At 35.7% G+C, this 72089-nt stretch overlaps 3 protein-coding genes and 2 pseudogenes across 5 annotated transcripts in view; 3 read left to right on the top strand and 2 right to left on the bottom strand.

The window, feature by feature from the left end:
* The window catches only part of LOC132166092 (probable indole-3-pyruvate monooxygenase YUCCA10), a 1540-nt gene extending 741 nt beyond the window's left edge, over positions 1-799 (top strand). The window contains exons 2-3 of the mRNA XM_059576850.1: positions 207-329; positions 420-799. Coding sequence (XP_059432833.1) covers positions 207-329; positions 420-596 — 300 coding nt within the window. The 3' untranslated portion in view covers positions 597-799. The remainder of the gene's footprint in view (positions 1-206; positions 330-419) is intronic.
* Positions 800-975: 176 nt separating this feature from the next.
* On the bottom strand, positions 976-2193 carry LOC132165009 (chitinase 1-like; annotated as a pseudogene).
* A 14850-nt stretch (positions 2194-17043) lies between these two features.
* LOC132166091 (O-fucosyltransferase 38) lies at positions 17044-31834 on the top strand. Of its 3 annotated transcripts, none has more exons than XM_059576847.1 (11): positions 17044-17312; positions 23964-24042; positions 24922-24989; positions 27743-27831; positions 27946-28123; positions 28811-28939; positions 29268-29404; positions 30038-30251; positions 30331-30515; positions 31242-31337; positions 31597-31834. In XM_059576847.1, the coding sequence occupies exons 1-11, from the start codon at positions 17112-17114 to the stop codon at positions 31733-31735; spliced, it is 1515 nt and encodes a 504-aa protein (XP_059432830.1). In that variant the 5' UTR covers positions 17044-17111; the 3' UTR covers positions 31736-31834. The 3 variants fall into 3 exon arrangements, with proteins under 3 accessions (XP_059432830.1, XP_059432832.1, XP_059432831.1); XM_059576848.1 differs by lacking the exon at positions 17044-17312 and adding an exon at positions 22668-22892; XM_059576849.1 differs by lacking the exon at positions 31597-31834 and having other exon boundaries at positions 30331-30556; positions 31242-31321.
* Positions 31835-37574: 5740 nt separating this feature from the next.
* On the bottom strand, positions 37575-47378 carry LOC132166688 (cytochrome P450 71D8-like). Its single transcript, XM_059577551.1, has 2 exons — positions 46485-47378; positions 37575-38466 (listed from the first exon to the last, which is right to left on the bottom strand). Exons 1-2 carry the CDS (start codon positions 47376-47378, stop codon positions 37849-37851), a joined length of 1512 nt encoding a protein of 503 aa, XP_059433534.1. The 3' UTR covers positions 37575-37848.
* A 15302-nt stretch (positions 47379-62680) lies between these two features.
* On the top strand, positions 62681-65961 carry LOC132166697 (NAC domain-containing protein 82-like; annotated as a pseudogene).
* Positions 65962-72089: the final 6128 nt, after the last annotated feature.

Here is a 72089-nt window from a genome sequence, read left to right as displayed (position 1 = left end):
ATTAATTAATATATTGGGGAACTAATTTTAGATTATCATGATACTTAAGAAATAATATCATCTTTATTGATGACATTATTGATGCATCTTTATTGCTATTCATATTTTTAAAATATTCTAATTAATATATATGCATATATATATTACATGCAATATTCTGTAATTTCTGTTGCTATTTTCTGTAATTTCTGTTGCTATTTTGACAGATTGTCCCAGAGATATCGAGTATTAAGAAAGACAAAGTGGTTTTCAACGATGGCACTGAGAGAAAGTTTGATACAATTGTCTTCGCCACTGGTTATCGAAGCTCAGCTAATCACTGGCTGAAGGCATATATATGCACTTTCTTTCACCCTTTAGTTACATCTCCTATATATAGGCTGAAGATTAATTTTTTTTAATTAAATATTTTTTTGTAGGATTACAAATATGCTCTTAATGATGAAGGAATGCCAAAAAATAGTTTCCCATGTCACTGGAAGGGAGAGAATGGCCTGTATTGTGCTGGATTGTCAAAGAGAGGGCTCTATGGGATTGCGATGGATGCACAGGCCATAGCCAATGATGTTGAAAAGGTTTTAAGCGCCAGAAAATAGAAGCATTGGAGAACCTTTGAACTTTTGTGTACTTGTTTAATATAAATAAGTTGGTGTTGGTTGTCGAAATTATGTTAGTGTGGTCTATTATATATATTGTCGGACGTACGTCTAAGTGGTACTATGTATATATTATGTTAAACCTAAATAACGTGTGTAAAAGTTTTATGGTTTAATAAATAGATGGCAGCTCTCCCCCGCCTTTGCACATGAATTTTTCAATGACGTCGAGATATATTTGATGACAATTCTTTTACAACTTCTTGACACGTATCAGCATATGATTAAATGGTTAAAGTACGTGCCAATAAAAGAAAAAAGACAACCATATATCATAATAAGCAAACAAATTAATGTCAGGAGAAAAATCCTCCATTAATTACAAACTAGTAGAGTTGAGCAAGAAAGCTTGTGATTTCCTCTCATAGTAGAAGTTATTGGAAGAAGAAGCATCAGCAGAGAAGATCATCACCCCATTAACTTCAAATCCATTTTCCTTCAAAAGATCCAATGCTTCAAAGAATGGATCCCCTTGAATTCCTCTTCCATTGACTTCATAGCTAGGCAGCAATTTCTCCCTATCAAATTGCCTAGCACGAAGCCTAAAGGTTTTCAAGTATCCCTGAGGAGTAGTCACCTTGTCGGTGTAGAATTGGTAGTTAACATGATCAATGACATCTCCATAGCCATTGAAGAGCTGGACATAGGGTATTGCAGTTGAATAAAAGGGTGCAATTGTAGCTATGGAAATGATGCTTTGGTTCTTCAGCTTGGTAATCATGAGCTCCCCCATGCAATAAGCAAAAGTTGAGTTGTGTTTTGGGAAATTTTCATAGTCAATGTCGATGCCATCAAGATGGTATTTGGTGACTATGGGTTGGAGGGATGAGAAAGCATTAGATATCCAAAGACGAGGCCGGGTCTACAGGATCATACCTGTTATAATATAAATTAAATAAATTAAATAAACTATTTATTATAACTTTAAACTTTTAAGAGTTAAATACATTTTTAGTGCCTTTATTTTTTTCTCATTTAGGTTTCATTTTGTATCATAGATAATACTTAAGTTATAACTAAATACGGAGATGGTATCTCTGTCCATCTTCCGTTCATAAAATTAACAGATTTTCACCTCAAAATGCAATTAGGGAGTGGCTGAACCACCCCCAGGGTCAATGGACAGAATTACTATTTCAATATTTAGCTATAACCTAGGTATCATTTATGATACAAAATGAAACCTAGGTAAAAAAAAATAAGAGGCGTTAAAACCCAAATACCAAAAAGGTATTCAACCTAACTTTTAAAATAAATGGAGATTTAACGGTACGTACCAACGAAGAACTTTTCGGCCGAGGCTTCAGCGGGAGAGGCTAGCTAAGGCTTTTATGTTGGGGGGGCGTGCCTTGACAGCTGCGACAGAGGCTGGGGTTAATGTCTCAACCCAATATGGTGAGAATTTGCCGTTCTTGGGCTTCCATGATGGGTCTGCATCGATTGCAAAGCTAAGTATGAAATGGAAGTCAATCCCATCTTCAATCGGAACAGGAGCAAATGTGACTGGAATGCCGCTGGCTCCAATGTACTCCATCATCACCTTCCCATCTATAAGCCCACGGAAAATATATAGCTTAGAATATGCATAGAGAGAAAAAAAAAATGATAATTAATATATGATTAGCATTAATTACCACAAATTCGTGGTAAGATGAATGTGATTAGAGCAATAGGGAGGAGATGGAGATGAAGCTTGATCATCCTTCTTGGCATGTTTGTGTGATCGAATTTGTGGACCAAGAAATCAATTATACTTTATATGGTTTTTCTACTTGATACGTAAGCCGGCCAAAACATTGTGGTATTTCTGATTTGACAAATGGAGCAAAAATGGTCGTTCATTTGTAGACAACTTGATGAAGGCTAAAAGAAGTCGTATATTTTTGTAATGTTGTTGTTTGCAAGGAATATGTCAGCACCGACTTATGCAATTGCTTTGTGAGAACATCCAGGTTTATGCTAATGATCCAATATTTGCTAGCATACAGCATCATTTTTTTATAGTAGCCGTCCAGAATTTGATGACCAAAATTGAACGGCAGCGATTTTGCTAGCTAGGAAGAAAGCCGAATTCGATCGCTTAACGCTAGGATGTGGCCACGACAAATGGCCAGTCTTCAAGGAATTCGATGCTTTTGATAAACGTTATTAGATTATGGTGTACCCAATATCAACCAATTAAGCTTGGCCCAAATATAGCCCTTTAGCCCCCAATATTGTATATTGTAATGGGCTTATTTTGTGATGGGCTTCTTTATTTATTTTTTTTTTTGAATGTCATTGAATATGTAAACTGTGAAGAAGAATGGATAGATGAATGGTTTTGGAAATGGGTTGTGTAATTGATTAACAAGAAAGGAAATGGGCTTTCATATTCATGTTCAATTTTCGTACAATCCTCTCATTAGTATTGTAAAGGTGAAAAGACGGTTATGGTTAATGGTTATTAACTAAAACCGCTAACCGCAATTACTTAGGCATTTAGTAATTATTTAATAACCGGTAATTAATTAGCGGTTAAAAAAACAGTTAATAACTGCTAACTGCTTTAAAAAAAAAAAATTAAAAAAACACGTCATTTCATATATATATATATATATATAGCGGTTAGCGGTTAGCAATTTTTTCTAACCGCTTTCAAAAGTGGTTAGGCAATTAGACAGTTAGGGGTTAACGGTTAGGGGTTAGTGAGTGATTATTAACCACCCGCTATTTCAGCCATAGTGATCTATATATATATATATATACTCAACACCTAACTACTTGGGTCTTACTAAGGGGCTAACTCTCAACTAATCTACTAATAGAAAATGGGTTCAATTTAAGAGTCCAACACAATGCACAATTAGACATGTCTCGTCCATTGATTGCGAATGGAATGTTGATGTGTTACAGTCTTATATAATAGAATGTCCAGTCCCATTGACTACGAACAATATATTATGAACTGATAAGGTTTATGGTTTAAGATCTTCTTGTATGACCATAAGCCATATTCAATACAATTCATTGACCATTTACATGCATATGGTGTATAATTAATAAAAATAAGCTTGTAAATGGATTATATGTTATATGCTAAATTAAATAAATCAATAAATAACAACATTATTCAATATCAACTAAAATGTCTTACAATAAACTTGGATTTTAAGACATTATATATCCCCAATAGGGTTTTCATAAGGCAGTATGACTTGTGTGCCCTAATCGTCCAAGCTTTCAAAACCAGAGGGTGACCCCGGATAGTCAAGGCCAAGCTCAATGACTTTTCTAGAACTCCTGAAGGTTTTTGAAATAAAATAGGAATTTATTATCAACAATGCTTGCAAAGGAGAGGTATTCAAGAATGTCCAGAAGTTTTGGAAGGATTTCCTAATTTTGGATTTTGGATTGTGCATAGGGATATAATGCATCCTACCAGGATGGTCGCAGTGGGCCGTAGGCAGGAGATGAGGGTTATCCACCAATTTGAGGGATTTTGTTTGGGAAATGAGGTTGTATATGTATGCCAGTTGGGGTTCCATGGTGGAAGGCAAGTAGATGAAGGAGGGGATGAAATTGTGGAGTGAGAAGAGAGAAAAAATTTCTCAAGGGAGCTCTACTCTGAGACGAGAGCAGTAGGATTAGAGTAATTTATTTGAATTTGAATATTCGATCCTTAGGTGTTATCACTTTAGGTGTTATCTACTTGTATTTTTAGTTAAATATTATTTTGTTGTTAATAGGAAATCAGATAAAGAATTAGTCAAATTGTGGTATTATCTTGCCCCAAGTAAAGTAGTGTAGTGTTCTTCTACCTTAAGTAGAGAATTGTGATATCTCGTTTGGGTGTACAAGCTATTGCGGTTATTGGTTATTATCCTTAACCATTAACTGAAACTGCCTTAGGCAATTTTTGATTTTTTATAATCGCAACCGCTCTGCTTTAGGCATCTAGGTTTTAAAATAACTGCGGTTAGTGGTTATTGAAACTCATAACCACACTGCATAACCAATTTTTTAGAAATGAGCATTTTAGGCATATTTTAGTGTATTAGGCCTTCTTCGAGCTTCCTTTTAGGGACTATTTTAGATGATTTTAGACATTTTTAAAATAATTAGAAGGCTCCAAAATATCACGAAGCTCAAGAATATTATTATTATTATTATTGATTTTTTATTTTAATGAATAAAGATCAATTTAATTAAAATCAAAACGAAAACCCCATATCAAACGCACCAAAGCGACATCATTAAACCGCTAGCCACCCCGTCTTAGACAGTTATCGAATTTTTTCAACCGCCTACAAAAGCAGTAAGCGATTTTTAGGCAATTAATAACCACCCACTTGTACACCTCTAGTCTCTCATACCCAAAAATAGCTACTCAAATCCCATATCACGTCGCAGCACTTATCAAAACGTTTTCCACCACAAAAATGTGGACATAAATTTCTTATGAACTGAGTGTAGAAATTTTTTTTAAAAAAAAAAAAAAATTAGTCTCTAAAAATATCATGTGTTCCTTACATTTTTTTTAACAACAAAAAATATATGAGAAGCATATTTTTTTTTTCTAATTTCTTTTTATTGATTTTATTAAAAAAAAGACATGGGAAAATCACATGCTATTAAAAAACATATGTTTCTCTTTTTTTTTTTCTTTTTTTTTTTCTCCTTTCTATTCAAAGGGAGAGAGGGGGAAAAGGGGATAAAAAAAACATATGTTTTTCAAATGTAAAGGGACATATATCACTTTTAGAGACTATGTTGGGAGAATTTTCCACCAACACAATTCGAAAGAAATTTCTACAATTTTTTTTTAATAACATGTACTTCTCACCTCCTTTTTATTTTCCTCTAATCCTAGAAATTTTTTGTCTTTTTTATTTTTTAATAACATATCTCACATATTTTTTTAATAACATCAATAAAAAAATCTTGTATTTTTCATTCCTGAAGTATAATCTAATTTGTAAGAAATGTACATCGTATTTATTTACTAGGACTATAGTCTATCATGCGCTCTCTTAAATTGCTCACGATTACTCGAACAGTCACACAATCAATGCACGCGATTATTTGTCATCCAAACTTTATTAAATCATTGGGACTTTTTTAACCACAATCAAATGGATTTAACATGGTCGTGATAGCGTTGGATCTAAATCCCCTTATATTTTCTAAAATATGAAATTCTCATATTTTAAATAAATGTAGAAGTTTGTATTACGAACATGAGTGAATTTTATATATTAAAAATGGATAACTTCACTTTAAATCACTGAATTATCAAGTAATTTGAGAAGCCCCTCAAACTTCAAAACCTCTCAATTTGGACCCCTAAACTTTCAATTGCAATTAATTCGAACACCTTCATCAGATTTTAAATGTTAAAACTGAGACAATGACATTTATACCCCTGAATCTTTTATAAAATCCAAAATTTACCCTTAATTCCAAATTAAAAAATAAAATAAAAATAAAGTTTAAAAAAAATCAGGGATATTTTGGTCTTTTTAGGGGTAGATCTGGAAAGTTAACGGCTAAATTTGACCGAGGAGTTCAAATTGATTACAATTAAAAGTTCAAGGGTCTAAATTAAGAGATTTTGATGTTTCGAAAGCTTCTCAAATCGCGTGGTAATTCAGGAGTCTAAAGTGAAGTTACCAAAAAAATATAAATATATAAAATTTATAAATTAATTTTTTTAAAAAAAAATAGGGCGGCAGCCACCCTCTTTGGGGGAGAGGGTGGCCAATGAGCCACCCCTAGAAGTGGCCAGGGGTGGCTCGCCGCCAACCCGCGACCCACAAGGGTGGCGCGCGGCCAACCCCGACCACCCTGGGGTGGCTCGCGGCCACCCCCGACCACCCTAGGTTGGCTTGTGTGCCACCCCTCAGGTGGGGTGGCCGTCGGGCCACTCCCAAATCTTGCTAGGGGTGGCCCATGAGCCATCCCCGTGGGTTGGGGGGTGGCCGCGCACCACCCTCGACCACCTCTAGGGTGGCTGGGTGGCAGCCAACCCCAACAGAGATCTTTGTCACCCACACCTCACAGGGTGACACATGAACACCAGGGGTGGTGGGGGTGTGATGGCATCACCCCCATGGGTCGGAGGGTGGCGGCAAGCTAGCCCTAGCCATTTTTGGGGGTGGCTCGTTGGTAACCCCCTCCCCCAACTAGCAGTCACCCCTCATTTTTAAAAAAATAAAAAATAAAAAATAATTTATATATTGATATATTTAATATATTTGTTTACTTTTAATTAAGAATGACACATATCATCATTTTATTGGTGACGACATGATACACTAATGGAATTCGTCAAGTATTTGATGGAATTTGATTACAGGGACTAAATTGTTATTTTGGCCTATCTCAATAATCTCTTAATTATTATTATTATTGTTTTTATATTACACAGATGGATTTTTAATTTAAACAACTACATTTAGGGGTGGGCAGATTAATCGGTTACCGATTACAGGTCATTTACCGACTTCGACCGAACCGATATACCAGGAGGGGGAGCTTGTCAAATCGGGTGATAATTTAAGGGTCTAAACTGAAGCTATCCCTATATTTTTTGTTTGAATTTTTTATTTGGGGGCATTTCTATCTTTTAATGAAATTTAACGTCTAAAAGAGAATATTTCATCCAATTTAACAAGTGTGACTGGTGGAAGAGGGGTTTTGGAAAGAAAATGGTAGTCTAATAGGGTCGGGTAGTAAGGCTGATAGTTCATGGGGGGAAATTGACAATGCGTAGTAGTTGATGGGGGAAAAGGTAATTTCTCCTGAGTGTTTAGTGTAACGTAGCTAATAATGTTTTCAACTATTGTGCAGGGCCTTATTCCAAGCCTAGAACAAGTATGTCCGGACTCTGAGCATCGTACATGTGTTAGGCAGAAGGTCATCGGGGGGTGCTATTGAAGGATATTCTTTGGAAAGCTGCCACATCCTACACATAGATAGAGTTCTACAGAGTAATGGATAAGATAAAGAGGATTAGTAAGGATGCATATGCCTACTTGGAGAAGATTGACTCCAACACATGGTGTAGGGGCCGGTTCAATACAAATGTCAAGTCTGGCCCCTTACACAACAATACATGTGAAAGTTTCAATTCTTGGATCAAAAAGTTCCGTGACTAGACAATCTTGAGCATATTGGAAAGAATTAGATGTAAGTTAATGAGAAGGAATGTGAGGAAGAAGGAGTTGATCAATTCAGTGGAGGAGGCCTTAGGGTTAAAGATTAGGAGGAAGCTAGAAAAAGAATAGGATGAAGCCAGTCACTATTGGTGTACATATGTTGGTGAATGTATGTTTGAAGTTGAGTGCCTCGGGAAAAGGTTTGTTGTAGATGTGGATGGTAGAACTTATGCCTGCAGGAAATGGGATATAACTGGTATCCCATGTTCTCATGTTATTTTAGCCATTTTACACCAAGGTGGAGACCTTTTTGAATATCTTAGTGAGTACTACAGTAGGGAGAAGTACTTGAAGGCATATGACTACGTTGTCTACCCTATGCCAGGTGAAGACTGATGGCCTAGAAGCAACCAACCTAAAATTGAGCCACCCAAATCGAGGTCAACTCGTAGCACACCTAAAAAACTCAGACAAAGGGGTGTTGACGAACCAAGAAACCCTAATGCAATGAGGAGGGGGGCAATAAGAATCAATGTAGGCACTGCATGAAGACTCGATCGCAGGAGTGCGACAAGGCGCACATGTGCTGCGATCGAGCGCACTCGGGTGCTGGAGAAAATTCAAACACGCGGCAAGACTCTTTTTCCTTCCCAAACTAGGTTTTCCAAGTCCTAGTTGTAATAGGACCTAGACCTTCGAATTTTCAGGATTATTAGGGCTTCTAGAACTCTCCTAAGCCCTATAAATAGACCTCTAAGCCTCACAACTCAAGACACCATTCAATAGACAAATTTTTATATGCTAACTTTGAGAGGAGAATTTGGAGGTTACTTCTAGGAGCGGTTTTCGGTTCTTTCTTTTTTCCTTTATTTTAATTATATATAACTAAATACTTTAGTAGGGGTAGATTGAAGCCCTAATTGTGTTTCTTTAATATTTCAATATTGACGCCTTTGTAATAATTATATTGTCATGCTTAACTTAAATAATTCATATTTTATCGAATTCCTCATATGAATGTGTCTGATCAACATATGCATGTGGTATGGATTAGTTGTTTAACTCAATTTAGATGATCGAGTCCTGGGCTTAATAGAGTGACAAAAGAATCTCCTCATGGGTTCTTGGGTTAATCAACATGGGGAACCGAGAGTAGACACCCATGCCATAGGCCTTATGTGTTTGTCGATTTCTATAAATTTATGTTTTTTCAAAGAACAATTTAGTAGACACCCATACTAAATCCTTTAAGAAAGAAAAGAATTAGAGTAGACACTCATGCCTAATTCGTTGCTTAGGGAGATCATAACTTAAAGAGTTGACACCCATGCCCTTAGGTTGGCAAACATTAGGTATTCATAATATGATTGGAATATTAGCATATTGTTATATTATTGAGCATGATAGTGGTGGATGTCGAAGCCCTACCTTTTCATTTATCTTTATTTCTTTTTCATAATATCAATTTTGTGACAAAGTTGATATTTTAATTTTAAAAAAATAAATTCTAAACAAAATCAACAATCCCCATGGGAAGGATCTCGTACTTGCACGGTTGCACCCTATATTATTGTTTTGATCTTGTGCACTTGCGAGTAAAACGTACCAAATATTATCTATTAATTTATGTAGTATTTGGCACAAGTTTTTGGCATCGTTGCCAGGGATTGTTTAATTTTGTTTAGAATTTTTTTTCCCTTAGTTAATTTTATTTTATTTTAATTTCATTGTTACTGTTTTTAGAATTTTAGTTCTGTTCTGCAGCGGTGCAATCAAGCGCATTGCTGCACGGTGATCAAGCGCAAAGCCAGACAGCCACGCCGAAGACGCTGTGTTTTCTTTTCTATTTTGTAGTTCTACCTCGAGTGCAATCGAGCGCACCAACCAATGTGATCAAGCATACTATTAGACAGCACCTACGTTCCAGCACTTCAGTTAGTTTGTGAGTCTTTCCTTTTCTTTTTCTTTTTATTTTTGTTTTGTTATTTAATTTTCTTTTTGTTGTTTTACTCATGTGGGGAAACATTTCAACACCTCATGGACCATGTTTATATTGCCATAACCCGTATCACCATGTTAGAGATTGTCCTTTGACAAGACAATTTTCTAACTATTCTTATGGGCATATGAACACATCGTTCTCTAGATCGGGGGACGACGGCTATTTAGATTCCTTTAACCCAGCATGGAGCCAACAATCTAATTTCTCCTGGCAAGCTCAAGCTCCTTAAAATCATGCTCCACAATTTCTTGAACTGCATCATCAATCAAATCCACAGTTCTATGATCATTCATATTCCTCTCAATCAGGCTGAACCACCTCCTCCTGAGGTTTTTGAAGAGTTTTTATATAAGATCAGAGTTTTGAACAATAGTACACGTCAAGTAATTGAGATAATGAAGGCCCACCCCAAACACAAAGCTAATATCCTTAATGAAGAAGAAGAAGAGTGCCAAAGTCAGTCGGTGACCACTCCTGATCATGGACATTATATGGAGGAAGAGAGTATTTGCTATCATGAAGATGAGCCATCTCCACAATTCTATGGTCAATCATACTCCTTTCTTAGCCACAGTGAGGCCAATATGCAATTGCTAGAATACATTGCCAAGTTAGAAGCATACCAAGAGGAGCCCTCTCCCATCAATTGCCTTCAACAATATCATGAAGATGAGCCATCTCTCATCAATTGGTCTCAACACTATAATGAGGAGGAGCCATCTCCCATCAATTGGCCTCAACAATACCAAGTAGAAGAATGTCAAAGTCAGTTGGTGGCCAATCCTAACGGACACTACATGGAGGATGAGTGCACTTATTATCATGAGCAAGCTATCACCACACATGGGAGTGGAGAAGTGGTTGAAAATCAAGTGGAATAAAGGAAGGGGGAGCAAATTAAAGTTCCACAGGAGCCACATCGAGAAGAAGAAGAGAGCACTGAAACTTCTTCAACATTAGCTCTTATTCCTAAAACACCAGGAAGCCAGGAGAGCAGTCTGTTAGAGCTACCAAATGAGCAAACTGAAGACATCAAGATGGTAAAACTCCCTAAGAATTCTCCTTATATTATCACAGTTTACAATTCCCTTCCAAATGAGAAACTGTTTGAGAAGACTCAAAGTAGTCCACCCCTATTTACAGACATTTGGAATCACCCTGCAATAGGAAAAATTCATTCTCTTTGGTGCAAGAGAAAAAAAGACTGGTGCTTCAAGTTTAAGAGGAGGACAACAGTCTAGTTGAAGACATTAAACTTAGTGCTCATGGGAGGCACCCCATAGCATATCCTTTTTATTTCTTTGTTTCTTTTTCATTTTATTTTTATTTTTATTTCTTTTTGTTTTCTGTTGTTTTAGTGTTTTGGTTTTTAGGGACAAATGTACTTGCATTCAAGTTTGGGGGTATGCTACAAGCCATATCTATTCCAGCCAATTTTTCCATCTCTTGGGCAATATCTTTCCATGTTATACACATATTAGGTACAATGTGTAATTTAAGTTTGGGGGTATGGGAGACATTTACACACACTTTGTCCTTATTTTTTTGAAAAATGTTGCATGTTCATCTTTTATCTTAAAATTTTGATTGATTTGAAAAAAAATGTGATTTGACTTTCATTGGTGAGCTTAAAATTTTTAACACATGATCTGATGATAAAGTTTTTCAGTTTGGTTACTTACTTTAGGCATTTGAGAATTCACCTGTTTGATCTAATCTGACACAAGCACATTAACACATAATTTGTGGGGAATGACATGTGAATTTGATGTGTATGTTTCTCTGTCTTGGGTGAAACTGGCTGACTTGTTGGTTGGATACTTTGGCATAAATTAATAATAATAATAATAATAATAAAATCATTGATAAGCTTTTCACTAAGTAACTGGACCTCTTGCCTCATTAAGCAATGAGTGTTCACGTCGAAAGGTGAAGAATTTTGATTTGATTAATGTCATGTTTAGTTTGGTTTCGTAGCCTTTTTTACTCGAGTTAGTAAGTCCTTAGGGATGCCTTTACACCTAATGCCCTAAAACCTTCTGGTTTGGGAGTCATTGACTTAACACTCATTACATGAGTCAATTAGAAGGTTTAAAGGAACTAAACATTGCACAGCCTGACCAAAAAGAAAAGAAAAAAAAAAAAAAAAGTTATGACATAGTTGTTCATTCTGATGGGATTTCAGTAAAGTTTGAGATATTGAGACATTGCACATTTGAAATAATTGGAAGCTTCGTATTTATGTGCTAGTTCACTGTACACTGTTTTGAACTTGTGATGCCTTAGCCTATCTTTTGTAAGTGATTAGACTTTCAAATTCATTTAATTGAGAAGATGAAGTTTATCTTTTTAAGCTTGCTAATGAATGAAAATCTTGATTTTGAGTGATACTTAAATTTTTTGATAACATGAACTATGCATGATGTTTGTGGGTAACATTCCTGGAAAACTCTCACGAAACTTCACTCGTCCTCTAGGGAATGCTTAGGGGTTTAAAAGGCATGTTGCATATGTTAAATGCAATCGTACATTCCACGAAAGATGGATTTATCTTTTTGTTTTATGTTTTTCCTTTTGTTTTTAGTTTGGTATTGCTAAGGGACTAGCAATATCTAAGTTTGGGTGTGTGATAAGTGCTAAAAATCCATATTTTTAGCCCCTTAATTTATATTTGTTAATCCCTTCGTTTTGTTAGTTTGTGCAATTTTACTTCATTTTTGTGTTTTATGTCTTTTTATAGGTTTTTTTAGGAAAATGAAGCAATTCTGGAAATTGGAGCATAAAAGGCAAAAAAATGGGACAAGGCTAGATATGCGATCTATCGCAGGTAACTTACGATCGAGCGCAACCTTGCGCTCAAGCGCACAGGAAGAAGACTCGATCGCAGGAGTGCGATCGAGTGCACACAAGCAGCAATTGAGCGCACTCAGGCGCTGGAGAAAATTCAGACACCCAGCAAGACTCCTTTTCCTTCACAAACTAGGTTTCCAAGTCCTAGTTGTAATAGGACCTAGGCATCCGAATTTCCTAGGATTACTAGGGCTTCTAGGACTCTCATAAGCCCTATAAATAGACCTCTAAGCCTCACAACTCAAGACACCATTCAATAGACAAATTTTTATATGCTTGCTTGGTGAGGAGAATTTGGAGGCTACTTCTAGGAGTGATTTTCGGTTCTTTCTTTTCCCTTTATTTTAATTATGTGTAACTAAATACTTTAGTAGGGCTAGATTGAAGCCTTAATTATGTTTCTTTAATATTTCAATATTGGGGCATTTGTAATAATCATATTGTGATGTTTAACTTGATTAATTCCTGTTTTATTGAATTCCTCATATGAATGTGTCTGATCAACATATGTATGTGGTATGGATTAGTTGTTTAAGTCAATTTGGATGATCGAGTTCTGGGCTTAATAGAGTGACAAAAGAATCTTCTCACGGGTTCTTGGGTTAATCAACATGGGGAACCAGGATTAGACACCCATGCCCTAGGCCTTATATGTTTGTCGATTTCCGTAAATTTATGCTTTCTCAAATAACAAGTTAGTGGACACACATGCTAAATCCTTTGAGAAAAAAAATAATTAGAGTAGACACCCATGCCTAATTCGTTGCTTAGAGAGATCAATAGCTTAAGTTGTAAACACCCAAGCCCTTAGGTTAACAAATATTAGGTATTCATAATATGATTAGAACATTGGCATATTGTTATATTATTGAGTATGATTAGTGGTGGATATCGAAGCCCTACCTTTTCATTTATCTTTATTTCTTTTTCATAATATCAATTTCGTGATAAAGTTGATATTTTAATTTTAAAAAATAAATTCTAAGCAAAATCAACAATCCCCGTGGGATTGATCTCGTACTTGCACCCTATACTGTTGTTTTGATCTTGTGCACTTGCGAGTAAAACGTACCGAATATTATTTATTAATTTAAGTAGTATTTGGCACAACAGCTGCTAAGCAAAGACATGATGAAAGGAGGGAACATGTGAGACAATAATACCAGGAGAATGCACCAACTTACTAGAATTTGGACATGGTAAGTGACTTGTTAATTTACTATATTTAATATTAGTATTTAGTGTTTACATTTTCTTTTTCTTTTTTTTTTTGTAGTTGGATGGATCTTCAACTGCCACTTCAACCACTGCCAGAAAAAGGGGAAGACTGAACACACCATCAACAAGTGCAAAAAGAGCAAGGGTACAAGGTTCAAAAAGAGTAAGAGAATCACAATCTCTTGCATCCCAGCATGCATCCCAACCTACATCACAGCTTGCCAGAATAGCAACTGCTACAGCACCTTCTACAACAAATGTACATTCTACAACCTAGCCAGTCAGAATAGCAAAAAAGGGCATCATCAACACCATCTGCATACAGACCAAATGTGAGTAATTTTTCGTACCTATATTGCAAGCATCTACCATATTTAGTAATAAAAAGAAGACAACCATATGGTTGGCCACAAGGTCAGGGGCAGGTGATAGGTTTGGGGAAAATGTTAGAAGTGCAATAGAACCTACCAACAAGCCGAAGATTATTCTTGAGGTCCATCTACTAGGCCACCCTCAATTCCAGGTGGTGGACCAGTATGTTCTTGGGGTCCTCCCCGAGTTTGTGGTATAACATTTCGAAGTGCCCCACCTGATTTTGACATACAAAAGGGTCAGGGGATAGCTGCTGACAAGCCTCCACCAGGTTTTGAGGAGCATGTTCGAAGAATGGATAATGGGAAAAAAAAAAGTCCAGCACAACAGTGAAGGACAAAGGGAAGAACAAAATGTGGGAACTATGACATTTTGTGTCAACTTTTTTATGTTTGACTACTTAATAGTTGTAAATGTTATATTTTGTGAACATTGTAATGGATGAAGAGAAAATTGTGGTCATGTATATTTTTGGGAACATTTAGAAACAATGTAACTTGTGGATTCATTATTATGCTATATTTTAGATTCACTATTAAGTTGTGTGATTTGGATTAGATTACATATGTAATTTGTTTAGTGTTTGGGATTATGAATTATGTATTTGCTAAAATTGTTAATAGGGATGATTGAGTAGTTGCTGAATGGAATTATTGACTAGTTAGATTACTTTAGACGTGCTTATACATTTAGAAACAATGTAGTGTTATTGTGGTGTTATTTTGGTTAAATTGAATACGTACCAACAAAATTCATACAAAGCATTCTAAATGTTTTACAATAGTTGGGTACCAAAAAAATTACAAAATGGTCAATTGACACAAGTCTGATAGTAGTTGGATTACCAAATAAAGACAACAAAAAACATTGAACTTCAAATGTCTTCTTCAGCTGCTCAACATCAGTCTTGATGCAAGTCCATTAGAAGAAGGGAAAAACATCAATATAGCAACAAGACACCAACAACATGCAAGTGCAACTCGGAACTTTAGCTGCATCGAACGATACTTATTATTCTGCCTTTCAAGTTTAAGTGCAAAATTAGTAGTATCAACTTCTATTTTCAACTAGTACTTAGCAAGTTCAATCTTGCATTTCAAGATTGTTGTTTCAATCATTGCCCTTTCAGACTTCAAATGCTGCTGCCACTCCATCAACATCGACATCACTCGATCACTGCACACACAAATTTCTGGTTCAACCCATTTAAAAAATTTGCAACAACGATTTTTTTCATTCTACATAATCACACAAATTAGGGTTTAACTCATTACTAAATGATTTAGGCATAACGAGAAAAATTAAATTTCTGTAAAAAATTAAATTCTCAAACACATCTTACCACATAATTTACACAGGCATAAAACATTTTGCCATATTTTTAGTTGTCCAAGCTGTTTTTGATCACTATTTTGCTCCCACATTTGCAAATCGGATAACTCGATCTTGAATCGCTTACCTCACCCTGAGAGTACTCCATCTTTCACCGTCGTAACTTCGCCGTTTGTGGGTAGTGGGTACTGGGTCTCACCGAGCCGTTGTGTGGGACTCCTTCACCATTGTGATCTCGTCGCTGGTAGGTCGTGATCTTCAGCTTGGTGAGACTTTTGTTCTTCGGCTTCTAATGGGTGGAAGCTAGTTCCTCAGCTTTAACTTTTGTTCTTCAGCTTGGGTTGAGTTCCTTAGCTGCTTCGAGTGGGTCTTCAGCTTCATGTGGGTTGGTTTCTTCAGTGTTGTACATTTAAGTTTAACTTTGTAAGGGTGAGGGTGAGGGTATAAAGAGTATGGACGGGGTAAAAAATCACATGCAGATCACGTGGAGACGATTCCGTTTGAGGTTAACGATTAAATTTGACGGAGGGGTTCAAATTGACTGCAATTGAAAGTTCAAGGATCCAAATTGAGAGGTTTTGAAGTTTGGGGGACTTGTCAAATCGGGTGGTAATTCAGGGTCTAAACTGAAGTTACACATATTAAAAACTAAAGGGTTAAATACTTTATTAGTACATGGGTTTGCACATTTTTATTTTTTTCTACATGCGGTTCAAATCCTATAATAAATGGTATCTGACTTACGGGAAAAGACCAACTTAGTACTTCCGTTAGGTTCCGTTACACTCCGTCACACGTGTCACCACATAAAAATTCCACGTGTCCTAAAAATAATTAAAATAATAATAATTAAAAATAATAATAATAATTAAAAAACTAAACCCTAAAAAAAAACCCACCCCATTAACTTAATTTTTTCTTTTTTTTTTCTTAAGAGGCTGGCCTGGGGGTGGCCCAGGTCGCTCGGTCACCCCCAAGGCCTTTGAGGGCGGTTTCGATCACCCACTTTTTGGCCATTGAGGGTGGCCGAAACCACCCTCCGAGGCGGGTGGTTTCGCACACCTCATTAATTTTCAAATTTTTAGGACATGTGGCATTTCTATATATCGATATCTGTCATTTCTTTAGTTTGGGCTAACGGATCCTAACGGTGGTACTAAGTTAGTATTTTTCCATAGGTCAAATATCATTTGTGATAGGATTTAAACCCCATGTGGGAAAAAAAAAAAAATACAAATCTAGGTACTAATAAAGTATTTAACCCAAAACTAAAATTAATTACCTTAATAATATATAAAATTTTGCATTTATTTAGACTATTAGATAAACTGAATGACTCTAATTTTAAAATATGAGAATCCATATTTTAGAAAATACTAGAAATCTCAATCCGATAGCGTCCGCATGGCCTTACTTCCAATCAGATGGTCAATAAAGACACGTAGACACATAACCTATTGGTGGGTGCCGCCTATGAAGAAAGAAATAAGCAGACGATGCAAGCGATCTGTGTTCTACAGTGGACGTGTAGTATTCTCTGAAATGGTGAACAAAGGCTCTTCCCACAACAGGACTTCTTCTACTGCCAGATTTCTCCCAAGAAAACGATCCCCTTATGCCATCACACTATACATTATCTCTCTCTTTGCTTTCTCCATATTCATATTTCAGTTCTATACGAGGAGTATGTTGGAGGAAGATGAACAAAAATCACATTTTTCTGAAGAAATTCAGTCTAAGCAGGTACGGTGGTTTTTTAAACCTCTCTGTTTTGGTGGTTTTATAGACTTGGGTTTTACTTTCTGGTGGCGTAATTTGTTATGGGTAGCTGGGATTTGGCAGAATTTGAAGATTTTGCAGTTCGATGTTTGCATTTTCATTCTGGGGTTTGTGCTTTTGTTATATTTATATGGGATTGCTATTTTGAGGTTTTTTCATAAAATTGGTCTTTATGTAATTTATGTTTACTGGTTACAGAGAAGTCTATGGGGACTTGGATTTGCTTCTGTGATGGATCCAAATAGAAAATTGGGGAGCTTTTATTTTATGGAGACTTTATTTCTGAATTGCTGGTGGATTTTTAAAAGCACTCTTGAAACAGAATATAAAAGAAATGAACTAAGTGTTACATTTATGAGAGGAACATTGAAGCATTGTTGTTAGCTGTTTGATATGGTAAATTCAAGACATAATGAAACATTTCTGATAAGCATATTGTGTGTGATCCTCACTAGTATTATTCATTTTAGTTGGGAGCAGGAAGAAGAAGAATTTGTACAAAGGACTAGTCTTTGTAATAGACCAAAAGTAATGGGGATGTCTAGATCTTTTACATCTACTTTATGTCTTGGCATAGCATGTCTTTGCACCATCGTTAAGCGGGTGCTCTGGATCATTAGGATTTCTCTGACAATGTCAATGCGTTAACTACCCAAAATAGAACCAAAAAAAAAAACAACAACAGCTACAAAATTTAGCTGGAATACCCCAAGATGACCTATTGAGCTCTTCAATCATCATTATTGAGAGTTATTACCCGTTAGGGTAGGTAGAAACCAAACTTAAATGGTGAATATTAGGACTACATTGGCACAGCCACATCCAGAGTCACACATACTCACACAGAGAGTAGAATACAAATAAAAGAAAGCAACTGATGTTGCTGGAAGTATAGTCAGTGAGATAGATGGTGTGGGTGCTGCTGATTTCGTTTCAGGGTCTGTTGGTGTTGATAGTCAGTCAGAACCAGTTGGGTTTGAAGCAGACCCGAAGTCTGCTGAGTGGGCTATAGTTTTGAAAGGGGGATACTTAGCTCTTTACCGGTTTATGCTCCTTCTCCTGTCTTGTTCCTTTTCTGGGTTTGTAAGAAAGGTCAGTGTGAATGTTGATAAGGGGGTTAGGAACACCCTGCCTGCTTTGGATGGGTTGAATTTGGGTTTTGCATAAGGGATTAGCTAGCTTGATAGTGAATCGCTGCCAAGCCCAGATATGGATATTTCCAACAGGGAAGAGGCCATGGTATGCAGGCCTTTGAAGTCCTGTCCCCCTACTGTGTTTGGGAAGTTTGATAGCTCTGAGTTGGAGTCTTCAGATTGGGTTTTGCAAAGTGTGAAGGAAATTTATCGTGGAGTGGGGCTGTCATGTGAGGGTTATGAGGAGCCGTTTATAGCATTATTGACAACCATTGAGGCAAGTCACTTCCAAAAGGAATCAGCCTTCAACTCTAAATTGGTAAATAAAGGTAATTGGGAGTTAAAAAGATTGGCTTGCTCTATAAATTATGACTCTAAAGGTGGAAGTTCTAGCCGTGGAGGAGGTACGGGTAGGGGTTTCTCAGTTCTTAATGACGCCTAAGCTATTATCTTGGAACGTGAAAGCCTGTAAAACGAGCTTCTCTCGATCTCCTAGTAAACGCCGAAGGGTTAGGAATTTACTAAGAGAATGGAAGGCTGATTTGTTTGTTTTGAGGAAACAAAGATGGAGGATATGTCTTGTTGTGTTGTCCCGAGTTTGTGGGGTTGCCACCAAGTGGATTGGTGTTGTCTAAACTCTAGAGGAGCTTCCGGTGGGATTTTGCATATGTGGGATAGGAGGGTGGTAGAAAAAATTGACTTGTGTGGGGGAGTTTATTGTTGCTTGTTCTTTTAGAAATGTGGAAGATAATTTTTGCTTGGCCTTTTGTGGGCATTTATTGCCCTAATTCTGATAGGAATAGGAGGCTTCTCTGGGATGAATTGGCTGATTTGCTTAGCTGGTAGAATTTGCCTTGTGCCTAGGTGTCACGGGGTGGTTGTGGGACTCAACGCCTCTGTCTGTGAGAGAGACTAGAGAAGCCCTTAGCCTGCTATGATGGAGTTCTCTGAGTTCAGCTTCTTACTTGGTCGAATTCTCAAGATCTGCCTTCTTGGTATTGGATTGATAGATTTCTCGTCTTTCTGGATTGGGAAACCCAGTTTCCTAGATTGTCCTAGATGAGGCTTCATATGCTTTGCTCGAATCACTTTTGATCCTTATTGACTGCGAAGACTTTTAGGGGGTAAGAGGTACTTCAAATTTGAGAATATGTGGCTTAAATATGAGGGTTTTGTGGATAAGGTGGACGAGTGGTGGAATTCTTATCACTTTCAGGGATCTTCGAGTTTCATTTTGGTCTGCAAGCTTAAGGTTTTGAAATCTGATTTAAGAAGCTGGAATGAGGAGGTGTTCGGCACTATAGCTCTGGCAGAAAAAGATTCTTATGGAAGAGTTGTGAGGTCTTGATCTCGTTGAAGAAGAGAGGGCCTTATGTGAATAGGAGGGAGCGAGGAAGGCAAAAGTGATTTGGAGAGGTCCACCCTCATGGAGGAGGTGAGTTGGAGGCAAAATCTAAGGCCTTGTGGCTAAGGGAGAGGGACAAATGCAAGAAGCTTTTTCACTGGATGAGCAATTCTAGCCGAAGAAATAACTCCATTATCTTTGTTAGTTGATGGTATAGTTTCTGCCGACCAGGGTGAGATCAGTGACACTTGTAATTTTGTAATAATTTTTATTATGCGCAGTTCATTTGGTGGCCTAACTTGACGGCCTTTCTTTCAAATCTATTGGTGAGGTTGAAGCCAGTTGGTTGGAGAAAGAGTTTGAGGAAGAGGAGGTTTTGGGGGTGGTGAAAGCTAGGAACAGTGATAAGGCCCTGGGCCCTTAATGGTTACTTGTTGGCTTTCTTCCAAACTTGTTGGGATGTTTTAAAAGAAGACATTATGAATGTTTTCATGAATTCCATGCTAAAGGCAAGTTTGAAAGAAGCCTAAATGCTACGCTCATTGCTCTCATTCCAAAGATTCCAGAAGTTGTTGATCTCAAGGATTTTCGCGGATTAGTCTAATGAGTGGCATTTACAAAGTCATTGCCAAAGTTCCACCTAACAAATTGAAAATGGTTTTGGAGAAGATTATATCCAAGTCTCAAAGCACTTTCATCCGGGGAAGGCAGATTCTGGATCCTGTTTTCATTGCTAATGAATGCCTTGATAGCAGTATAAGATCTGGGGAGCCGAGCGTGCTATGCAAATTGGCTATAGAAAAAGCTTCCAATCACGTTAATTGGGAATTTTTTTTTATGGTACTTGCTGATGAAAAAGGAACAGCTTTGGGGGGAAATGGTGGTGCACATGGATAGCTCATTGTATCTCTTCTTGTGTTTCTTTGTTTTGGTGATGGACACTCCTATTTATTTTTTTAGTAGTTCTCATGGCTTGAGATAGGAGAACCCTTTGTCTATGTAATTGCTCGTCATTGTTAGAGGCATTGGATAAGATGATCTTTGTTGCAGTGAGTGGGTTAGTTCGGCGTTTCCGTGGGGACTGGGAATGATGGTGGAATTGATATCTCTCATCCTTGGTTGGGGATGATACCTTAATTGTTTGTGGGGCTGCCCCAAATCACCTCCACCTTTTCTGTATTTTGTTCTTATCTTTTGAAGCTATCTCGGGCTTGAGGATTAATTTGGCTAAATTAGAATTGGTTCCTGTTGGTAATATCAATAGTGGAGAAGTTTTGGCTAGGATTTTGGGTTGCAGGTCTCCTCTTTGCCTATGAAATGCCTAGGTCTTCCATTGGGTGCTTCTTTTAAAGCCAAATCTATCTAGGATGGCATTATTAAGAAGATTGATCGTCTTTTAGCTCGTTGGAAGCAGTTGTACTTGTCAAAAGGGGGTAGGATTTAGGGGTGTACAAGCGGTTGCGGTTATTGGCTAAATCCACTAACCACAACTGCCTAAGGCGGTTATTGGATTTTAATAATCATAATCGCTCCGCTTAGGCGGTTAGCGGTTATTCAAACCAATAACCGGTGGTTTTATAACCGTTTTTTTTTATATGGGCTTTTGGGCTTTTTGAGGTGTTTTGGGCCTTCATTGTGCGTATGTTTTTTGGCTTATTTTAAATAGTTTTGGGTCTAAGTGTTTCAAAAAACAATGAATATGATTAAACCCTATCCCTAACTCGTATTTAAAACGACACTGTTTTGGTGTTCAACACCAAAACGGCGTCATTTTAATGTTATATTTTTAATATAAAATATAAAATATATATTTATATTATTATATATAAGGGTAGGCGGTTAGCGGTTATTAATCGCTTTTCCCTACCCCTAAAACCGCTAACTGCCCCTCCCTAGGCAGTTAGCGGTTTTTATAACCGCCAATCAAAGCGGTTATGCGGTTAGTGGTTAGCGATTATAGGGCGGTTATAACCATCCCGTTTGTACACCCCTAGTAGGATTACCCTAATCAAAAGCACTTTATCTAACATGCCTACCTACTTCATGTCTTTATTTCCCATCCCAACTAGCGTCACCATCCAAATTGGGATGTTACATTGGGATTTCTTATGGGGAGGTATAGGCGATGAGGTTAAACTTCATTTGGGAAGTTGGTATAAGGTGTGTTCTTCGATTTCTAAGGGGGTTTGGGGGTTCGAAAATTGCTCATGTTTAACCGAGCTCTTATGGGTAAGTGGCTATGGCGTTATGCTTATGAGAGAGAGGCTTTGTGGATATTGGTAGTGAACCTTAAATATGGGAGTCGGTGGGTAGGTTTCTGGAAATTCATCAGGAGAGGCTGGGAGGAGTTTTCTAGATTTAATAGATTTGAGGTTGGGACAACTCAATATTAGTTTTGGCATGATACGTGGTTTGGGGAGTTTCCGGAGTCGTTTAGCATTAGTTGCTTAAGGGTTGCTTCCATGGTAGATCATCTTCAATTCCTTAATGGCTCTCCTTAGTGGAACTTTAATTTTGTAAGAGCGGCGCATGATTGGGAGTTTGAATTCTTTACTTCGTTCTTCAATTGGTTGTATTCCATTAGTTTGAAATAGAACGGTGTAGACAAGCTTTGTTGAAACCCTTCCAAGAAAGGGTTGTTTGATGTAAGATCATTTTATAATGTCTTAATCCCCATGACAACACTCATTTCCCTTGGAGATGTATTTGGCTGAGTAAGGCCCCTTTGAGAGTGGCTTTTTTTGCTCGGTTGGCTGGGTTAGGTAAGATCCTCACTTTGAATAATTTGAGAAAGCGGCATATCATTGTGGTAGATTGGTGTTGCTTGTGTTAAAAGAGTGGGGAAACAGTTGGTTCACCACTTGGCCCCCTTTTACTTCGTTGTGAAACAGCTAGTGCTTTATGGAACTCTATCTTCAGCTTGTTTGGTTCGGTTTAGCATGTGCCATGCCTCGTCGAGTGAGAGATTTCTTAGCTTGTTAGAGAGGGCAATTTGGTAGTCCTCAAAGCGAAGTTGTTTGGAGGATGATGTGAAGCTTCGAAAATAGTGAGAGGACGTTGGTGGAGGTAAAGGCCTTCTTTAATACCCTTTTCCTTTGGGTGGCTGCTTTTGATTGCTCTTATATTTCTAGTTTTCATGAATTTTTGTTCTCTTTTCTTTTTATGTTTAAGTGTTTCTCTTGTATATGTCATGTGTTCTTGGGTGCACCCTTTGGTTTTAGTGAATTTTGATTACTTATCAAAAAAATATAGGAACAAAGAGTTATTCTCATAAAGTGGATTAGGCCAAATTATTAAACTTATCAAGCCAATATCTAATTTTTCATTTCTTGAACAAAATAGATAATAATGTGATGCATTCTCCATAAACTTTAATAGGCATTCTAAATTTTACAAATCGGAGATAGGCTTTGTTGTATTCCACTAGGTGGGTCATGAGGGCGATAATAGGCTTTGTTGGACGCCCTAAAAAAGAAAACCTTTTGTGGTCAAATTCTTTTACAAGGTTTCTCCTAACGTTGACTCCTCTTTCTCTTGGAAGAGCATTTGGAGGATCAAGGATCTTTTGAGGTTAGGAAAATTCTCACTTTGGATAATCTCCGCAAGCGTCACATCATAGTGATAGATTGATGTTATATATGTAAAAATAGTGGGGAAACCACGGATCATCTTCTTTTTATTGTGATGTTGCGAGAGAGCTGTGAATTATAGTATTTCAGATGTTTGGGCTAGAGTGGGTTATGCCTAGACGGCTGGTGGATCTTTTGGTGTGTTGGAATAGAAGGGTCGGCCGGAATGATATCAATATTGTGGAAAACAATTCATACTTTTTTAATGTGGTGCATTTGGGGAGAAAGAAACGCTTGAAGCTTTGATGATCGAGGGAGAATGAGCTCGGATCTATGGACTTGTTTTCTCAAATCCTTATTTGAGTGGATCTCTACTACTGCCTTTCTCTTATGTTGATTTATGTTCTATTTTTTCTCGCTCTTGATTGCTAGGTGTTTGTTTTGTATACTTCTTGTGTATTTGAGTTACACCCCTTGCGTTTTTAATAAATTTCCTTACTTTCAAAAAAAATATTTACAAATCTATTTTGAAAGTAATTAAGGCTGTCCTTTAATTACAACACTGCAGATGCCCGAAGAACCACTTTGGGATGCTCCTTTTAGCTTTGGTTTACATCCATGTGTCAAGCCTACTTCTAAATATACAGGTTAGATTTAATTACGTGATATATATATATATATATATATATATATATATTTGATGAATAAAACTATAGTAAAAGAGCACTTATATTTCTTTTCTGTGGAAAATATGTGTTTTCTCCTCTTAAGCTTGCTCTCTTTACCATAGTTCTTAAACTTTTATTTAGTACTGTCAAGTTTATGGTAGGCTATGTTTGTCAATGTTTTTATTTTCTGTTTTTAGTCACTCAAAACAATACATTAACAAACAACTTAAAACACAAAATACCCCTTAAAATACAAAGCACTTTTTGTGAGTACGTATTCTTCCCTTGTTGTAAGAATATTTTGACAAAATATGTGCTTAACTTTTGCAAAGTAAGTAATTTTTATTTGAAAAAAAAAAATGATTAGGGTGGTGGTGTGGCCACCCCTGTCCTTGTCGGGGTTGCTGCGTGGCCACCTTTGTCCTGGTTAGAGGTTGCTGCCACCCTGATTTGTCAACCAGATAGCACGGCCACCCCCTCTCTTCCATTGAGGGTGGCCACACGGCTACTTCTTCTTCTTCTTTTTTTTTTTTCAATTTTTATTTATTTTATTATTTTTACAAGGCTTTACATCTATTTGGGTTTGTCAAAATAAGCAGGTGTACTTCATAGATAACATTTTCTCAAATATGGACCTCACTAGAATACACTTCTAAAAACAATACTTACATTTATGTCACATCAAAACACTTTTTCAAGCTAAAAATAAAAAACACTCCCCAAAATAAGAAGTTAGCATAGATAACCTAGTTTTTTGCCTTATACCATACCATATCCTTGTTTTGATACTTCAAGTTCTTCAATCACTCTGCATAACTCTGTCTCTCTCTCTCTGTTAATTTTGTTTATTTGTGTCAGCTGCCCAACTATCAGAGCACTATATTACTGTGCGAAGTAATGGAGGATTAAATCAGATGCGAACTGGTGTAAGTTACTGACCATCAAGTATCCTGCACTGTTGGCTATTGACTATGTTATTTGTTTTATGTCTTTTCGCTGTTGTCTGACCATACAATTTTTGTTGACATCCTCATGCTTAACATATCGACCTTATAAATCTAGAATTTGGTTCATGATGCGTTTATTGCAGAGTTCAAGCATAATAAACTTCTGTCCTACTGTAAAATGCTTGAGTAATCGGTGGTCAAGTAAGCATAAGCAAATTCCGTACTCCTCTAAGGAAAAGTGTTCTTACATTTGTTAATTGAAGGACAATATAAAGGAATGAAACACATTATCGGAAGTGAAATGAACCCTTGTGAATTGCACATTTGTTGTATTAATTTTTTTATTAGTAATCGAAATATCCTTAAAAGCGTAAGACGCCCCCAGTACACAAGAAGTATACCAAAAAAAAAAAAAAAATTCTAGCTAAGAGTAAAAAGAATAAGAAAATTATAATAACTAATCACCGAAAGAGAAACAAAAGCAGTTGTCCAAAGATACAGAGTATTGAAGAATAAAGACTTAATCTCTTACAAAAGTTCTCACATGGTCCTCAAAACTTTTGTTGTTCATCTTCCTCCATAGACACCTTAAAAAGGCACACATACATCATTTTTCATACAACAGGACTTTGAGTGCTCCGGTAGCCCACCAACAAGCTTACAAGTCAACTACTTGTCTAGACATAATCTAAGATAGCCCATCGACTGAAGAATGCATTCCAAATGGCACCGGCCACCTCACAATGGAGAAGAAGATTGTTCATGAACTACCTATTCCTTTTACACATGCAACACTTATTGACCACAATCACATGCTGTTTCTTGAGATTATCCATGGTAAGTATTTTCTTTAGGGCTGCTAATCAAGCAAAAAAGGCCGCCCTTAAAGGAAACTTAGTTCGCTAAACACTCTTCCATGAGAAATGAAAACCATTGTTACATTCCATGATATTGTAGAAGGATTTAACAGCAAACAAGCGTCTTTTAGAGGGAATCCATCACAACTTGTCTTTACCTTCCCGTCTCACTCTAACAAAATAATACCCTGTAGAACAAGGCAAAGGCATCCACCTCCTAATCATGAGCCGTTCTAGCAAAGCTTATGTTCCACTAAATAGAACCATCAAAAAGCTCCAAGAGAGCTACAATAGAAGCATCCTTTATGCAAGCAATACCATATAAACATAGAAATGCTTCCTTAAGGGCCCTATCCTCACACTATAGGTCATGCCATAATCTAACCTTGATGCCATCTCCTATCTCGAATATGGTATGACTATAAAACTTTTCCCAATCCATCCTAATATCCTTCTGTAACCCGGCCCCATACGCCCAAAGAAGCTCACTAAAACACCACTCGCCCCATGATTTTCCAAATTTAGAGTCCACCACCACTCTCAACTAAGCCTCTCTCTCAAGCCTAATGCCAAAGCTATTTTCTTAAGAGAACATGATTGAACATCAATTAGTTTTGAACCATTAACCCTCATTCAAAGATTTGCGAACAAACGTTAGCTCAACTTACCAAGTGATATTTGAACTCTTTGTCTAGCCCGCCCCATAAGAAATCATGTTGAAGCTTCTCAATACAGTAAGCGACACTTGCAAGGAGAGGAAAGAGGGACAAAAGTATGATGATAAACTTGAAAGTGTGCTCTTGTTAAGGATAACCCTATCACCTTTAGACAAATACATCATTTTTTAGCTAGCCGAATGACGCTCTATCTTTTCAATGACATCGTCCCAAATATGCTTGGCCTTATAGGAGGATCTCAATGGTAGGCCAAGATACTTCAAAGATAGATAAGAAACCCCACAACCCAAAATACCAGCCAACCCATCCACATTATCAACATTTCCCTCATTGCAATAAGCCAAGTTTACCTCCAAGCCTGAAACATCTTCAAAACATAAGAATAAATATCGCAGATGACGTTGATGATATGGGTCAGCCCCACAGAAGATCAAAGTATCATCTAGGATTTTTCTATGCTAAACAAATTTGAGAGAATTGCATAACAAATTTGTGCATTAGATCGTGCATGTTGTGCTGAAACACCTTCAGGGGTTAGCTTCGTCTGTTGAATTCCTGTGTACTTGTGTCTTTTCTCCACGTTATCTCTTTTATAATAATTTTAGAAACAAGATGATATGATAATTTAAAAGAGGGGAGAGAGAGAGAGAGAGAGAGAGAGAGAGAGCCCGTGTTACATTTCATTATCTTGTTCTGCCCCTATTTCTATTTGAAAATTTTTATTGTGTTGGTTGGGACTTAATTGAAAATAGTTTCTCCAAAATTTTCACGTATACATGTGTTTGCTTAGATTTTGCTGAACAATCATCCTGAATGGGTCCATAGTTGTGGCCATAATCATAAATGATATAACATACCTGCATATGTGCCCATCTGAATTCTAAAATCTTTACCATCATTGCTGTCTCCAACTTTCTTAATGGCATCATTTACTTCGATGGATTTGTGACCTCAAAAGCTAAGTGAGCCATTTTATTGGTAATAAAACAATATTGCAACCCTAAGAGACATGGAGCCTGGGTTCATCCAATTTCACATTTGAGGTCTGGAATATTTGAAATTAACTTATGATTGATCTATATGGATTCTTTTAATGCATTACTGGTGTCAGTTATGCGAGTGGTTTGTCTTAGGTCAACCCAACTTTTGCTTCATATTTTTTCAATCAAAATTCAGTAACCATTCTTTTGTCCTGAAGATATCTGACATGGTGGCTGTTGCTCACATCATGAATGCAACTCTAGTCATTCCTCAACTAGATAAGCGATCATTCTGGCAAGACTCTAGGTAATCCCGAGTATTATTTTCCCAATTCCAGCATTTTCCGAGTACTGTACTTCCTGATTTTTCTATTTTCCTTTCTTACACGTTCTTTTGTTTCATCACGTATCCCTATGCCAGTACGTTTTCAGATGTATTTGATGAACTTCATTTCATTGAAACCTTGAAAGGAGACATCAGGATTTTGAAGGAGCTCCCAAAGAATTTAGAAACTGTTCCTCGGGCCCGGAAGCACTTCACTTCCTGGTCCGGTGTGGGTTACTATGAAGAGCTGACACACTTATGGAAGGATTATCTGGTATGTGAAACATATTGTACTTGGATTTAAGTTTTGTAGCCAAACTCTGGTCCGGGACTGAGGAACTTACTTTACTGTAAGGTTCCTGCAGCTGAGCTTGGTATGACTGATTATTATTGCTGAGTTGTATTGCATATCTCGAAAAATCTGAAGCATAACAGCCGTGAAAGTACCATCTCTTGAGTTTATATTTCTATGGGCATTTTGACATATGCACTATGCAGAAATGGAAAAACATCATTCTTTACAATGGAGTCATTACCATATGAAGGGCGGATAATAAGATTTCTTTTCCAAATGGGTAAATAATGGTGAAGTAAATTTCAAAGCTGGATTTTCTAATCCAAAGATGATCCTTTCTTATAACAGATAACACAATTTAGATACAATGATAAACCAAATCACTTATGTTCTAAATGTCATGTAAGATGAAGTTGAATTTCATTTATCCTTTTTTAAAATTATTATTATTTGTCTAGAGCTGCCTAAATCTAGTAAGTTTTCAGTTGGCAACTTTGTGAAGGTGCATGTCTCGTTAGATTACTTTCTGAAGATAATTGGGTTACGTTTGTTGAGTTTAATATAATAAACGAATATTATACCTAAAAAAGTTCGGACTGTCAGTTTTAGGGGTTTGTTTGATAAGTTTTCCTGAACTCGAGGATGCTTAATGAGCATTTTGTGCAGGTAATTCATGTTGCAAAATCGGATTCACGACTTGCAAACAATAATCTGCCTCTTGATATCCAGAGGTTGAGATGCCGTGCTTTATATCATGCACTCCGCTTCTCTCCCCCAATTGAGAGCCTAGGAAAGGTTTGACTTGCTGAATCTTATGTGCCTTTTCTGTGACCGTGATCCAGGTTTTATGTATAGCTTGTTGGCATGAAGTCCTGGTCTAGTAACTGTGAGACTGTTACTGAAAATTCTGAGATTCTAGATTGGATGGCTCAATTTTTGAAATGGTTGCAACATTTTTAAGATCGTGCAACATTTTGAAACCTTATAACAAATACATATGTTGCATTGGCAGCGAACATGATCCTAGGTTTATTTTTCCTTTCAGTATTGATTCATTTAAGAGGTCTACTTTGGGGCTTCCTGTTAAATTAGGTTCTGAACATGCATGATGGTGACAGCGCAGAAGCTGGTGGAGCGGCTGAGAACACGAGGAAGGAGATATATTGCTCTTCATCTGAGATATGAGAAAGACATGCTGTCTTTTACTGGTTGTTCTTATGGCCTGACTGATATGGAATCTGAAGAGCTGAGAACTATGAGGTGAGAAATTGTGTGTGTGTGTGTGTGCACACTTGCACCTAACCTTACATGTCAGATACATATGTGAGAAGATGACAACCTTCCAATCTCTTTGTTATGTATCACTTTGTAGTTCCACTCAAAGAGTGTTAATCTAAGAGGTAAATGAGATGAATGTATTTCACCTCTGCATCATCTCTATGCCTTTTAGGTTTTAAATTTCAGTTGTGTCAAATATTTTTCTTATATAATAAATGTAACTAGAAAGAATTTCAAAATTTTGCTGTTTGTTCCGAACGTTGATAAAATAGTAGAAAATTATTGGAGTTACTAAAAAAAAAAATTATGTGTCAAAGTTTCTGATATTGTCGTCCAGAGACTGAAGGATCGCCCATAGTGAGGTTGTAGGATATCCCTACCATCTGATATTGAAGGAAGCATCTCTTAAGTGGGTCTCAGCTAGCTTGTCTATACCAGAGGGGAGGATTTTAGAGAAGTGAGAGGGGTTTACCTTCCATTGTATAAATATAGGCCCAACAGTTCCCCAACGAACCCCTGCCAAAAAATTGAAGTATTCCTCAAGGGTGGTTTTTTATACTGGTGATGTTTCATTTTGTCAGTAGCTTACTTTTGTCATATGATTCTTGTTTCTAGGGAGACCACAAACCATTGGAGGGTCAAAGAGATAAACTCAACAGAGCAGCGAATAGGAGGCTTTTGTCCACTAACTCCCAAGGAGGTTGGGATATTTCTTCGTGCTCTCGGTTATCCTCCATCAACATTAATTTATATTGCCGCTGGAGAAATTTATGGTGGTAATACTCGCCTTTTGGAGCTTATGTCCCGCTTCCCAAACATAGTTCTCAAGGTATGAATAATTTTTTATTTTGATTGCTTAGAAAATTAGTTTCACCAAAATGATGAAGTGGTTTTTGGATTGGTGACAGGAAACACTTGCAACCCAGGAAGAATTGAAAGCATTCGCTAGTCATGCATCTCAAGCTGCAGCACTTGATTACATTATCTCTGTGGAGAGTAATGTGTTCGTCCCATCATATTCTGGTAATATGGCAAGATCTGTTGAGGGGCACCGCAGATATTTAGGCCACCGCAAGACTGTCACCCCTGACAGGTAGTAATCAGTCAAAGAAACTATCCTAGGGAGTTGTCTAGGTACTGTTTGGAACTGAAACATCAGCGAGGCAAAGATAATCTCTTGCTTTCTGTTAGGATGTGAGCCCCATGCCATTTAATGACATCAAATCCTATGTAAACATCTTCCCAAGTGCCCTTGTTTTCTTCATTGAGGTCTAACCTTCATGTTGCTATATGCCTTTAAGCCTCTTATGAATTCCCTTAATCCTGTATATAAGCATAAGAAATGGTATTTAGTTAGGTTGTTTTTCTTTCCAACCATTACTGTTGGTACTATGCAGACACCTTACAAATTTTTTTTTACTTGCATAAAAACTTATTCTTTAAACAGGTCATTTATTTCCTTGGGTTCTGCTTGTTTCATGGATCGAGTTAGTTGTCTTGCTACAAGCCAATGTCACATCTCATGGTGGCACCCAGACCTTATTTCATTAGGAATTTTTTTTTTCCTTGCTCTATCATCTCAACTATAAATTTGGACAATTTTGACACTTCTTGACTAGCTTGATTAGAAACAGATTCTGAGGTGGTAATTATTTGAAGCCATGATGCAAATTTTCATTACTACAAACTATACCTTTGAAAATTATAGAGGTGCATTAGTTTTTCTTTTCTTTTTTCCTTAAGCATGATGTTACCCTTTTGGAGTACAATGATTTCCATGGATCTCATGTTCCTTCTTTCATCTACTTTCTATCTTCAGGAAAGGACTTGTCAAACTTTTTGATAAGCTGGAAACTGGAGAGCTTAAAGAAGGATCCTCATTGTCATTTCATGTACGCCAGATGCATGAGAACAGGTAATATAACCAATATTAATGTTATGAATCTATAAAGGGGTGGCAAGTTGGCAACCACACAGAATTAAATGTCCCCAATCTGTTTTTCATTACAGTTGAACAGAAGGCAGTTTTGTGAAATGGTGTTCATTATCACTAACAGCAACAAATTAAAATTTTTCTCTAATTACAAATTTGCTTAATGAAATGACCTAGTATAAAACAAGATTTTAGATGCTTATGCAGAAACAGAGAACTTATTTTTTTCCCAAAATTGCAGGCAAGGAGCTCCAAGGAAAAGGAGAGGCCCGCAGCTGGGAATTAAAGGCCGAGCACGTTTGAGGACCGAAGAATCCTTTTATGAAAATCCATACCCTGAATGTATATGTAGTTCAAAAAGGCAACATGAAATGACATAAAGCCATGACAGTGCTAATGTTTGGTGTTTTCTTCATTTTGAGACTGAGGTACCCCTTGATTATTGTGATTTCATATAAATGAAAAGCTCTGGTAATTGGCTAAAATCTACAGTTGCATTCTTTTTATTTTTTATTTTTTTATTGCTATCTCATTTCTGTTTTATTCTGTTTGTGTGCCTAAATCAACTTGACCATTTCCAAGAGCCAAACACCTACTAGAAAGTAAAAAGCATGAAAACTCAGTGGGGTGGAGTGGGGATAATGGCCCTCACTTGCTTTGTGAACCCCTCCTGCTTATTGCAATCCCATATTTTGAACTAAATATAGGAGTATGGTTATGTTCTTATCAAACTATCGATGTTATTTAATATATATTCTAACGTGTTACTTCAATCACAAGCCAGGGGTGCTGCCATGAAGGAGTATCAAAGTCAAAAGTTAGAAAACACCAAAGCAGTACATGCTTATAGTTCCAAAAATAATCACCGTAAGCCAAGGTGCCAAGCTAACATGATTTTTGGATCGGAGAATACCCAGTTAAGGGCTTGAATTTCTCTACAGAAATCCATGACCAGAAAGAAGACACGTCACTCTCTTAATTAAACATAAAAAACAAAATGGAAACCTGCACTCGATGATTTTCCGTTAGAGAAACTTTGGAGATATGGTTCCCTTCAAATCTTCCATCCCCACATCTGCAAAGAAAAAGTTACCTCCTCTCCTTTGTATTCGGATCCTCACCAACCCACGTCTACGAGAAGAGAAGCTTGACTATGATTCGACAATGGTGGCAAAGGCGGGAAGAAAAAGCTGCAGGGACTGATTCGGGAGTTAAAAATTCTGGTTGTTCTTTTGTTTTTTGTTTTTTTCCCTTTCATAGTTCATGGGTTTTAATTTTTTTTAATTTAGAAATCATTGTATTCATTTTGTTTATTTTCTCCTCTATTTGGTGCGGGATCCGAATCCTCTTTTCAAATTTGAGCCTACAATAATTTTTTTTTTCCTGGGTTCTTATTTTTTGACTTTCAGAGTTCATGGGTCTCGTAGAAGATCAGCTGTGAAACAGCGATTTCCCCTTTCCACTGGGTTCTAATTTTCTCCTCATTTCAAAATCATTGTGTGATTTTGTTTATTTTCTCGTCTTTTTGGTGCTGAATTTTTCAATTGTTTTTTTAAGGCGACAATTTTTTTTTCTGGGTTCTTCATTTTAGGACTTTTGTAATTCATGGGTCATTCTAATTTTCTCCTTATTTCGGAATCCTTGTGTTGCTTTTGGTTATTTTTTCCTCTGTATGGTAGTGGTGAAACTTTTATTTTTTGGGTTCTTCTATTTTGTTGTGGTTAATAGAATGAATGGAAATATTGTTGTTTTGTATTAAAAGATATATTTCCTTATCACATATACATGATAAATACAAAGATGATTTGAATTTGATTTTTCCTTTTAGATTGGAGAATTGTGCTGTCTGCCATTCCTTTGTTTGGTAGTTGTTTGGAATAGATTCAATCATTCTATTTTTATTGTAGCTTTCCTTTTCTACTGTGTTTTATAGAGAGGGGAGGCTATCTTACAGATTTATTTTCCTTTGGATTTTGAAGAAGTAATCTATAAAATACTCGTTTCACAGTGAAAAGAAAAATTCCTTCCAGAGTTGTAGCTATTGTTGAGCTGGATCATGTACCCAAACAGACGATGGCTATTATTGTGGCTATGGTAATAGAAACCCAAACCGATTGGTGGTGAGGAATTACAAACCAATTCAAATACTTGTTCATTCCAATATTTGATCAACACATCTCACATCATGAATTTTATATCTTAAGCAAATACCGTGAAGCAATATCTAAAGCAAGGTTTTTCCCTTTTTGACAAATCTGAAGCAAAGTACATATCTAAAGCTAATGCCATGAAACTAAATGAATTTTATATCTTAAGCAAAAATTGTAATCCAAAAATCACTACAAAATAAAAATATTGTCATCTTAAATTCAAGAGCCAAATATAAGGTAATCTAACATTCAAGAGCCAAATATAGTGTAACACAAAATGATTAAATTGTTAAACTACAAAAACTCCATCTCCGAGCGCATGTTGAATTTTTTTTGCCAACGACATTTAGTTCTCACATCCTCCTCCTTCCTTTGCTTCCAGATGAATTAAAATAAATAAATAAATCAACTAAGTTATTCACTTTAAAAAAAAAAAATGACAAGGAGTTAAAAAGGTAATATACCTTCATTTTTGAACTTATTTAGTTGGTTCCTCTTGTAGAAAGTTTTGATTAGGGAAACTACAGAGTATCTAGAGAATAATAATAATAATAATAATAATAATAATAAAAAAAGGTCATAATGAAAATAAGGCATAATTGAATTTATGATAAGCTTATCACTAAATCAACTAAATAAGTCAATTATGAAACTTCGTAATTAATAATATCAAATTAAAAATATTATTTATGAATATATTACCCTAGATGTTTGGGTAAAGCTAGGAATATGACTATATGTGATTTCCTCATTGCTCTTTTGTGTCATGCAATCATGTGTTTCTATACCCTAAAAATCGTATGCGTTTAATAAGATTAATAATATACTATAATCACATCAAAACAAAGTTGAACATGGAAAGACAATAAAAATAATTTAGTAGACTACCTTTGACATTCTGATTTCCTTTTGATTCTTTGATGTGCTTTCTTTTGGTTTCTTCATATTTTCTATCCACGGTTTAGGTCAACATTTCTTATTACGATAACTCTCCTTTTTCTTTATTCCTTTTGGCCCTACCATGATTGAAACACATGGTTGATCCTCTCTGTCTACAATATTGGTTGAAAGCCTAATATTATCTTCTTCTGCATTAGCTTGGCAATTATTTGCGTCACAAATTCTTTTCTTCAAATCTGCAACAGTCTTGTTTAGGATATTAAAGCCTTCTTCAATTTCACATGCCTCATTTACCAATTGAATATATTTAGGATACAAAACTCGATACCTATCTGCATATCCTAATCGAGTATCTAACTCAATGTCATTCTACATGAATTGTTTTTCATTCTCATCTTTTGCATCTCTTCTCCATCTCTTTAGAATATATCCATCAGAAATCAGCTTGATATCCCACACATCAAGAATTTTTAGAGCATGCTGGCACAAAATATATACCGAATGTCTCAAACTTTCTATAACTGCAAGACAAAGTTTGACCTAATGAATTCCACATAATGTTGTATTGTCCATGTCCGTTGAAAACTCCAACAACATATCTATGTACTTTCATTGTGGTCTATAATGGAAAGTGGCAGTACCTTTTCAACTTCATTTTGAAATAACTCAAACACCTTAGGTGTGTACACTTTTGCTACTTGATTTAGCATAGGTGAGTTTGTGAGATTCAATCTTGGTAATTTTTGTCTAGAGTTATATTCTGCTTCTAACTCCTTGTCACATTTTTGTTTGACAACTCTTTCAAAATTAGTGAAGAATTCTAATATATTGAGATCAATACGTAAGCAATCATTCAAGTCACAGTTGAATCTCCCACTAAGTTGTGTATTCTTGATTCATGCAATAAATGTCCTCTTTACATATACTTAGGCCCATTTCTCCTTCAATTTAAATATATCTATTAGCCATTTATTTTCATGAGCATCAAACTTTTCCAACAATCAACATGATATTCTAAGCAAAGAGAAAGTCATCTTCATCATTATACTCATAGACACATGCTAATAAATCTTTATTAAATCGGGACCCACCTTTATGTAAATAGCCCAAGTGCCTATTAGCATTTTGCCACATGTGCCAACTACTGATACGTTTCAGGCATCACTATCTGAAGAACAGCTGACATTGCTGCATCTTGATTGGTGAAAATAGTAATTGGCTTCTTTTCAGACATTGTTTCTAGGAAAGTCTCAAATAACCATACAAAAGACTCAATTGTTTCATCATACAACAGTGCAACTCCAAATACAACAGTCTCTCTATGATGATTAAGTCCCAAAAATACACCAAGTGGTCTTGCATCTTTATTTGTGCTATATGTTGTATCAAACGTTATTACATCACCAAAATGGCTATAGTCAATGACCATTCTTGCATCAGCCCAAAAAATATTAGTAATCAACTCTTCAACATCCAGTTGAAAAGCATAATAATATGAAGGGTTTTCTTTTAAGTTGATGACGAAAATACCTTTCCAAACTAGCAACTTCCCCAAATTTCAAGGCTCTTTGTCACTTATTGCGTAGATAGTTCTTATGATCCTGCTTGGTAAAACCAAGGTTATCATCTCCACCAACTTGCTTACTTATAAGCTAATAATAATCCTTTAGTCTTAAACATGATTCCTATGCCAAATCAATCTCAATAACTTGAGTTGTAGACATTTTCCATTGTGATGGCATCATGTGTAGAGTTGTTGAGAGATGGAGATTGTGATTGTGATTATGCTCAGCAATGAAGTCACTCATCATGTATTTGCCACTATCTCGATTATACACAATAACTAAACATGCATCGCATCCACATCTTGTTTCTGCTCGAGGTCTTTTTATGTTACTATTTCGCTTGTCCATACCTCAAATTCCCTCCTTCTCGCACACTAATCTCCTTGAAGTAACTATTCTGGTCTTTTTACATTTATTCGCAAACTCTTTTCTGATACTAAAACCTGCAATTCTTCCATACTCATTATAAAAACTATATGCACTCTCATCTGATTCAAATTGCATGCCTTTTGAAGGTGTAAGTTCTGCCGGCACATTTGGAGATACAAAATGTTCGAGTGAGACATCCATATATTGTTATCCCTAAAAGAAATTATATTACCAAACAAACACATTAATTCAAAGTGTTCATAAATTAATAATATTCACAGATAATTATTCAAATAATATCCTACATCAAAAGTGATCTAAAGGTTTCAAATTCCAACCCATCAATGCTTATGCAAGAATGGCTAAGTTATCTTTATACTAGTAGAAATAGAACCAATAAACACAAAATCACAAAAAAAAAAAAAAAAGAGTAAAGAAGAACTTGAAGGTTACCTTAAGTGAATGACAAAAACGTTCTTGCTTTTTCTTCAAAGATATTTTTTGTTGTTGTTTTCCTATTGCTTTGTCTTTTTCTTTGTGTGTCTTTTCCTATTCCTTTGAAGTTGCACATACAGATATTTTGTTTCATTTTTCTTTGTTTGTCTTTTCCTATTCCTCAACTTTTCCATCATTAATGTTTCTTGGTTTTTGAGTTTACCGTGTGCATAGTTAACATCTGCAGAGTTAAACGTTTTTTTATTTTATTTTATTTTTTATTAAGAGAGTGACGTGTCTTCTTTTTAGCCTTGGATTTCTGTAGAGAAATCCAAGTCCTTAACTGGATATTCTCCAATCCTTTTGGACTGGAGAGGATCCTTTTCCTAAGACTTTATAGTATGACCTAATTGCAAGGAACTAGCTTGGTTTTGGATTAAACCACTTATCTTTTATTGTGATACTCTTCCTAAGTCTCAACAAGTTTGACATCTTCACCTTAGAGTCTAATTTCCTTTAGTAGAATCATAAGAATCTTATGTGGATGATTCTATACCCAAAAAATGAACAAAATCTAGCAAATATAATCATAAAAAAAAAAAAAAACCATCAATACAATTAATGGGGTAATAAGTAAGAGGCTTTTTAAAAGGACCTCAAGACCTTACAACACAAACATAACTGGACCTTGAGTTGCAATGTTGGCAGGATTGGTCCTATGTAACTTCCTAATATATGGTTACCATAAAGAACAAAGATAGAGGCTTTTAGAGGGATGTCAAGACCTCACAACACAAACATTGATTTTATAGAATAAGTCTCCGCCCATACTTTATTCTAATGTTGCACTAAAATAGAGGCTACAACACTAACTTAGACTAGGATTAAGACTTATAGTCCCACTTGAACTAGGACTAGGATTCTTACATAAAAGTAAAGACTAACACAATACTACTCTCAATAATCCGAGAGAGGTAGGCAGAGATTCCAATACTAACACAGCAAGAATTGTAACATAAAGATTCAATTGCCAATACAATGCAATTGCAGGTATGACATCCTTATTCATTGTCTTCAACTAAGAGGAGACATCCAAGGAGTGGCAACTAGGCACAAATCATTCCTTCTCTTACAAGCCAATCCGAGAAGCTCAGACATGTCAAGTTCTTCTGGTTTGATCTCATTGGGGAGTTTCCAGTTGAAGTGATACAACAACTGAGAAAGAGTAAGTTCAATGGCAGCTAAAGCAAATGATATGCCTGGACATATCCTCTTACCACCTCCAAAAGGAATGTATTCGAAGTTTATATCTTTAAAATCAATACAAGAATTGTTGAACCTCTCTGGGCGAAAGCAATCAGCATCAATCCAATATTCGGGATCTCTACCAATGGCCCAAACATTAATGAATACTTTTGTGTTGCTTGGAATCATATACCCACTAAGTTCACGCTTTTCACTTGATTCTCTTGGGATTAAGGCAACAGGAGGGTGTAATCGCAGAGTTTCTTTAACAACTAATTTCAAGTAATCTAGTTTTTGAATATCTGTCTCGTCAATGTTCTCACTCCCCCCAAGGACTCGCCTCACTACAGCTTGTGCCTTCTCCAACACTCTTGGATTTCTCAACAATTCTGACATTGCCCATTCTATTGTAGTTGCTGAAGTCTCACTTCCTGCAAAGATGACCTCCTGAAAAAGGATATTGAATTACAAGATCGCAACGACATGCATATTTATGATTTGAGAAATAGTACAATTAAGAAACATAAAGCAAATAAAATCTAATAAAAAAAGATAATGTCGGATACCAAACCAAACCAACCCTTTTTTTGGGTCTATATGGAATTGGTATATTGACCGACCAACCCAAGATTCTTCCACAGTAGCCTAAAAAAAAAAAATGAGCTGCCTAACATAAAAAATAAAAAATATTAAAAAAGGCAAAGGGGTAGATCAGTAGGATTCTTTGATTGTAGTGAAGGCATTTTAGCTTGGATACTAATGTAGGTCAAACAACATTTGAGTTGGTGAAAAAAACTGGAGCAAACCATTCAAACAAGCTAGAGCAAAAAGGGTGTTGAAATAAAGGGCGTTCGAATGAATCCTAACTCTTTTTCAAATGAGTTGATACATGAGGCTACAGGAAGAGCTCAAAAAGGCTCGTTCACTATCTCATTTGGATGAGACTTTGAACCAGATGACCAAGGAAACTTACAGTAGCGCTCATTCAAACGAGATTGCGAATGAGATGATCAGGGGAGTAACAATAGCATTCATTCGCTATTTCGTTCGATATTTCATTTGAACAAGTGGTGAAATTTTGAGTTTTCTTTAGTGTATCACATACTCGTTCGAATGAATAGGTGATCCCATTCGAACGAGGTGCGGCAATTTTGTTAAACCGACTTATTTAAGAATTCTACTAGGTTTAGGAGTTTGTTTACTATAAATACATGCTATGAATGACCTAAAACATAAATTTTGAACTTTTATCACTTTTCTAATAAGAAATACTTAGTTGTTGAGCATTCTCCTATTTTGCCTAAATTCCTTAGTTGAATTCTTGAGTTTTGGAAAGAGTTGTGATTTTGTGTTGTTTGTCTTTTTGAATCCACAACCTCGTACCGCATTAGATACCCTAGAAGAAATGATGTTCACCATGATCTTTCATCGTGAAGGGCATAGCCATGATGTAGGAGCTGAGTTAGTTTAGGAGGCTAAGAAAGATGAATTTCTTAGGGAGAGTTGGGAGTCCTTATCCTTACAATCATATTTTGTATAAAGATGGGACTACATGGTTGAATAAAAACAATCGCTTATTATCATTTTTCATAGTTTGTTTTGTGTTACCGTGATGGGAGGATTGTCCGAACAATTGATTGACAATTGAAGTAGCTCTCTGAGGTATCTACAAAGAAACTGAGATGACACAAGAGCTTGTCGAAATGGGTCAGCAAAAAGTATCTCTCATGCCTAAGTATATTGGTGAAAATGAGAGGTAAGGATTAGTAATGAGGGACTAAAAGTCCAAGAAGGAACTCTTACTTGCCTTTGACCCCTCTTTTATAAGTTGTCTTCCACATCCATTGGCCATGTGGCGTTATCTTCCCTTCTTTATTGGCTCGGTTTTTATCGTTGATGTCCCATGAAGAACCTCTCATGCCTAAGTTAGTATATTGGTGAAAATGAAAGGTAAGGATTAGTAATGAGGGACTAAAAGTCCAAGAAGAAACTTTTACCTGCCTTTGACCCCTTTTTTATAAGCTGTCTTCCACATCCACCAGCCATGTGTTGTTATCTTCCCTTCATCATCCCTTCTTTATTGGCTCGGTCTTTGTCGTTGATATCATGTGAATAACCTTAAGAGTTTGCCTTACATGATCAAGGTTTCCAGTTGCCAATGTAAATTATAGCAATCTTTGGTATCATGACCATGGTCCTGGTGACTCCAGATGGGACTTCAACTTTCCTGGCCAATTCAAACTTAGATCATCTTAGATGTACATTGGTACCTCCAACACAAGGGTATTTAGAGGGGTGAAATTGGATGACCATGTGGGGTACGACCTTGGTCTTTGTTGGTTATACCTTCGGCGATCTTTTTGTTGGTGAAGACATCTATTGGTTTCTTGCCTGTCAGTTTAAAGGGTCTCTTTCTCTTACCATCTGTTCTCTATCTCTCTTTCTGAGTTTGCTCTATAAAAGCCCTAATGGTGTCTTCTGTGTTCATGAACTTTTTTGCTTTATCCATGAATTCTTGGAGTGTCGTTGGTGTCTTCCAGGCTAATTCCGCCATGAACAAGCTTTGTGGCCAGACTCCTCCGAGGAGTGCGACCAAGATAATTATCTCGTCTTGATCATCAATTGTCAACTTCTCACTAAACCGAGCCATGAAATCTTTTAAAGACTTGGTTTATTTTTGTTTGATGGTCAAAAGGTAGGCTGTCAATATTTGAAGCTTTCGGCGATAAATAAATTGGGTAAAGAACAACTTGTAAAAGTGTTCAGACTATCAAATAGAATTCGGTTGCAAGTTCTCAAACCATCTTTGTGTTGCTTCTTTTAATGTGGAGGCAAAGACTCTACAGGCTATCTCATTCGAGATCCCATGAAGAATTATGTGGGCCTTGTACATCTCAATGTGCACGATGGTATCCTTAGATGCATTGAAGACGTTCATTTGCAGGACCTTGAATTTGTGGGGTAAGAGAATCTCCATGACCGCCGCCATAAAGGGAAGATTAGCATTTTTGATCAAGTCCTCCATTGCAGCTGCTTCCCTTTTATCCTATGTACCATCTCATCATATTTTGGCTTGTAAGCCGTCAAGCTGCACATTCATTAAGACTCCCTCCCATTGGTGGCCTAGCAAATGGGAGATTGGCTCCTTTTGGTGCAGGGGCGACCTCCTTCGTCCCTACCTACATTCACTCTTCCCTTATCTTGCCACGTAGATTTTGCTCTGGTTGGTCGAGTCTCATGGTCATCATAGGGGAAAGGGTTCATGTGAGAGTGGCTAAAGTTGGAGGTGTTGTAGTACTTCTAGTTTTACTATGCTAAAGCATCCATGTTTTGGGCGAGTCGTAGGAGGTGGGCCTCAAAAGCAATGATACGCCCTTCCTAAGATGTACCTATACCAGATGGATTGGATGTAGAACTATCATTGTTGCATACACTTTTAGATCACGTATTTGTTATTTGGTCTTTTATCAAGAAACTGTAGTCGAGTTTCTACAGATGGCACCAACTACCACAGAGGATGGGTATGACCCAACCACATTGATTGGGCTCTCACTTAACCATTGTGGCTAGGCATGACCTAGTTGTGGTAATGTGTTGGTTTCCCAACTGCAACCATGATTGGGTTGCCTATCCATCGTGGTAGGGTCATACACCCAACCTCAACTATGATTGGATAACCCAACCATTTCATAACCTCGGCTGCGTGATCCAAATATATATATTGTTAGGTTTTAGAAAATTTTTTTATTTGATTTACAAAAATTTTCTTCTAACCCTTTTCATCTTCATCAAGTGTTAAGGTGAAGAATGTAAGTTGAAAGAGGTTTTTGGTATTTCCCATTAGATGTCCTATAAAAATAGGAACATGACAAGAGGTTTATTGGTACTCTCGGAAAGTCCTGTTGGATGTCCCATCAAAGCGGGAATGTGACGTGAAATGCATTGGTGGTTTCGAGAAGTCTTGTTTGATACTCCGTTTAGACGAGAAGGTGACGCAGAGTTACTACATTCCCTATTGGATGCCATCTCAAGACAGGAACGCAACGTGAAACTCTTGCCTTCCCCGTTAGATGTCACATTAAGACGGGAACGTAACTCGAAGCTACTAACTTCGCCGTTGGAAGCTTGTCATGATGTGCAGAATTGTTTCCTTCCCCATTGGATGTTCTGCTGGATGCCCGTCATGACATAAAGAATTGTTTCTTTGATAACTTGCTTTTATTGGTTTTCTTCCATGATTTCTCTTTGCATTGCTCTTAGAAAAGCTTTGGACATGTTTACGAAAGTGTTCTAGAATCATCCGGCACCTGAACATCACTTGGGCATCACTTGGAAGTCATTGGATCACTTGGGAATGATTTTCCTATTAAGAAGCGCTTCCAATGCTCCTAGCAGTAAGTTAGTGCCCAATTTCTGTTTTAACGTGACTAAATTCCTGTTAAGACGAAATTGATTTCTACAGCAACTTGTGAGCCATTTTTGACAGAGCAAACATCTGAATTTGAAAAAGCTCGTGAGAGACAAAGTTGTAGATCGGGTAACAATCTTTCCAAAGCCATTGAGTTTGCCTCATTTGGAGGTCGAGAGAAAAATTTATGGCCAAGATACCCTAACTAGTTTGTTTCTCCAAACAACTTTTAAGCTTTATTTCAGTTTTGCCATTTCTCTTCCTATATAAAGAATATGATGTTCATTTGGGAAACCTAAATCTCTAAGCACGAAAATACAAAGGGAGAGTCTCTAGAGAACGTTCATTACTTCTCTGTTGTGATCCAAGAGGGTTTTGGTTGATAGCCGTCAATGCTTTCTCCCTCTTGATGTTTGTGAAGCTTTCTTCCATGCTTCATCATTGTTGTACCAAGTGAGGTTTCCTAAAAAGATTGAAGCTTTCCACCACTTGAGGTTTCGTTGTTGATTTCAAATCACAACCTTACACATTGTTCATCCGCAAAGAAGTCTATCGATGGATTGGTAAGGAGATGCACTCCATGAAGATTGTCAACTATGAGGCAAGGGGGGAGCTTGTTGTCTTACAGAGTCTAGAAAGTTGCAAGAGTTTGTAAGTATTTTCTACTGTCTATAATATTGTTCTTCATATAGTGATTTCACGGGTTTGGCTACCCCAGAGTGGTTTTTTCCTTTGATTTGTTCAATGGGTTTTCCAATTCGTTAACAAATCTTTGTGTTGTGGATGTATGAATCTTTTTATGGTTGTGATCTTTTAATACCATATTGCAATTTATATATATATATATATTGTTGGGAATAAATCCCTCCTATGTGGGCGTGGTAACCTGAAAGCCCACAGCCCAACAACAAGATCATGAACCGAGCCTCAACAAGCGGACTTTATAGTTTATGAAGATCTGGCCCATAAAAGACGACGGCAAATATCACCGAAGCCTGGTAGTCCATGAATGATACCCCCCGGGAATGGACTTCCCGAGGATATCATTCTCTTCGCTTCCCGAGAATAGTTTGTCATTACAGTCAGACATCTCAATCCATTCGGACTCCCAGTATTCAATGGTTAACTCATACTGGATTAGAAACTCTTGTCATAATTATCCAATACCACGAGGATAGTATTAGAGTCCTTATACAACAACCGTTCCCAATTCAAATTTGGCTACGTGAATAATACCAAAGAGAAGGAGGATAGCTAGAAGACCCAAATGAGATAACATAAGAACTCTAGTCCGAATAAACCTCTCCGTTCAAGGAACTTCATTCCAAGTAAACTGTTCAGCCTATAAATAGGCGAGACACCAGATATCAAGGCTATGTTGAATTATTCTACAGCTTATACACACTTTCTCAGAGATCTCATTTAAGCATAGGAGGGAGATTACGCTCAATACCGGGCGCTTTCTCTTCGTGTTTTCCTTGTTTGTCATTTCAGGTTCAAGGGCTCGTAGAACATGTTCACACCGTACCAGAAACTGTTCTAACATATATATATATATATTGCTTGCGATTGTTAATTTGGGGTTAGAACACTATACTCGTGTTTTTACATATATATTTAAAATTTTTATAAGAGATGTATAATATTATTTTGGGATAAATAAAAAATAAGTCCCTATGGTTGGCCTAAATTACAAAACACTCCATGTGGTATCAAAATGAACTCAGAGGTCCTTGGGGTATGCCAAAAAAACGATTTAGTACTTGTAGTCAAATTTCGTTAAAAAATTTAACAGATTCCGTTAGTTGCCATGTCATCACCAATAAAATGGTGACACATGTTGCTCTTAATAAAAAAAATATAAATATATTAAATATATAAAAGTAAAAAAAAAAAAAAAAACTACACAATGTTCTCTCTTCCCCCATTTCATCATCAATCCTTTCCCCTAGACCCATTTTCTCATTTCCCTCAATTTTCTTCCCAAACACATATTCTCCGGCCCCCAAAATTTCTCCCTATGCAACGACGACCACCCCCGTCGGCCTTTCTCACTGTGCGACAACCTATTCTACCACGCCGAAGACCCTCACCGACCCAGTCTTCTTGTCTATTACATTTTTTTCGTTCTCAATTTTTTCATGGGTTCTCAAATTTTTCATGGGTTATTCTCTGTTTCAAATGGGTTGTTGATATTTTCTTTGTGGAAAGGAAGCTCCCTATCATATTTGAATTAATTGTGGCTTTGCTGAAGAAGAAAAGAAGTCGTTTCAATTTCCTTAGCTCTTCTTATCCTCTCACCTTTGTTGAAGAAGAAAAAAAGTGAGTTTAATTCATCCAAAAAAAGTGGGTTTAGCTCGACGTCGGAGATGTGGCTGGCTCGTCGTCAGTAGTACTCGGCAGCATGGTCTTTGTTGCCGGCCGTTGGTGAGGGGAGAGGGAAGAGAGATGAAATGGGGGAAGAGACAAAGATGAAAAGGGGGAGGAGTGAACGATGAAATTGGGGAAGAGAGAACACCGTGTAGGTTTTTTAAAAAAAAAAAATTATTTTTTAGTTTTTTTTTTACTTTTATATATTTAATATATTTATATATTTTTTATTAAGAGCAACACGTGTCACCATTTCATTGGTGGTGACGTGACAACTAACGGAATCTGTTAAATTTTTTAATAGAATTTGACTACAGCGACTAAATCGTTTTTTTTTTGCATACCCTAAGGACCTTTGAGTTCATTTTGAAACCACAAGAAGTGTTTTGTAATTAAGGCCAACCACAGGGACTGATTATGCATTTATCCCTATTATTTTTTATATTATTTTGTGGAAAAGTCCACATGCCCTCCTTAAAGTATCACTCAATTCACAATGTCCCTCTAAATTTTAGATTGTGACAATATCGCCTTCAAATTACCAAAAATTGCCGTTGTCTCCCACTTAAGGTCAGCAGAAAGACAAAAATGATCTTAATTTTTTTTTAATATGAAAAGAATACTCATATATATTCTATTTGTTTTTTTTTTAAAAAAAAAACAGGGGGTGGACAAACTACTCCCAAGGCAATGGGGGTGACCGAACAATTCCCAAATAGCCAAGGGTGATTCTGCCACCTCCTTTAACCATATTTTAAAGGTGGCTGAACTATCCCCATGACCATTGAGGCTAAACTTTATTGTCAAGGTGGTTCTATCTTCTCGACCTTCTCACTGTGACCACAACATAGTTTTTGTGATTTACACTACCAAGAGGCTAAACTTTGGGCTTGCCTTTTGCAAGCTTGGAGACAATAAGTGGACAAAACTTTGTCAACTTGGAGAAGAAGACGACCTGGGGGTGGTCCAGCCACCACCCCTAGGTGTTGGGGGTGGTTTGGCTACCTTCAGGGTGTTTTGTTTTTTTACTTTTTTAAATTTTTATTAAGGGTAATTTGTCGTTAGATGGACATTAACAAGTTTTTTTTTGTAGTTTGGACAACATTGTCGTGATCTAAATTTAGTGGAATATTGCCAATTAAATGTTAGTTTCAGGAGGATGTGAACTTTTTCCTAGTTTCTTTTTCAATTTTTATTTTTATTTTTATAAACGGTATTTTTGTCATTAGGGAACATTGACAATTTTTAAGAATTTGAGGGAACATTGTCTATTAGTTGAATATTTAAGGGGTTTGTGTGGACTTTTTCCTTACTTTTGTTATTTATTGGATGGAAAAATAGGTGAAAGTCTCAAATTGATTGATTATAAACTCAGGTCTTAAATTTGTAAAATTAAATACTGAAATCTAACTCATTTGGTATGTGGAATATGTATTCCTCTTTGCAAGGGAATAGTTATTCCCATGTGAATAGCTATTCATAGAAATGAGTACCTACCAGACAAAATAATGATTGTTCCATAAAAATAATCATTTCATTTCAGGGCCTATTTCAAGAACCAAACGGGGCCTAAAAGTCAAAATCAAGTAAAGCATAAAGAGTTTCTGTGTTTTATAGAAAGAAAAAGGGGAGAGAAAAAGGAGAAAAAAAAATGTGGGTAATAAATTTGAAGATTTTAGTTGCATACCAGAGTGATAGCTTTGATGTGGTTTCTCCCCATATTAGAGTCAAGCTCGCTTGTCCCCCAGTGTTCCAGAAGCACATCAACAACATCATTACCACCTGAGTCGTCATTGCTGGCTAAAGTGGCAGCACTTGTTTGCATCTTGTCCTTGATTATGTCATCCAGAATCTTGTCCAAATTTTTGCGTATTTTCTCCAATGAAGTAAGGAAACTAAGAAACTTTAGTGAAGGGAACACATCAAACAAGTTAAAGACTCCTGTAAGACTATTAGCTTCCTTAAGCAAATATATCAACTCATTTTCATATTTGCACTCCTTCCCAAATGCTGCCCTGGAAATTATTCTATTCATCAAGGAGAAGACTTTCTCACTTAGATTTATTGGAAGTCCCCCAGACAAAGAAACGGATTTGATAAGATTCAACACCTCTTCTTCTCTTATTGTTCTAAATGACTGGACACGCATGGCACTCAAGAGCTCCATGACATAAATCTTTCGAATTTGTCTCCAATAATCACCAAAGGGAGTAAAGAATACACCTAAAGAATCATAGGATACAACTTCAGCAGCAAGAATCCTAGGCTGATTTGCAAATATGGTGTCATGTGTCTTGAGCAACTCTTTTGCTGAATTTGGTGATGAAATGATTATAGCTGACACCTCACCCAGCTGCAATTTCATGATGGGTCCATGTTTCTTGGCCAAGTCTCCCAAGAAATGATGTGGTTGTGATGAAGAAGAAGCCAGTTGGTGCAAGTTCCCAATAAGAGGCAGTTTCCATGGCCCTGGGGGCAACTTATGGTTTTGGCATTTGGCTTTAGATTTCGTCCAAATATTAAGCAGGATGAAGAGGAAGAAGAAACAAGTAAGTAGAGGAAATGAGAGATCTTGGAGCATCCTCTTTTCTTAGGGAGTAGCTTTTGTATTCACAGCTGCAGGAACAATATATCTATATATCTTTGGAGCTGCACTAGATTGGTAAGTTTTGTGTGCAAGATGACCGAATCAAAGCTGTTAGATCATTAATATGTTAGGTTTGAAAACTAAGTTCATAGGGTAGTTCAAGAATGAAGGACTTGTTTGGTAAAGGCCTAATTAAGTCCACTTTTCTTTTCTTTTTCAACTCTCCAACATTCTTATTTTTTATATTACATTAATCATTTTTTACTACTATTCAAATTTAAAAATAAAAAATAAAAAAAAACTCAATATAAAACAAAACACTTCCAATTTTCTATACAAAAAATCCAAAACTTCTATCTATTTTATATCACATCAATCACTTCTAACCCAAAACTCCCAACCAATTCTTTTGCCAACCTTCCCAAATTTTAGTCACCAAAATAACTAAAAATCACATTTATCTATTTTAGCTACCCACTTTTTTAAAGCACCCCCAACATCCTTACTATTTTAACTATCAACTTTCACTATTCTATTTAAATATTCTTTCCCAAAGATTTTTTTTTATTTTTTGCTAACTTTTTTTAAACAATAAGAAGGGTAGAGAAAAAAGTTATATTATTTTTTAGTCATTTGGTGAGTGAACAATACTCACTATCTTTAGTGAGTACTTATCATACTTATCATTCATCAAACCAAAATCATTATTTTGCTGAGGCCGTTGGAGAGCGTTTTTGTTTGTAATCTTTAGTGATTTGACTAACATAAAAAAAAAAATAATAATAAAAAAAAAAACTAGTTTGATAAGGTTACTTGAAATTCTCTAACATCATTAAATGTTAGGTTTGAAAATCAAAGCTATTAGATCATTAATGTGTGATCTCTCTTGCTTAAAAGAATCACCGGTACTCCTTCATCGTGATCCTCAATCTTTTTTTTCATTTTTCCTTTTTTTTTTTCTAAGCAAATTGGGAAAGGGGAACGATCAAAAGACCGAAAGAGGTGGGCTCCCTTACAACAGACCCAAACTCAAAAAATAACAGTGCTAGTAAACGTAACAAAGTAAGAAAAAAAGTGAAAATAACTAAATTTAACTAAAAATGTAGTTTACAAGCTCTGTTAGAGATGCTCTTATGAGAAAAGCGGAAAAATGTTTTTTTTATCTTAAATGCAGCATACTTACTTGGTAGGCTGTGTGGGCCCTTTGAATTTTTCCAAACTTGCACGAACAAGCTTGTTGCATTTTTTTCTAGCAAAGCGTTGTTAGAAACAGTGAAGATGGTGTCGTATTTCTTCTTGTTTGCAGGTTGAAGTTACCATTTCAAACCTAAAACAAATATTCAAAGAGAATAGCGACAGATTTGTAGCTATTTGCACTATATAATAATTATAACTTGTAAACATTTGCTAGGCTTATTGACTTTTCTAGTCTAGCCTTATTGACTTTAAACATATAGAAACAAACATAAGACATCAAAAGAATGTGGTTCAACAAGTTACCAAAATTTTCGTGTGAGACTTAAATTTATTTTTTAGTTTTTGGAAATTTCACAAAGGACCCATAAACTTTTACATGTTTTGAGAAGACACCCTAAAATTTATAAAATTTTTAATTTCACCTCATAAAGATGTGTTTTGGGGTAAATTGACGGACATTACGAAATTTTGGAGGAAATGTAACATAAGGGTTTATTAACACATTTTTGATGAACTTAAGGAGTTAAAAGTGAAAGGGGAAAAGAAAGAAAAAAAAACAAACAAACAAACATTGAAGGTCTTATTTATTTTCACGAGTTTACATAGGAATTTACTTTACAAATACCCTCTTTTTTATTCCAAATACGTATTTCCTTTGGTTTTACATTCCTATCTTGAAATAATGAATTGAGTTCGTATAGGCCTTTTGGATATCGCTATTAAAATAGCCTTTCTGCCTCCCAACAATTATATCTTCCAAATTGTCCACACTAACAATCCATCACTCTCCTCCAAAGAGAGATTTTAGTAAATAACCAAATATAACACTTGGGTTAAGGGTTAAATTGGTCATTTTTCTTACATCTCCCCCTCCTGGAGCTCGAGTATCATATACGCCTCCAAAATAAAGACTCACACCTCCAAAATAAAGAGCTTTGAATACTAGAAGGTAGCATTGTCAACTAGGCAAGACGGAAGAACTTCCTATATGAAGGAGCTCAATTCGTGGGGTAATCTCTCAATCTCGTAGTGAGTGGCATTAACAAAATGAAAAAAGACAATTTTCCAAGTGGAATGAATAATGTAATCATTGAAAATAGTCGTATGATGATCAAGAGTGCTAGGTTTTTACAAAGATTTTGGTGGGATGATATGGCACAACATGACTAGAAAAAAAATAAAAAGTTAACTTTTGAAAAACTCAATCATATTGTCCTACATCATATTGTAAATTTTTTTTTTTTTGTAAAATTTGTTTGTAAGCCTAATATTTTTCTTTATTATACATGTGGGCCATGCTTATCTTATTATTATTATTGTTTTCTTTTTTCGTTTTTTTCTTTTCTAAGTAACATCTAATGTTAAAGAAATTAACTAATATTCTTAACAAAATTAATTAATTCAAATATTACGAAACTAAATATTACTTTAATTTTCTTAATTATTATTATTTATAATATTTTTTTTATGCTAGGCATTACATATATTAAGCAGGATGAAGAGGAAGAAGAAACAAGTAAGTAGAGGAAATGAGAGATCTTGGAGCATCCTCTTTTCTTAGGGAGTATCTTTCAGCTATAGAAACAATATATCTATATATCTTTGGAGCTACTTTAGATTGGTAAGTTTTGTGTGCAAGATGACCAAATCAAAGCTGTTAAATCATTAATATGTTAGGTTTGAAAACTAAGTTTATAGGGTAGTTCAAGAACGAAGGACTTCTTTGGTAAAGGCCTAATTAAGCCCACTTTTCTTTTTTTTCAACTCTCTAACATTCTTATTTTTTTATATTACATTAATCACTTTTTATTACTATTTAAATATATAAAAATAAATAAACTCAATATGAAACAAAACTCTTTCAATTTTCTATACAAAAAATCCAAAACTTCTATCTATTTTATATCACATCAATCACTTCTAACCCAAAACTCCCAACCAAGTCTTTTGCCAACCTTGCCAAATTTTACTCACCAAAATAGCTAAAAATCTCATTTATCTATTTTAGCTACTCACTTTTTTAAAGTACCCCCAACATCCTTACTATTTTAACTATCAACTTTCACTATTCTATTTAAATATTCTTTTTCAAAGATTTTTTTTATTTTTTGCTAACTTTTTTCAAATAATAAGAAGGGTAGAGAAAAAAGTTATATTATTTTTTAGTCATTTGGTGAGTGAACAATACTCACAATCTTTAGTGAGTACTTATCATACTTATCATTCACCAAACCAAAATCATTATTTTGCTGAGGCCGTTGGAGAGCGTTTTTGTTTGTAATTTTTAGTTATTTGACTAACATAAAAAAATAAAATAAAATAAAAAACTAGTTTGATAAGGTTACTAGAAATTCTCTAACATCATTAAATGTTAGGTTTAAAAATCAAAGCTATTAGATCATTAATGTGTGATCTCTCTTGCTTAAAAGAATCACTGGTCCTCCTTCATCATGATCCTCACTTTTTTTTCTTTGTTCTTTTTTCTTTTTTTTCTCTAAGCGAATTGGGAAAGGGGAGCAATCAAAAGACCGAAAAGGGGTGGGCTCCCCTACAACAGACCCAAACTCGAAAAATAATAGTGTTAGTAAACATAACAAAGTAAGAAATGGGCCAAATAAATAACCAGATCCTCTTAAAGAGGCAGCATAAAATGGTTTTAAAGGCAAAAAGAGCATAGGAAGGATCACAAACCTCAAGAGGTTCATAAACCTTAATAACATGTGTAAGAACCTCAAAAGGTCCAAACCCAATTGTACCCCCTACAAGGAACAATATCAACCTCCCAAAGGAAGTCAATACAGGAGCGGCACTGGTAAGATCTAGATCTAGAGCCGAAGAAAATGGAGTACTGACTCCGGTAGCACTAGTCTCCACAGCAGAAATCAACCCTAAGTACAAAGGGAGGCTAAAACCAACAAAACCCAAGCAAAAGAACATAAAATACAAGGAAACTAATGGAACAACAGAAAATACAAGGACAGAAAAATAAACACAAGCGGAAAAACAGCAGAAAACCCCAACAAACAGCTGAGATGGCGATGATGAAAGTAGAGGAGCGGCCAGAAGGAACCATTGACTAGGGCGTCGGGATCACGCGCCGGTGCGTGAGAGTCACGCTCGGGCGTGTGAAGCTCACGCTCCTACCCGTACTGGGCGGATGACTAATTGGGAAGTGGCGGTGGAGAGCTGGGTGGCCGCTGATGATGGTGGAGTGGCACGTGTAGACCTGGGTCAGCCTAAGGAAAGCAGATCGGGTTTTAAAGAAAACCCATCTAAGAACCAAACTCGATCCGACCTGCATGGTGGAAAACGGCGAGCAGCAGCGCAAGGGAGCGGCAGGGATGCGAACGACCATGAAGGATGGCACCCCAGGGCAGCGGAGCAATGGTCAAAAGGTGGAGAAAAAAATCTGTGCTGAAGGGTGACAAAAAGACCAAATAAACATTCAAAAAAAAAAAAGAAAACTTGCTGAAGAAGAAGAGGAAAGGAAAAGGAAAAGGAAAAGGGGAGGAGGAAAGGCTTCCCCCTCCCTTGACAACTACACTGACGGTGGTAGAAGGCCTCACAAGGAGGTGGATTTTCTCTACTTAGAGAGAAGGAAGAGCTTCTCTCACAAGAGCTTCTCCGGCAATGGTTGCTAGCTTAGCTACTCAAAAAGTACAACTCACTAGTTTAGCTATTGCTTTTTCACTACACATTCCAGCAAAACATCTATTTTAACCATCTCTTTTAATTAAATATTATTTTATCATTTTCTAACTTTCCCTTTTCGGGTTCGAATACGACATCGTACAGAGATAAGTGCAAAGGGTTTATTCCGGTCATCGTCGCACAAGGGGCTTCTACTACAAGTCGCCTAAGAATGTGCGGATCAAGGGTTTGTTGTCTTCGTCGGCGTTGGCATGGTACGATCGGGACCGATCAGCGGCCGATGAGGATCGGGAGGGGTCGAGGATGCTAAGGAAGCGACTGGAGCACGAGTTCGACAGGGATCGACGGAAGGGAGGCTTCAATCGGTACGGTACGACGGAGGGTACAATTGTAATTTGATGCACCGGTCGGAGAGCTTCTGCGGGAGGTTGTCTTCGTCGTCGGCGGGGAGGAGGGAGTTCCCAAAGGGGTTCCAATTGGAGCCGTCCTCTTTGGCGGTGATGGATCGGTCCCGGCGGGAGGGGAGCGTGTCTTCGGGGCGGCGATTTGGGAGCAACAACATTGAATTTTCAAGGTGGGGGGGATTTGGTGAGGGTCCGGTGAGGGAGAGCTAAAGAAGAGAGAGAAGAGAGAGAGAGAGAGAGAAAAAAAAAAAGTTTGAGCATTGAGGGAGAGAGAGGAGAGAGAAAAAATAATTAAAAAATCTTGCAAGGTGCTACAGTGAACTTTCAAATATGAAAATTCACTATAGCACTAGTAGGGAAAACCTCTACTTTACAAGCTCTGCTGGAGCAAGAAAAAAAGTGAAAATAGCTAAATTTAACTAAAAAAACTAGTTTACAAGCTCTGTTGGAGATGCTCTTATGAAAGAAGTGGAAAAATGTTTGTTTTATCTTAAATGCAGCATACTTATTTGGTAGGCTGCATGGGCCCTTTGAATTTTTCCAAACTTGCACGAACAAGCTTGTTGCATTTTTTTCTAGCGAAGCGTTGTTAGAAACAGTGAAGATGGTGTCATATGTCTTCTTGTTTGCAGGTTGAAGTTACCATTTCAAACCTAAAACAAATATTGAAAGAGAATAACAACAGATTTGTAGCTATTTGCACTATATAGCAATTATAACTTGTAAACATTTGCTAGGCTTATTGACTTTTCTACTCTAGCCTTATTGACTTTAAACATATAGAAACAAACATGAGACATCAAAAGAATGTGGTTCAACAAGTTACCAAAATTTTCATGTGAGACTTAAATTTATTTTTTATTTTTTGGAAATTTCACAAAGGACCCATGAACTTTTACATGTTTTGAGAAGACACCCAAAAATTTATAAAATTTTTAATTTCACCTCAAAAAGATGTGTTTTGGGGTAAATTGACGGACATTACGAAATTTGGAGGAAATGTAACATAAGGGTTTATTAACACCTTTTTGATGAACTTAAGGAGTTAAAAGTGAAAGGGAAAAAAAAAAACATTGAAGATCTTATTTATTTTCACGCGTTGACTTAGGAATTTACTTTACAAATACCCTATTTTTTATTCCAAATACGTATTTCCTTTGGTTTTACATTCCTATCTTGAAATATTGAATTGAGTTCGTATAGGCATTTTGGATATCACTATTGAAATAGCCTTTCTGCCTCCCTCCAATTATATCTTCCAAATTGTCCACACTAACAATCCATCCCTCTCCTCCAAAGAGAGATTTTAGTAAATAACCAAATATAACACTTGGGTTAAGGGTTAAATTGGTACTTTTCTTACATCTCCCCCTCTTGGAGCTCGGGTACCATATACGCCTCCAAAATAAAGAGCTTTGAATACTAGAAGGTAGCATGGTCAACTAGGCAAGACGGAAGAACTTCCTATATAAAGGAGCTTAGTTCGTGGGGTAACCTCTCAATCTCATAGTGAGGGGTGTTAAGTCAATGAGTATGGCGCCCCACATCGCTTAGGTATGGAGATGGGGATGTACTCAAATGTATACTTACACCCTTAATGACAACAACGCATTTTAAAGCCGTGATGGTCATGATCTCATGAGAACTCCGCAGTTAAGCGTGCTTCTGCTAGTGTAGTACTAGGATGTGTCACCTTCTAGGAAGTCTGGTTCGAAGGAGCTAAAAACGAACAATATTGTGTGTCATTGGGGTAGGGTGTTACAAATGGTATCAAAGTCATTACCCAGCTTGAGATGTGGGGAGCGTGCACAAGCCCATGAGGGGGTCGCTAGCGGGCACTTATTGGGACGCCAAGAATGAGCTAACCCCATGAGAGTCGCCAGCGAGGACGCTAGGTCCTAAGAGGGGGTGATTGTGGCTTCCCACATCGCCTAGGTATGGAGATGGGGATATACTCAAATGTATACTTACACCCTTAATGACAATAACTCGTTTTAAAGACATGATGGTCATGATCCCATAAGAACTCTGCAGTTAAGCATGCTTCTGCAAGAGTAGTACCTAGATAGGTGACCTCCTAGGAAGTCTGGTTCGGAGGAGCGAAAAGCAGACAATATTGTGTGTCATTGAGGTGGAGTGTTACAATGAGAGAAGACAATTTTCCAAGTGGAATGAATAATATAATCATAGAAAATAGTTGTATGATGATCAAGAGTGCTAGGATTTTTACAAAGATTTTGGTGCAATGATGTGACACAACATGATTGAAAAATAATAATAATAAAAAAAATAAATAAAAAAAAATAAATAAATTTAACTTTTGAAAAACTCAATTATATTGTGCTACATCATATTGTAATTTTTTTTTTTTTTTTGTAAAATTTGTTTGTAAGCCTAACATTTTTCTTTCTTATACATGCAGGCCATGCTTATCTTATTATTATTATTATTATTTTCTTTTTTCATTTTTTTCTTTTCTAAGTAACATCTAATGTTAAAGAAATTAACTAATATTCTTAACAAAATTAATTAATTCAAATATTATGAAACTAAATATTACTTATAATATTTTGGGTAAAATCCACTTAACCCCCTTAAACTACCACCTCAATGACAATCTACCCTCAAACTATCAATTGCGACAATTTACCCCCCAAACTACCAAAATAATGACAATGTACCCCTAATTTTAACAAAATAACGAAATTACCCTTACTAAAATAAAAACAAAAATACTAAAATTTAATTTTTTTTTTTTTTCAAAATTTTAAGGGTGTTTTTGTCTTATTGAAAATTTTATATGGGTAATTTCGTCATTTTGCTAGCATTGGGGGGTACATTGTCATTGTTTAGGTAGTTTGGGGATAAATTGTCGCAATTGATAGTTTGGAGGGTAAATTGTCATTGAAGTAATAATTTGAGGGGATTAAGTGGACTTTATCCTTTATTCTCCCTCCACTAAGTTTGCTCCTTCGTGTAGAATTGTATGCATATATGAAATTTCTCGACTTGTTACTATATCAGATTTGAGCTTGACACATCAAAATTGGGCTTGAAATATCACGTTAACGATATATATATATATAGCAAACAAAACCGACAAAACAAGAAGTTCTCTCTTTTTTTTTTTCCTTTCTTTTTATATATGCTTGGCGTTATATATCACATTTTCTAACTACCGGCAAGTAACCTTAAACTAAATAACTAACACTTTCTTTAATCTTAATTAAAAATAAGGGTTAAATGCAAAATTAATCCGGGTTGTTGGCTTAAATTACAAATCACTCCATGTGGTATAAAAAATAATTTATAGGTCCCTGTAGTTAGCCTAAATTACAAATCACTCCCTGTGTGATATAAAAAATAATTTATAGGTCCTCAAGATATGTCAAAATAACAGTTTACTCTCTAAAATCAATTTTCGTTAAGTAACTTAACAAAATCTGTCACGTTGTCACGCCATACCCAATAAAAACGCGACATGTGTTCTTATTAATTTCTTACTTTCAAAAATGACACTTAGGATTTTTCACATCATTTTACGATGCCAACTAATGTTACACATCGGCCCTCACTTCATGTCATACAGCTACAGTAAATTAACCTAATATCTTATATGTCCAAAATTTTACCCTGTGCGTAACCCTCCTCATCCTATTCTTCGTCAGCTGCTTCACAAAATGCGACCGTCAAATTATCGCAAAATGCTCACAAATCGTGGCAAGGAAGATGAAAATGAGGGAGGGTTACGCACGGAGTAAAATTTTGGAGATAGAAGAGATTAGGTTAATTTACTATAGCAATATGACATGACAAAGTACGGTTAAGTTACTTAAGGAAAATTGATTATAGGGAGTAAACTGTTATTTTGGCCTATTCTGAGGACATATAAATTATTTTTTATACCACATGGAATGATTTATAATTTAGGCCAACCATGCATAGGGACCATTTTGCATTTATCCCTAAAAATAATTAAGAGAAAATTTCATTTACCATTCTTGATATTTCATCACTTTTGCAATCATACCCTAAGCTTTAAAAAGTGTTAATTTAGTGTATCCATTTTTCAATTTTTTTCAATTTCACTATTAAGTTAGGATTTTCCGTTAAATCCTATCAAAATTTCCAAAATACCCCTGTATTTTTTTAATATATATATATTAATTTCTTTTCCAAAATTCGGGCACAAATTACGCTGAATCTTGACCAACACTTAAATCCTTGCAATTTTTTCCTTAAAAAATGGGTATTTTAAAATTTTTAACTCCCATCTATTAGGATTTAACGGAAAATCCTAAAGGAATTGAAAAAACAAAATTTGAAAGATACATACAATAAATTGACACTTTTTAAAGTTTGAAAGTATGATTATTAAAGTTATGAAAGATCAGGGATGGTAAGTAAAGTTTTTCCAATAATTAATCAACCTTATTGCTACAAATCTTTTATTCATTAGTTCTATAGTTTTTTCTTCTTTTCTTTTTTTCATGGTTGTTACCAAGGGGAACATGTATTGGAATAGGTATTATGGAGCCTTTGAATTTTAGGGCCCGTTTTTGGTTTGTGGAATAGGCCCCTAAAATAGAATGGCTATTCCTTTGAAGTATGCATTCTTTCATTTGGCAGGGACCTATTCCTAGGAATAGGTATTCCCATGTAATTTAATGTTTTAACCAATTCTAATGTTTTTAAGAGATAGCTTTGGACCAATAAAAAAAAAATGAAGAAAGAGAGAGAGCTCTCTAGAATAGGTATTACTTTAATTCCTTGTTGAAAAACCTCACTTTTAATTACTTGTCTTTAGCAATTTCCTTGATTTAGCTCCCCACCTCCTCCAACAAGAATAACAAAGAAATTAAAGAAGGTTAATAAGATTGATCCAATTTGTTTGTGTTTGCTGCTTGGAGGGTCAAATAAGACTCATGCTAATATTGTGGTTCTTTGATTGTTTGGTTGAACTTTGAAGGCTTTGTGACTGCACCCCTTTTGACATCAAATGAATGTATATCAAACATATATACACCCACAAAGAATATGTTATGAACCTAAATATTAAGTTTGTATTGGGATAAATTATGTTCTTAGAGAATCTGACCCTCTTATCAAACACGTAGTTTGTGAATAAATTTTCATTGATTGTATTGCTATGAAGATATATAGAAGGACTGTAACATAATCAGTCTGTTTTTTGGTTATTAGTAGTAGATAATTTTGTTTTATTTTCTTATGCCAGTTTCTCAAAGTTGTTGTTACTGAATCAGCATGTTACTAGCTTGTAAGCCTCTGAGGAATCAAAGTTTTTATAAGATATATGAATTTGATGCATAATGGGTTGGATTTTTATTTTTTATTTTTTTTTATGTGCTCCTTTTTATTGTCTCATTAATTTGTCCTTTCCAAGCTATGTGATGGTCTATTTTGTTCCCAATTTTGTAAGGTAGTTTACTTCTTATGTAATGGCATTAATAGCAATGTTTGACATTATTATTTTGATTACTCGCTCAATCGCTCTTCATGAAAAATGTTACACATTCTAATTCTCTCACTCTCATGTTGATATGCTAGTGAAAATTATCATTAGATCCAAAATCCAATAATTATCCATCTAAAATCTAATGGTGAGGGAATGGGAGTGTGCATTTGGAAGTGTAGGACTATGTGTAGCATTTCTCATTGTCCAATAATGTATTGTTTGAACTAGATTTCTCATGTGTTGTATTGGTTTAAATCTTGATTGATTAATAACAAGAGCCTCCACCCCAAGTTGGGGTTAAACCCTTACGTCTCAACAAGTTTGACATCTCACCTAGGAGTCTAATTTTCTTTTGTGGAATCTTAAGAATTTGATCGGGATGGTTTTATTCCAAAAGAATGAACAAACTCTAGCAAGTATAATAATAAATAAAATGAAAAGAATGATAAAAGATAAAGAATAATGACAATGACATAAAAACAAAACAAAATAAAACCAAAAAACATATACGACTAGCACCGATGAATCTAATCGCATATGTAACATTGTTATGAGTCGTCACAGTCAACAAGATACCTTAATGTGGACCAAGAACTCCAATGGTAATTTGTCAATCAAAAGTGCTTACCGCCTAGAAAAGGCAAGAATCCTGCGGGAGAAAGGGGAGCGCTCAACAAATTAAGTCTTCTTTTTGTCTAGTGTGGAAGAAAATATGGAGACTGAGAGTCCCAGGGGTGGTAAGGAATTTTCTTTGGAGAGAATGCAATAATTTACTCCCTACAAAGAATAATATTTTCAAGAAGGGGATAGTTCAAAACCCTTGTGTCCCATTTTTGGCCAATGTTCGGATAGTATGGGATACATTCTTTGGAGTTGCAAGTCGATTGTAGCTGTCTGGACGGAGTGCAACAAGAAAATCCAAAAACGATCCATTTCAAAGAGCAGCGGCTTGTGTTTATTTGAAAAATGGATGGAGGAGTTAGATGATACTGATCTTGAGTTTCATTGCTTTTTTGGCTCAAAGAATTTGGCTTCGCAAATACTTGATCATCTTTGGACGAGAATTCACAACCCCTACTCAACTAGTTAGAATAGCTCAAGAAGCTTTGGCTGATTTTTCCCAAGCAATTGAAGTCACTAATACCAGTGCGCATTCTGATTGCGTGGAGAGACCGAGATGGGTGGTCAAAATAAATTGGGATTCCGCTATTGATAATCAAAATAAGAAGATGAGGATTGGGTGATCATTAGAGATGCAGATGGGCTTGTTTAGGCTTCCATGTGTACATCAATGCCTTTTATTATAGATCCGAGTTTCAATGGTAGCGGAAGTAGTTGGCGCTTGGAAGATAGTTACTCTTGGCGATGAGATGGGTGGGTAATTGTTGAGGGAGATGTGCTAGAAATTGTGCAAGCTTTGGCTCATGAGGGAACCTGCTAGAGTCGTAAAACAGTCAATTACTAGATGATACCCAAGTCGGATTAAATAATCTCCAATCATAGAAGATAGTTCATATCCGGAGGGAGACAAACAAAGTAACTAATCCTTTGGGGAAAACACCAATCCATCATAGAAGATAGTTCATATCCGGAGGGAGACAAACAAAGTAACTAATCCTTTGGCGAAAACACAAATCCATTCTTGTCTAGACAAAGTGCGGCGAAAAATGAACAAAGCATTGTTGTGTTATTTATAAAATGAGGTTCATTTCAACAACAACAAAAAAAAAAAAGTCATTAAGGGTAGCTCAATCGGCTAGAGACCACGCATCATGAAGCGGAGGTTATTAGTTCGAATCTCTCCTCCCCTCTTGTGCAGACACATAAAAAAAATAAAAAATAAAAATTAAAAATTAAAAAAAAAAAGTACAGTTAAAAAAACATTTTACTCTCTGAAAGTTGTGTGCTCGTTGCCAACTGGCACAACTTCACCTGACCAATCAAAGGCGCTCCCGCCAATAAAATTGAAAGACCCCCACCCAACACACCCTATTTCTCAACTCTCCCTCATTACACAGCCTTCAACGCGCACACAGCCACGCGCTCTATTTCTCAACTCTCCCTCATTGCACAACCTTCAACGCGCACACATCCACGCGCGCGCGCTCTCTCTCTCTCTCTCTCTTTGTCTCAGCTCTCTCATAAGCTCTCACATTTCACCGCCGTTACCGCACAAGCTGTGTCTTTCACGCCCACACGCTCTGTTTCTCGTCTCCGGCTGTCTCTTGCTTCCGGTACGATCTCTACTCTAGGGTTTCTCTCTCTCTCTCTCTCTCTCTCTCTCTAGGGTTTTCCATTGTTTGCTTTTGATCTCTAGGGTTTACTGATCTTCCGCATGCTAGGGTTTTCGTGGTTTTTTGTTATAGTGGATCAAAAGGAAAAGTTTCTTTTCTTTCCGATCTTTGGATCGGAGATTTTATTATAGGAGTACTATCTGATTTATGTGCCTCTTGCACCTTAATACTGTTTGGGTTAGCGTTAATATTGTTTGGGTTAGCGTTAATATTGGATTAACAAACGCAAGGGGTTGGCTTAGGGGTTGAGGCTTGTGGTCTTAGAGAGTATCACCCCTTAGATCCCAAGTTCAAGACTTGCTATGTGCAAACTTCCTCTTGGAGCACACCCAGTGTAAAAAGCCGGCAATTTACCCTAGGGAAACTTCCAGAGTGCGGTACACGGGTAAGAGCCTAAGAGGTTTACTCTGCATAGGTGGATCTGAAGGGCGGTGCCGTGTTGAGGTTTCTGTCATAAAAAATATATATATTGGATTAACATTAAAGTTTCCAAACAAACCTTTATGAATTTTCATTATTTTCTCTCACTAAAATTCTGGGCTTGGTTACTAGTGTCATAATCACAAGGAAGCCCACTACAGGGGATTCTCACCCCAAGAGAAAATAATAGAAAGTAAAAAAAGCTGAGTGTTCAGTACTAATGGTGGTGTCCCAATAGTCCAATGAATGTAAGAATAGGACATTGAAAATATATATATATATATATTTGCTGAGCTCCTTCACTGCACTGTTGACACACTTCTACCCTCTAAAATTAATGGGATAGTTGGCATGGGTTACTTTTGTACCGAAAAGAAAATTTGATGGGTCAGAATCTACTGAGTGAACCAATCTTTCTAGATGTAGACACCTTAGGAGTGAAATGCTTTGCTGTTCTAGTGTCCTTTCCCTTCTTCTTTAAGGGTAGTGAAGGTAAGAAAGTAATAATTATCAGGGACTTGTACCAGTCCATTGCAAAAACATAAGAAAAGAAGGGATGAGATGATGGGGTTGGGTTAGTTGAATTAGCCAGAGTGTAGCAAAATTGAAGCCCATTAATGGCCCATCATTCTTGCTGTTAATTATATAAACTAAATGGTAAGTTTATCCCATTTGGTAATGTTTATTTGCATATGCAATAACATCTCACTCTCCTATAATATTTTCATTTCTTCCATATATTCGTAGTTTCATAATTGAGTTACGAAGAGACCAACTCAGTTTCTCGAATAAATAGATGGCCATGTGGCTGGAGCTTTGAGACACGCTTGCTGTAGCAATCACTGGATTTGAGGGAATTTTTTCCTTTTACAAGACAATACCTTTGAGACCACACTCCCTCACACATATAGAGAAATGAATATCTACAAGACTAGGTTAATGGCACTTGGAAGTTTATGTTTTTTTTTTTTTTTGATAAGTAATGTAATATATATCAAAAAAAGCGCAAAGCGCCTCTAAGTACACAATAATGTATACAAAGGAACCCAACCAAACACCCAAACAAACCAAAAACCCAGAAAAACCTCTAAGAACCCAAGAAAGTATACAAGGGACCCAACCAAACACCCAAGAAAAGCCCTAGTGCACCTCAGGGGGAAACCTAGTGCACGTCAGGGGGAAATGAAAAAACATTTTTAGACCCCAAAAATCCCCACCGACGCCAGTCCTTCACCGGAGAGATGGAGCAATCCAGATTTTTGATCTCCAAAGAGATGGAGCAATCCAGATTTATGTTAAAAAATGAAGTTGCATTCTATGACAATTTTATATGAGAAATTTGACAAATATGGTAAATGATATGGGGGACATGAAATGTTAGGAGCATTGTCACTACGATTGAACTTTTGTAGTGCTTTGTTTCATGCAAGTTAAAAGAAGAGGAAACTAAAACCAAGAAAAGAAAATATAAATTAGCCCAACAATGAATCTGTTTTCGTTATGTATTAGGTATTGGTTCCTCGTGATTTCATATTGAGGCACATGTACTGCTATTAGAGATTATTGTTAAAACTTGATTGGTTATTGTGACTGTATAAATTAACCCAAAAAATCATAAAGGTTTGTTTGTTAGGCTATTGTGACAATCTACTATAATTTTGTGTCCCTTTAATGTTAATCCAATCAGGAGTTTCTCCGCATTTGAAAAACAAAACTAGAAATTTGATTGGTTGGTTCATTAATTTATGTTCTTATTCATTCTATGGTTTTTTTGTTTTTTTGTTTTTGGGTTGTGTGCCTAATAATGTTTGTAACAGGTAATCATTGCGCACCAAATGTCCTTTGTTCTCAACAAGAAGCATTGGTCACTTATTCGTTGTGATTTTAGTTTCTTGAATCGTGGGAGGCACTGGTGGACTTGGAAGATCTTCTTTCGGCATTGGACTTGACAGTTTGCTTTTTCCTTTTTGTTGGAAGCAGCAATATTATTGTTGCATTCTACAGTAGAGTTTAAAAATTGTTTTTGTGGAAGTCAGTATTCTTGATGGGGAAAACATCACTGCTAGCTCCTGGATTTGGATTTCACCCTACTGATGTTGAGCTGGTTTTGTACTACTTGAAGAGGAAAGTAATGGGGAAAAGGCTTCATTTTGAAGCCATTGCAGAGGTTGATTTATACAAGTTTGGCCCTTGGGATCTTCCAGTTATAGGAGAAGTCTTATACATACTCTTGTTTGCATGATTAGTATGTTGTGCTTTTTATTTGTGTTTCTTACTAAAATGTGCTTTTTCCTATATCAGATAAATCTCTTTTGAAAGGTGGGGATCTGAAATGGGACTTCTTTTGCCCTGTGGAGAAAAAGTATTCATCTGGGGCTAGAATGAATCGTGCAACTGAATTTGGGTACTGGAAAACCTCTGGAAAGGATAGACCCGTTCATTACAATAAAGAGTTGGTGGGGTTGATAAAAACTTTGATTTTTCACAGAGGAAAAGCACCACGAGGTGATCGGACGGATTGGGTTATGCATGAGTACAGACTGGAAGATAAAAATCTGGCAGAAAGAGGAGCAGTTCAGGTAATGCCTGGTGATTTAACAATCTTTGCATGACACTCTTGTTTGTAGAATCAAAAGCATTGTTGTTTGGTGTATTTTTTTTTTTTATAGGCTGTTTTCCTGCTAAAAATGTTTTGAACGGGTTCAAATTGTTTTTAAAAACTATTATATATACAGGTAAGTTTCCAACGTATTTTGTAGTTTTAAGTGTATTTTAGAAATTGGAGCCTGTCTTTTTGGTTTAGAGGGCTAAATGCACACCTTTTAGAGCATTCACAATGGACTCAAACAAAAGCTAAATTTGAGGTGAAAAATTTACTTTATCAAATTTATAGAGCGACTTTTAAAATGAGTCAAACATCAAACTCTCTATACCTTTCTTTAATTTAGTTAAATATTATTATTTTATTAGTTTTAAACCAATCAGGAGAGAGGAGGGTAAAAAATAAGCTTAAAAAATTATATAACTTTAGCTTTTTGACTCTTGGAATGTGGGGAGCATCTATGACAAGAGTTAAATATAAAGTAGCAAAGGGAGCTTGTTAAATTGGTGTTTTCATGAGTTTTGTTAGATTTTTAGAGACAAGTTAAATGTAAAGAGCTCATTGTGAATGCTCTTAAGCCCAAAGCGCTTTTTTTTATTTTTTATCATTTTAATTGAACACTGTCTTGTTTGAAATTTATGAACAAATCTCAAATTTGATTAAAAGAATTTCTTTCTACCTCTGGTGTTTGCACCCAACTGAAAGTTCTTTTTTTCAAATGAATGTGTCAATAATACTGTTAAAAGGATGATATTGTCCTTATTCGCTTGGCATTTTGCAAAATATAGGTCATATAGTCTCTGCCCCCTAGTTATATTTACACATATCAATACAGTCTTTTGCCTTGCACCATCCGTCTTATACATGGCAAATGCTTGAGAAACATAGCACAGCAACTCGACAGCCACAATTTTTATTTAAAATGGTTCTTGTTGTTTGAATTTTATATTTTGTTGAACCCAGCATGTATTACTCTCTTTGTTGTTACCAATTTTAACATGTTCATTTTTTTCAGTTCGTAGTGAAGGTACACAGTTATGAAACTTTCCAAAATTTCCCTTTAAAAGTTGCATCCTTCAAATTTCGGAAACCTTTTGAGGAAGGTTTTGAAAACTTTTTATTTTTTTGGTTCCAATGATTCAATAGTTTCTTCTTTTTCCTTCCCCCCCTTTTGTTTTTTCTAAGAAGATAAAGACAAAAATAAGTGCATCTACTTAAAAGGTTGGGCTTACTAAGATGGACAAATAAAATGGGACAGAGGGGGTAACATGTATTTGTTAGGCTACGAAGGTTTTGATGCACTCTCTTTTTGGTAACATTCTATATGTTATTTTCATTTCTTTTCCTGCATATCTAAAACCAGCGATGTTATTTTCATTTGTGGTGCCTCCTGTATTTGAATTCATTTTAATGATGTTTTTGTCTTGCAGAACACGTAAGTTCTTTGTATGATTTTCCAGAAGGAGGGTATGGGCCCAAGAAATGGTGCCCAATATGGAGCACCATTTAAGGAGGAAGACTGGAATGATGATGAACAAGTTGATTGTGTTGAAATCGTCCCTTCTGCTGATTTGTTTACCCCAAATTATGTACTGCCTACTAACCGTATCAGTTCAGTTGCTATTGGTACCTCTATTTTGGGTGGCACAGATTCTGAGTCATGTTTATCTGAAACTATGCGAACCCACTTCGAGGGGCTTACGCCAGTTTGTAGTAGTGATGTTGTTTATCAAACTTCGGGTGATGGTGACATTCTTCCTGAAGTGCTTGCAAATAGTGATGATGATATTCTTCCTCTGCTTGCTTCCTTTACGGAAAATAACCCTTTGATTTCAATTGAAGATAACATTCTTCCTGAAGTGCTTGCTAATAGTGATGATGATATTCTTCCGCTGCTTGCTTCCTTTACAGAAGATAACACTTTGATTTCAATTGAAGATGACAAAAATAAGGTGTGTAACTCCTTGCAAATTTTTCTTACTAATGCATTCCTAATCTAGTATATGCGGGAATGTGTCATACTTTAATCTTCATTGGGAAAATGAGTATTTTACTTCCTGAAAGCATTTAATATCGACATTTTAAACTAGATGGCATAATCTATAAGTTGTTTGTGGATCTATATTTTTCCAATTCAAAAGTTTAACTTCTTTGCATACTCTATGTCTAATTGTCTATATCATACATAGACTTCAACATTTCTGAGTGTTTTTATCGAACACTGTACTATTCTCTTTTTGCTTGCAGATTTTCTTTGAAGTTCTAATCTTTACCTTTTTATAATTGGTTTATGGATTTTGCAGGATCTTTGTCCTGGAAATGCTGAACCTGAACTTTATTCTGGTGTTGATAATTTTCACAATGATTTGGGTGATGTGGGCAACATGTCCAGAGCGACTGAAGATGGCTACAGTTACTTTGACAGTCAGGAAGTTCATCTGAACCATCATTTCAAGACAACTGATCTTCGGCAGCCGGTAGACGTCTTCTTAAATTTCTGTTAGAAAGATTATTGTAAGACATTATGCAAGGTTCTCATGCTGTATTGGAATTGATCCAATTTTATTTTACATTGAAATTTGATTGTTGAAACTTAATAATATATAACAAATTTTGTTGCCTTTTGGATTTTGATCAATTTTTGTCTCTTCATTGACAGTAAGCAAGCCATGTGCCATTTTACATGCTTGACTAGGGCTGTAAACGAGCCAAGCCGAGTTTTGGCAATCTTGGCTCGGCTTGTTTTAGAAGACATATAATCGAGTCGAGTTCGAGCCGAACTGGGGAAACACTTACTCTAACTCGGCTCATTGGGAAGATATAGTAGCTCAGGATCACTACAAGGGCAATTTCGACCCAATCCGAGCCCTTGAGTGGCTTGTATGGTATTTTCTATTTGCAACAAAGAGAAAGCTTGAGACAGTCCCAAAATAGCTTAAACCATCAGTAATAAGCCACATGCTCAAACAAATGTAAATCTTAAAATGGAAAACAAAACTTAAACCTCAAACATATATATCAAATTGACAATAAAAATAAATAAATAAATAAATAAAATAATAAAAAATAAAAAGAAAGAAGCAAGCAATAGATCGCATAAAACATTTGAGAGAGAGACCTGTTGGCACAAAGGCAAACGATGACACCGGAACTTTGAATCTACGACGAGGTTTTGTCAATAGGAGAGAAAGAGAACAGCGGAAGAGAAGGGAAGTAAAATAAAAAGTGACCTATAAAATGAGATGGTGCAGGAGACAGTGTAATGGTCTTTAGGGTTAATATGATTGAACGGTTAAGATGGTGAGATGTGTATGGTCTCTTATATTCACAGTCGTTTGTTCAACTTTGAAGTAAGGGAGAGTAGTTGAAAAAATTTAATGCATATGATAAGAAATGGACCGTTAGGATGCGCCCAAATAAATCCAATAGCTGGGATGTGTTCATGTGTCTCTAGAGTATGCATGAATGACATGTGTTCATGACTAATCTTCAAAAAAAAAAAAAAATTAAACGGTCAAATTAAAATCTAACTGTCCAATCTCTAATGGTCTTTAGGGTTTATAGGATTGAACGCTCAAGATGGTCAGATTTATATTGTCTCTTATATTACAGCCGTTTGATCAACTTTGAAATAAGTGGAGGTAGTTGAATGCATTTAATTCAAAGGATAAGAAATTGATGGTTAGGATGTGCCCAGATAATCCAACAACTGGGATGTGTTCATGTGTCTCTAGAATCTGTATAAACGACATGTGTTCAATTATGATCTTCAAAAAAAGTATTAAACGGTCAGATTAAAAGCTAACCATCTGATCTTAAGAAAAACAAATAGAATAGAGGTGTAGATCCATCTGATCTTTAAAAAAAAAATTAAAAATTAAAAAAATAATTAAAAAATAAAAATTTTTTTTAAAAAAAAAAAAAAAAACCTTTTATGTATATTTAAGAAGACAACTTAGAGCATCCCTATTGAGCTTTTCAAATAAAAGTTAAATTTGAAGAGAAAAACTCACTTTTGTAAATTTGAAAAGCCACTTTTAAAATGAACAAAATATCAAACTCACTATGTTAAATATTATTATTTTCTTTTTTTTATTTATTTTTTTGTTCTTGGTAGATGAGAGAGAAGAAAAATGAATATATAGGATTAAAAAACTAAATAACTTTCACTTTTTAGCACTTGGTATTTGGAAACCCTTGTTGATCAAAGTTAAATTTGGAATAAAGTAAAGAACTTGTTAAATGAATCTTTTTGTGATTTTTTAAATTTTTTAAAGAAAAGTCAAATATAAAGAGCTCAATAAGAATGCTCTTACACCATCAAATATAAATAAATTATCATTTTTCTTAGTTTAATAATATTACTTATTCTACTTTAATAATACGTTAAAAAAAAAAAAAAACATGTTAGTATATATACTAACATATTATGATATTAATTAGTTATTATTATATAACATTAAGTTAATATATAATGTTATACACTTAATTCATATATACATTTTGAGTATTTATATTAGTAATTAAGTTAGTATGTGTATATATATATATATATTAACTAACTAGTTAATTTATGTTAGTGTATGTATATATACTAAATTAGGGGTGATTGCGCTCATGTTAATATGGTATATTTATATATGTTATATTTTATACTTATAACTTATTATATATTTAAGGGTTAATAACTTTTTTGGTACCTAGGTTTTAGGGCTTGTTTGGGATTGCGTTTGAGATGTCTAAAAGTGTTTTTAACACTAAAAAAATCTATTTGAAAAAAAAAAAAAAAAAAAAAAAAGGTACTCGTTTGGTAGAAAAATTAAAAGCGCTTTTAAGGGTCCAAAAAACCTAAAAATAGCCGAAAAACACTTTTGGCAAAAGCTTAAAAATGAAGCTTTTGCCCAAAAGTTTTTTTTTATTTAAAAGTTCTATTTCTTAAATGCAATCTCAAACAGGCTCATAATGTTTTTATTTTTTCTCCCATGAGTTTTAAAACATGACAAATCTAGTACCTCAGATTTTGAAAAAGACCGAATCACCACTTCCGTTAATTTCCGTCAATTACCCACTAACGGAAGTCCACGTCATCGCCACGTAATCACGTTATATCGCGACACATGTCCACCTTAAAAAAAAAAAAAAAGGGTAAATCCACGTCAGTAGATAGAACATATCGAAGAGAAAACCATTCTTTCCTCTCCAAAACCCAATCTCAAATCCCAAGAAAACCTACAATATTTCTGGTTCTATTTGCAGAGAACAACGATAGGTTGAGCCAAGATTCCAAGGACAGGGAAGACAAAATAGAAGAAGAAGAAGAAGAAGCTAGGTTTAATGGCGGCAGTGGTGGTGATGATTTGGGGAATGATCAGAAACTTTCCTTTATCAGATAGACTTTGAATCCAGTCGAGTAAAATCATCTGATCATCTGGGTATGCGAGATTGAGTGGTGCGAGCACTGAGTCAGATCGATTGAGTTACTAAGGCTTTTGTGGTGGTGGTGCTTTCTTGGCTTTTTACATTGTGACCCAAGTCTTCCATGGTGTCCAATTGGCTTATGCTAATTTTTTTGCGGTATATGAACAAATTGGAGTTTCAGATATTAGGTTTTCAACCTTTTCAAAGATTTTTTTGCTTGTTGAAAAATGCAAATGTTAGTGCATATGAAGATGAACGATTTGAGAACATTGATCTGAACAGATAACCAAAAACGAGAGAAATCATATGTTTGTATTTGTTTGTTCTGCTTTCTGGCTTCTTCTTATGTATGAACTCTTTGAAGGAAATCATATGCTCGTTGTTGTCTGGGCTAAACTAAATGGATTATTAATTTAAGTTTGGCTCCTCACCGCCGAACTTTGGGACACCGGCGTCTGATCTCGAATTCCTGGACCTCAACGTCACCATTTAATTAAAAAATGGTCGAATTTTTTTTTTTTTTTAGTTGAGTTTTTTTTAAAAAAAAAAAATTATTATTTAATTATTTACCGTTTTGTTTTTTTTTTTTTAAGGTGGACACGTGTTGCGATATAACGTGATTACATGGCGATGACGTGGACTTCCGTTAGTGGGTGATTGACAGAAATTAACGGAGGTGGTGATTCTGTCTTTTCCAAAATCTGAGGTACTAGATTTGTCATGTTTTAAAACCTAGAAAGAAAAAAAATAAAAAACATTAAAACTCAGGTACTACAAAAGTTATTAACCCTATATTTAACTATAATTATACACTAAGATGACATATTAACTAACTAGTTGTTACGTTAATAATAATAATAGGGGAAAATTACACTTTACCCCCCCCCCCCCTAAAAAAAAAGTTTGGGGTGATTTTCAATTCAACCTCTAATGTTTCAATTTTTGCAATGCACCCCCTCAAACTTCCAATTTTTTTACAATTCGACCAATTTTATCCCAAAATTTCCATATTGCTCCTAATTTTTTTATAAATTTTTTTTATAAAAAAAAAAAATCGGTGGCCATCTGGCCATTTTTGCACCCCCAATTTTTTTTTTATAAAATAAAATTAAATAAAAATTAGGGGCAATATGGGAATTTTAGGATAAAATTGATCGAATTGCAAAAATTTGAAAGTTTTTGGGGTGCATTGCAAAAATTGAAGTATTAGAAGTCGAATTGAAAATCGCCTCAAACTTTGGGAGGGTAAAATGTACTTTTTCCTAATAATAATAATATATGTACATAAAATATTATGTCACTTAAAACCCTAAATCCTTAACTATGCTTACTTAGTTACTTAACTAGTAATTATATGTTCATATGGAACAATATTTTTTTTTTTTTTTTTTTGAATTGAGATTCCAATATCATAGAATAAAACCAACTAGTTCGGTAGGAAAACAAAAACAAGAAACTACAAGAAGGAAAACCTCCCTTGGCAGTCTTCATTCTTCATAATCTACGAGCTCTCCATAAACCTCTTCATGACTACAAAAAGGATAAGCATCCATAAATGGTCCTCGATGATAGATAACCCATATTTTGCCAACTTATGCGCTGCTACGTTCCCAGATCTTTTGATGTGTCCCACCTTCCAATTGGGAATGCTATTAAGTAAGAGTTTAGTCTCATTTAATTAACATGGACCCATACTTGTACCCACACAATTCATCTTTCTTTAGCGCATTGACAATCTCCATTGAGTCCCCCTTCGAGCATCACATTCATGAAACCTAGATGAAGGCACCGTTTTACCATTTTCCAAGCTGCAACAGATTCTGCTACAAATGGGTCGGTAATCTATGGCCATGACCCACTCAATGCAGCTACCACCCTACCAGTGTAATCTCGTGCTATTACTCCATATCCCATTTTATTTCCCACTCCATCAATAGCAGCATCCCAATTGATTTTAATAACACCATAAGAAGGTCTCTGCCACCTCAAGTCACTAGACACCTCATGAGTCACAAGTAGATATTTTCTACCCCTTTCCGCAGTTTGGAATGCTTCCAACTAATCCACAGACTTGTGGACAAACTCAGTAGGCGATAAGAATTTCCCCCCAAAAATAACCTCATTCCGTCTAAGCCATACGTTCCTCATCATTATGACTACCAATTGGAACTCCTCCGTCAGCCTTTCTTGAAGCATCTCAATAATATTGAGAAAATTGTCATCAGAGCTTGAACATTTATGAAGCTTCGTAGAACCCTCTGACCAGACATCACGAGTAGACGCACAACTCCATATAATATGACTTGTAGTTTCCCTCTCCAGTCTGCATATAGGACACATAGGATCTTCAATAATTCTCCTCTTTAGAAGGTTAACCCTAGTAGGCAAAATGTCATATGGCGCAATATTAAACCATGTGATCATGTGACTAAATTCGAATGATAATTCATGTAATCTAAATTCTAATGATAATACTTAATTTGTGATTCTAACAAACACATTGTTGATTCTAATGCCAATCACTTAATTTGTGATATATATGATCATATGATCTAACAATTCACATAATCTTAGATCATGTGATGTATCACTTCACTATAGTTAGTAGTTATTATTTAGCACGGTAATACTTACTTGTATACTAACTATTTAATATAGTTATATATTTAATTAGTTAAAAACTTAACCATATGTCATAAGATTTCATATTAACTAATATTTATGTAACTTGTGTTAATTAACTTTTTTTTTAAAAAAAAAAAAATAGTTAACTTACTTAGTAATACTCACTTCAAAAAAACTTACCTAGTAATACTAAATTACTAATATATATAAGCACACATATATACTAACTTAGTAATACTAAGTTAGTCTATATTAACCAACAAGTATGTACATTATATATTAAATTAATATATATAATATACATATATTAAGTAGCCTATATATATATTATCAAAGTAACCTATAGTTAATTATACTCGGTTAGTAACTTAATCTATATTTACTTAGTTAATATGTTAGTTTATTAACTAGTTACTAGTTATTATGTTGTTTTTTTTTTTAATGGAATCGAGCTATATATAAATCAAAACAATTTAAGCACAACACTCTATAGAGGTAATGTCTAAAATACTAATATATATCAATTAACTGGATAATATGTTAGCTTATGAACTAACTAGTTAATATGTTAACTAATACATGAACATATAAATATTAAATAACCACTTAACTACTAAT

This window comes from Corylus avellana, chromosome ca11 (assembly GCF_901000735.1).
Source record: "Corylus avellana chromosome ca11, CavTom2PMs-1.0".
NCBI classification, from domain to species: Eukaryota; Viridiplantae; Streptophyta; class Magnoliopsida; order Fagales; family Betulaceae; genus Corylus; species Corylus avellana.
Note: the sequence above shows the minus strand (reverse complement) of the source record. Positions and strands in the feature narration are given on the sequence as shown.

Coding starts and splice junctions, on each gene's coding strand:
- LOC132166091 (XM_059576847.1), top strand. CDS start 17,112: ATGGTGAACAAAGGCTCTTCCCACAACAGGACTTCTTCTACTGCCAGA. Junction 24,990..27,742: donor TAAATCAGATGCGAACTGGT/GTAAGTTACTGA, acceptor TTTGTCCTGAAG/ATATCTGACATGGTGGCTGT. Junction 29,405..30,037: donor GAAGAGCTGAGAACTATGAG/GTGAGAAATTGT, acceptor TCTTGTTTCTAG/GGAGACCACAAACCATTGGA.
- LOC132166688 (XM_059577551.1), bottom strand. CDS start 47,378: ATGCTCCAAGATCTCTCATTTCCTCTACTTACTTGTTTCTTCTTCCTC. Junction 38,467..46,484: donor ACATCAAAGCTATCACTCTG/GTATGCAACTAA, acceptor ATCCTTTTTCAG/GAGGTCATCTTTGCAGGAAG.